Source organism: Esox lucius, chromosome 3 (genome assembly GCF_011004845.1).
Source record: "Esox lucius isolate fEsoLuc1 chromosome 3, fEsoLuc1.pri, whole genome shotgun sequence".
Classification (NCBI taxonomy): domain Eukaryota; kingdom Metazoa; phylum Chordata; class Actinopteri; order Esociformes; family Esocidae; genus Esox; species Esox lucius.
The window spans coordinates 30,921,653-30,983,180 of NC_047571.1; the positions used below are offsets into that span (position 1 = coordinate 30,921,653).

Sequence of the window (61,528 nt, forward strand, 5' to 3'; positions counted from 1 at the left end):
TTCCATTGGATCGTTACATTATTTTTAATAGGATCATTATGATGTCAGAGGGTTCCTGTGGATACTCAGGGCAGTTATAAAATTATATTGCCATGCTCAAACGGATTCATGGCTGGAAAGAGCTAAACTGCCACAGGCCGTGTCCAAGAGAAGACGTGTTGGACAATCGGCAAGATGATGACAAGTACTGTTTCACTGTCCAATCCCTTAGCTTTCGAAAACACCAGTGGTTACACATTAACGTAGCCGTTAACTTTATCCATGTCTTTATTCGCATCTGTATCAATCCCTGGTTCACGCTAACAGATCTTTGTTAGCCGTCATGTTTTTCCTCAAGGATTCCAGGATTGATGTAGCCTCTGAGTAAAGTTTTCCTCTCATAACTTTCCTCTCTTTAAAAGCTAGGCGGAAATCTCCATTTTCTGGGGAGCCACACAGAGATGCTCACCTCCTGTATGCTTACATCTTGCCTGTCATCACCAGAAAAAACTCAGATCGTTGCCCAGCTTGGATGATGCCATTCTAAATATTTATATAAACTGTGTTTATGATCTGCGAAGTGAAAATAGACTCCAAACGCGCTATATTCGTTTTTCAATGTATTACCAGCCATCTGCCAAGGCTATGTTTTTTTTCCATAGTTTTTTTAGTTCAGTGCTTCTGGACGAATCTGAGATTATAATCAGATAACTTAGAGTATGTGCAGAGCATATGGTCTAATGGTAACACTTAGCTTGAGCACACCCACCCCCCACCTTGTCTCCCCCAAACACAACCCCACCCTGTCTCCCCCAAACACAACCCCACCATGCCTCCCCAAGGGTCACACCGAACCCCCACCCTTCTTCCCCCAGGGTCACACCCACCTCCCACCATGTCTCCCCCAGGGTCACCCCACCCCACCCTGGCTCTCCCAGGGTCACACCCACACCCCAACCTGTCTCCCCCAGGGACAACCCTACACCCCAACCTGTCTCCCCCAGGGACAACCCTACACCCCAACCTGTCTCCCCCAGGGACAACCCTACACCCCAACCTGTCTCCCCCAGGGACAACCCTACACCCCAACCTGTCTCCCCCAGGGACAACCCTACACCCCAACCTGTCTCCCCCAGGGACAACCCTACACCTCAACCTGTCTCCCCCAGGGACAACCCTACACCCCAACCTGTCTCCCCCAGGGACAACCCTACACCCCAACCTGTCTCCCCCAGGGACAACCCTACACCCCAACCTGTCTCCCCCAGGAGAAATGCATCACTACTGTCACTTCACGTCGGTTTCCTCCTGACGCTATGGACACATTTACACTCTTTCATACCCGAGTGACTGTATGATCCACAAGAGGAAGACAATTCCCCCGTAACCTCAGGAATTACCCCAAATGGAGTGAATGAAAGACTTACAGGCTGAATTGGCTGCAGTATTTTCTTATTTGGCTGTGGAATTGGTTCTGTTTTAATGGGTATGTTTGTCAGTGATGATACATTAGTTTGGTTTTTAGGTGTATTTCTTGAGAGAAATCAATTAACTCAGGGATTTTTAAAATTTATTTCAGACCCTTGACTTTTTACATCTGAGAAACAATTTACTATCTGAATGCTAAAGAAACACTACTTTCAAAATAAGTGGTGAATTGGTCAACAAACCAGGAATTGAATGTTGCATAGGTCCTAAACAAAAAGCAAAGGACACATGGGCATCTCCTTAAACTATATGTTTCTTGGTAGCATTTGTTGCAGGGTTGCTATAATTATGACGGCATCGATAGCCTCAGAAACATTAGGGTCCACTGGTCCTCTATAACAAACGTTGAGTGTAAAGCTCCATCCATGCACATAATTTGAAAAGCCTATAAATACTTCGGAAGGTTAATAAATGCTTGGACCTCACGTGGTAACATACTTCATGTTGTTGCTTGTTGCCTTTACTTTGTCACTCTCATAAATGTTTTCCATAAACATACTTTGCTATATGTGTTCATGTAAAACATTGGGCGGCAGGGGGCATGTCTATCTGGCTCTGACTCAAACTAGGGCCAAACCAGGCTAGTCTGTACTGGTGCTCGCTTGACTGCACCACCGCCAAAGTAGCTGGAACATGCTAGAAAGGAAAGGAAAACAAATACACAATAACAATATTAAAATTATTCCAATAACATCAGCAGGATAAAACAAAGAAAGAAACTAACAGAACCATTGTGTGTACCCAGCAGCGTGAATCGTGGCGCGTGTGTCCGTGTTTTGGAGGGTGCTCAGCACAGGGTTTCAGTGTTTTGTACGGCGCGCCCGGCCCACTCCACTGGAATCCACTGAGGCTGCTCTGTCTCCAGCCTTCTCAGCTCCGCCCTGAGCTCGTTAAACGCTGAGACGATGTCGCCATTGACTAGGACCCTCTCGAACAGGTGGCCATACTGGCTGTCCATGGCTTCGGCCGAGCCAATCATATCCTCAAAGTCCTCTTCCTGTGGGAAACGGGAAATGATTGTGTTAAAGTCGCACTCGTAGGCAAGTGGAAGGTCCTCTGTCAGATGGTTCCGCTGCTCATTACAACCAAAACCTGACTTCTATCACTGTCAGTTGAGCCTGCCTTTAGCCCCAAAGAGGTTCATGTTAAAAAAAGAAAACGGACCGATATGGAACGGGACCTCATCAGGCAGATGGAAGCATGTAATATGCTTAAATCGTGTTAAACCCTGGGGCTTGACATCCAGCCATCTCAGACCCTGGTCTAACCCAGGTGTGACCCCGCGTTTTAACTGGGGTGGTTGTGGTCACAAACTGAATCAGAATACAGATGGGAAGTAAGTATGAGAGTGAACTGACAACACTCACAAGGGCCTCTTATACTACTCAGACACAAGTAAACGCACACACACACACAAAATTTCTCTCTTTCACACACACACACACACACACACACAAACGCAGGCCAACATTGCTCTTTAACAGCCCACCCACCACCCATTTTACTTGTGACCTTTTGGCTGCAGGCTACCCCTAAACATCCCATGTAAGTCACAGGGTCAGCCGGGGTGTGTGACCTTACACAAGTCATGCTGCCATGTTACAAGACCAGGGACACAAACATGTTTTTATGGGGTTTGTGTGTGTGTACAATGCAAGTTCTAACCATTTGGGGGCTCTGAGGCAGATTTAGTCGTGGGGCAATTAATCTCAAGATGTATTTTTGGTATCCGGTGTTAATGGGTATGTCGCAATCAGGATTCAAACTCCAGACACTCTGGATTCAAGCTCCAGACACTCCGGATTCAAGCTCCAGACACTCCGGATTCAAGCTCCAGACACTCCGGATTCAAGCTCCAGACACTCCGGATTCAAGCTCCAGACACTCCGGATTCAAGCTCCAGACACTCCGGATTCAAGCTCCAGACACTCCGGGTTCAAACTCCAGACACTCCGGGTTCAAACTCCTGACACTCCGGGTTCAAACTCCTGACACTCCGGGTTCAAACTCCTGACACTCTGGTTCTCAACAGAACAACTTTACCTAGTAAAGACCAAGTTAGTGCTGAATTGAGCTGCAGCCAGTTTAGAGGTGATTTCAGCATGCTGGGATGTTTATAGTTATCTTAACTTTTAAACCGAATCAATTGTTTCTTGGGGCCAAATGGGTGGAGGAACTGTTAAGGAGGTTGAGAAGTTGTGATGGAGGCAGAGGAGTTTTTAAGGTGATAGTGATATGATTTGGATCTGACAGCCCTGACACACTGTATTTCCATCCATTTTCCCCCCGATCAGGCAAACAGGCCAGCAGAGTGTATGGCCCTTGTTGTGCTCTATTAGAGACGGAGGTCAGGGAAGTTGTATGTTAAAATCACCAAGCAAATAGCCTACTGGGGTACACTGGGTGTAGGTGTGTTAGTAGCTCAAATACTCAAAGTCAGGTTTGGGAGGCTGATGAATCCCATCCAGTGCTGACACAGAGCCAGTGATCCTGAGAGCCCTTGCTTTCAAAAGAAGAGCCGGTCGGGGCTGGAGTGGACTTCACAGTGCAGTCATTCCTGTAGAATACATACACCACGCCACCGCACCCAGATGTGCCAGGACATTCCAGGTCGGTGTAGCCAGACAGAGGACTTTGGTTGAGGGATATGTACTCATTAGGCTGTAGCCAAGTCTGAGTGAGGCAGAGCATGCCTGGTCCTGTACCTGTGATATCATTCGGTAGTGAGCCTTTTTTTTATGGTTCTTGCTTTTAATACAAGACCCAGTTGACTTTTTTCATAATGTTTTGCTTGCATTAGTGAGTGCACACAATGGACCTCAATAATGAACTAATGAAATAGACATTTACAGGACTAAACCACCATGACTAGGAATTAGCTACTTCCTTAGCTCACATAACCATCACCAAACCATGCCACTAGCTTGCTAATATGAACATCAAATTGAGCAATGTTTTCAATAAAAAAAAAACGTGGCTTGTTGTAAAAATTCTAGCATGAGGATATCCTTTGCATTATAGAGAAATTACTCTAGAACGGTCTTAAAGCCTATCAGAAACAAGAATTCAACAATGCAATGGGATAATGTTTTATAAACCCGGTGGTTTGAAACCTGAATGCTGATTGGTTTCTCTGTGATACTGTGTATGAGACTGAAAAAAAGGAAGAGTGTTACTTTCAAATGTATAATTACCATGAAGATGTTTTGAGTGACATGTCATATTTCTTACAAAAAGTTGTGCGTTCCACTGGTCGACATTCTAGAAGCACCTTTCAAAGCATTCAAAGAAATGAGAGACCTGCACATTCCAACAGTAAACGTATGAGTAATTATTACTGTTATCAATACATGATTTATAAATGCTTTAAAAGTTGTTTATTACTTAATGGTAACATTGAGTAAAAAATTTAGTTAGAAGACAAGCCTCTACATTACCCTAAATGTCTTTGTCGGTTTTGTCTCTTTCGTTGCAAAGAATTTAGCTTTCCTTCTGCTAAAACGTAGCTCCCCGATCGATGGCGGCTTCACAAACAGAACATACGGTTTAAACTCGGCTGTGTGTAAACGATGTATAGTCTGTGGTATTGAAAGGTGGAACAGCAAGTGAGGCAGAGAGATTGAGAGAGAACGAGAGAGAGAGAGAGAAAGAATATTGAGAATTATATTTTAGTTAAACAGCACATTAGGCCCAAATGTCACAGTTCTGAAGAATATAACATTCAGACCAACAAATCAAGACAATGAAATCTATTGGTTCTTTGACTATTCATTTACTGGTCTGGGAGTGTGATTGGCCTGCAGGCCTGTCACTCACATTGGGCTGCACATCCAGTAAGCACACTTTGCCCTCGGCTGTGACCTTGCGGACAGAGTCCAGACTGGTGCCGTAATAGTTCCCTCTGTGGTGTCCATACTCAATGAACCTGACACACAACAACATAGAAACATACATCTTTAAACTGAGTCTGAAAACCTTCTACTCAAAAGGGATGCTAAAATGGGAAAATCTACTTGCATGGCTTACTGAACCATAATTCTGCTGGTGGTAATTGTGTGATGTGGCTGGTGTGACAGAGATTTCGTTCATATTAATAACTGATACCCGTCCCCAGACCAATTTTAAAGATAAAGAAACAAACCATGTAGACCTTTAAGGGTGAATACCGACATAACGGGCGAATGAGACAATGGCCCTCATTTATCATTCTTGCGTAGAAACGGGCGTATATGTTGGCGTAGGATTTTGCTTACACTCCTCTCACCGCCTTATTTATGAAGCTGTGCGTACCTTTAAAATCCAGGTGTACGCAATACCTGCCATTGATAAATGCCGCGGCTGAAAACGATCGTCATTAGAATAACACGCCCCTATATATTCAAGTCTCCGCTTCCCCCACGCCCTCATTTTACGCCATGGACACACGGAAGACGGCAAAAAAGAGAAACTTCTCTCACGTGGAGATTGAGACGATCACCAGGGAGGTAGAAAGAAATAAAATGGTTTTATTTGGCAGTTTAAAAAGAGGAATAAAAGATGATGATATGATGTGGAGTACCATTCATTAACAAATTAATAATTGCATGACAATTAGTAATATTCGTCTTATTATTTTATGATATTTATTATTAATGACGTTTATTGTTATTTAGAAGAAGAATGTGGTTATTATTATTATTTCTATTACTATTATTATTTAAAAGAAGAAGAATGTGATTTTTATTATTTTGTCAGTCTGAATTATATTTTGGTCATTAAAAGCCTTTTATTACTGAACCCAGTCCGTGCGCAACTGCCGGGCCTAACCCTGAAACGTCATGTAAAGCGCACAGGCTAGTATCTGAAGGAATACATATAAATCAAATGCTTTGGTAAAGTCACACAAATTAAACATTGAAGTCCATGTTGCACTAAAATAAACACTGAAGTTTGTAATTATTATGTTGTTGGTTTTTTTTACAGTGGGTCATAATATATCATATCTTTTAGTTTGTCAGTGCGTTAGGATTTTTTTTCTGCGCATTTTCGCTCTAACTCAAAACGTGCGTACACCACCTCCTGAGCTGGCGTAGGATTTGAGAGTGCCGTACGCCAACGTCCATATTGATAAATCTCAAAGTCACTGTGGTTTTGGGTGTACGCTGGAAATTTGGTGTACGCACTTTTGATAAATGAGGGCCAATGTGAATCCATCATGTCTTCATATCCTGTTCTATGGTTTAAGATCAGTGGTGGCAAATAAACAATTGATCCACAATTTCAGGATCGCTTTTTTTCTGTATGAAATACTGCACACTGTAGGTCGCTATCTGAATATGTCTTGTCTGAGGCACTAGTGAGACTAAACCGCAACAAATTAGGTGGTCGTGTTCTGACTTGATAACCTGCTAATAAAATGTTGATGTAATAACAATCAATTGGACAATTTAACAGCGTCCTCAGTAACCATTTTTAGCAACTACGCCCCCCCCCATGAGGAAATACCTACCTGTGGTTGACTATGTTCAATTCAAAAGTCTGCCTTGAAACAAAGTGATACTCCACGCCCTCTTCCTCCCGATTCCTCTTCTCACGGGTGGTGTCTGAAAGACAGCGTCTCGTAAGTTATGTTGTGGGGCATCCCCGCGGGAAATGAAGGACATGACAGTTCCACCACCCACTATCCATACTCTTCACAAACCAACCCTGACTATAGAGTGATATGGTGAGACTTGGTTTAGGATTCAGAGTTATTCCATTCAGGCAGAAATCTCAGGAAAAACCCAGGGCCCTGATGTTGTTAACTCACGTGGAACAGGGACACCAAAGTGGTCCGGGTCAGAGATTAGCAGTCTCCTCTTCAGCTCACTCAGACCAACCCCTTCGGGCCCTGTGACGTCCATTACCACAAGGAATTGTTTGTCAGTTGCAAATGTGTAATATCAACAACACTCAATAAAAGAGTCAGCCCATACCTTACAAAGCACACCCTCATATCTTCATATTGGCGCCTTGAACATCTGCTCGACAGCACCGCTCTCTCATTACCAATGATCTTTATTCACACACAAAAGTCTGAACGAATAACGCTTGAGATGAAAGAACTCCCTTATTCTTGTGATGCAGCTGTGTTTTCCATTATTGAAAGGAGTGTGTGTGTTTGTGTGTGTGTGTGTGTGTGTGTGTGAGACAGCGAGAGAGCGAGACCGACTGCGGCTACACTGTTCCTCTGTGTGGTTTAATATCCGCGTCGACTGTCCAGTCACACTGGAAAAGCAATATCACCCCATCTAGATGAACATTCAACAACACCGCACAATATCAGTGTCAATACACGGCTTCGGACAGGATTACTAGGTCACACGCAGCATCTGGGAACGTCTTCAGGGATCCGGGATGCGTTCAGGGAACATTCGCCAGTGCACAGCACGCTGACCGCTGCGTAGGTCGACGTCGTCATAACAACACAGATTGAGTGTTGCTTCTAAGTGGGATTCCTGAAATTCCCGTCGCCTGGATCACGTTGCGTCACTTCGGCCCGCAAAGGCGTCACGTTGGCAGATTAGTTTCTGGTTTTACGGTTATGCCTTTCACAGCCACCGAAAAGTTCACGAGGTAAATACATTACTCCACCTTCTCACGTGTACGACTGCTAGTAACATGATCTCGTCTGTTTTGAAGAACGAGAGCACCCGGCGTTGACTTTGGTAAAGAGAGAGAGAGATGGGGTGAAAAACGAAGTGTGTGTGAGGGTGAGCGTGCATTTGAGAGGGGGGGGGGTGGGTTGGAGAGAGTCTGTATCCGCTTATAACTATTTAAATAAAACATAAAATGCTAAATGTCTGCCTAATAATAAAACCTAATCCATCAATTCATGTCTCTTTCGTGGACCGGTGCCCAGGCATGGGTTTCCCGCTCTTAGAAAACACATGGCTGATGAATCTCCCTGACGGCTCCTGGCTTAAGGCTGACAGAGTCTACACGACATGACATCAAACAGAGACCATTGGATAGAGTGGAGGTGGTCCAGCTCAATTAGAGGGTGAAGTCTGTATTTAAACCAGTTTTTTTTTTTTGGTGAGCTCGCCTGTCATTATCCGTGATCCTGGTCATTGTCCAGCCCAGGGTTCAAATATTACAGACAAAGTGCTAGATTGAGCTTGCACAGTGGAACCAATAGAACAGTCCCCCAAGTGCAAACCTCAAACATCTGGAACTCCAGAGATGCTCACAGTTAATTATTCTGTAGGCCTAAAAAACGCAAAATACCACATTCTCTCAGCAGCTACTAACAGAGGCTGCCAAAAGTGATGACATTGCAAATAGCCCTTGCAACTCCTGAATCCCATAGGGGGAGATACAGTCCCCAGACTAGCTTTACTGGCCTCAGGATAGCGCTGAAGGTGGCCTCCAAAGTCTATAATCTGTCTGAGAACATTTACATTAGAATGAATGAAGGTAGCTGGAGTGATTTCTGGCAAAGACAATGCATTTGGTGGCCTAGATCTTACTGACTGAGTAATCTCATTCCCGATTAAGTCGTAAATTAAGCAGATATTAAACCGAAGAAGCCATGATTTGGGGGCAGCATTCGGTCTTTAGCGGAAAGGACAAGGCCACGTACCCAAATATGAACGGACTGAACCCACGGCGACCAACGCGGTTTTCCCTGTGCTGTCCTGCGTCTTACTCACCCACCATCAGCACCGGCCGATGGTCCTGCGTCGCATCCCGGCAGTACGGTGCCACCTCCAGATAGGTGGGTGCCTGGCATGCTCCCCCGATCTCCTTTCTCCTCCATCTTGACTCCGGGGGGTTCTCCTCAACGCTCCCGCTCCCGCTGCCCCTCCTGCCCAGTCGGAAACTCCTCCTTAGACCAGCTGTGGTGAAGGAGATGCCGGTCACACACCTCTCGCTCTGTGTGTGCGCGCGCACGTGTATGCACTGGCCCATGTTTTTAATGGTTTGCATTACCAAGGACCCGTATGTTTCTTATCTTACAGAACGGGACACCCATTTACAGTGAAAATAAAAGGTCAGGTTTTTGTAATGTAAAAGAATGAGACAAAGATAAATCATGTCAGAACTTTTTCCACTTTTAATGTGATCTAGAATGTGAACAGTTCAATTGAAAAACAAACGGAAATCTTTGAAAAATAAAAATATTACAATAACCTGGTTGCATAAGTGTGCACCCTCTTATAACTGGGGATGTGGCTGTGTTCAGAATTAACCAATCACATTCAAACCATCATTACACACCTGCCATCATTTAAAGTGACTCTGATTAATCACAAATAAAGTTCAGCTGACATTTTCTTGCATTTCAGAGAAAAGCCATGGTCCGCAGAGAGCTTCCAAAGCATCAGAGGGATCTCATTGTTGAAGGATTTCAGTCAGGAAAGGGTACAAAATAATTTCCAAAGCATTAAATACACCATGGAACACAGTAAAGACAGTCATCATCAAGTGGAGAACTGGACGTCCCTCCAAAATGTATGAAAAGATGAGAGGAAAACTGGTTAGGGAGGCTTCTAAGAGGCCTACAGAAACATTAAAGGAACTGCAGGAATTTCTGGCATGTACTGGATAACAATCTCCCGTATTCTTCATATGAATGGGCTATGGGGTAGGGTGGCAAGACGAAAGCCTTTTCTTACAAAGAAAAACATCCAAGCCCGGCTGAAGTTTGCAAAAACAAACATCAAGTCCCCCAAAAGCACGTGGGAAAATGTGTTATGGTCTGATGAAACCAAGGTTGAACATTTTGGCCATAATTCCAAAAGGTATGTTTGGTGCAAAAACAACACTGCAGATCTCCCAAAGAACACCATACCCACAGTGAAGCATGGTGGTGGCAGCATCATGCTTTGGGGCTGTATTTCTTCAGCTGGAACTGGGGCCTTAGTCAGCGTGGAGGGAATTATGAACAATTCCAAATACCAGGCAATTTTGGCACAAAACCTTCAGGTGTCCATTAGAAAGCTGAAGATGGAAAGGAAGTTCACCTTTCAGCACAACAACGACCCAAAGCACACATCCAAATCCACAAAACCATGGCTTCACCAGAACGTTTTGGAATGGCCCAGCCAGAGCCCAGACCTGAATCCAACTGAACATCTGTGGGGTGATCTGAAAAGGGCTGTGTACAGGAGATATCCTCACAATCTGACAGATTTGGAACGCTTTCGCAAGGAAGAATGGGCAAATATTGCCACGTCAAGATGTGCAATGCTATTAGACTCCTACCCAAAAAGACTGAGTGCTGTAATAAAATCAAAAGGTGCTTCAACAAAGTATTAGTTTAACGGTGTGCACACTTATGCAACCAGGTTGTGAGTTTTTTTATTTCCCCCCTCAAAGATTTCAGTTTGTTTTTCAATTGAATTCTTCACGGTATAGGTCACATTATAGGTGGAGAATGATCTGACATGATTTGTCTTTATCTCATTCTTTTGCATCACAAGAACCTGGCATTTTAACAGGGGTGTGTAGACTTTTTATATCCACTGTACAAACACTGTCAGAGGAGCTGGTTGGACAGTGTGTTTTCTGTTGTACCAAATAAGCCACATCTTGTTGAGAAGGAGGCCGGGGGCAGATGCCCATCATGGAAGTGAGCTAAAACACCGGCCCCTGGTCATGCCTGAACTGCCTGATATTTAAGTATTTCAGCCAGGCTGACAGTACGTGGCCTCCAGATTGCAGGCCAGTCTAAAACCAATACGGCTCCACTGAGGTGCCGCTCAGGGTCAGAGTTCATGGGCAACCTTGGAGGCATGAATAAGGAGGGGCATTCAGTACCCATGGGGGTCTAGATATTTGTGGCCTTTGACAATATTTCACTGTAATATGTAATACATTTGTGGATGTAAAATATTGAAAGTGTGTGTGTGTGTGTGTGTCTAAATGTTACTTTCAATCAATCCTCCTGTGTGATTGCTCACACATCACCCAAAGCCCATGCCTGTCACGGGAATGCAGTCCTCCTGCCCCCAATGCTGTGACTGCCTGCTGTACAGTTTAGTCACGTACTCCCGTGACGTCAATCACAGTTTCACTGAGTCAGCATGTCAGTATTGTTCGTTTTATATACAATTTAGCGATTACTTTTCGTGTTCGTCTTTGTTGATTTGGCTCGTAAACTATTAAATATTAAACTGATATTACAGGCACGCTCATCTGGTCGGCACTTGCAGTTAGAAATGTAGTGGTATCGATTTAACCAATATCAGATTTGATTAATTGTAGTAGAGTGGCAACAGGATATCTGCCCACTCAAGTCCATAATCTCTGAAGAAATTGGCCTGTGTTATGAGTTTGGTACTTCAGTATTTACTGCATTTCGTCTTTGGGTACAATAGAGCATAAAAAAAAAAAAAAAAGGATATCAGGGTGTTAGTTTTGAGGGGAGCGTGGGATCGTAGATTGACCACCTCTGCACTAAGAACAAGGATCCGATAGCTTACCCATTGGTTTATGTCCAGAAAATGCATTCTTGATGTTCATTAGTTTTGATGAAGCGGAACACACAAACACACACACTCTCTCATGCTCTTTCTGTCTCCCACACACACACCCACACACACACAAATACACAAATGCACACACACATAGCAAAATTGACATCAAACATATCCATATGGTCCTGGGAAAACGATGTCTGACTGTTAAAACCTCGTTGGCTTTTCCCATTGCTCCAAAGACCACATACTGATTGAATAATCTGGTGTGTAAAAGGAGCTGGAGCTTATGGCAGTCCTGGCAAATGCCAGATGGGCTGGTGAGTCTTTAGCCAAGTGAGCTTGTCTTAAAATGGGCCAGTGGATTGAATTCTTGTTCCAGTCAATTCCTGGTTCAAACCATGTGGGTTTTAATTCAATTTGCATCTGGATCTTATTGGGAGTAAGGCGTTGATACCTTTTCCAGATACAGGGATGAGGAAACAAAACATTTCACCTATGTGTACTCCAGTAATGGCACCATAGTCTGCGTCCTCTGTAGACGTCGGAGCGGGACACCCAAAGGGGAGAGAGATGGAGAAAATCAGAGATCAATGAACAGAACAGCGCGGCGGCGTCTCAAATCAGACTAGGACACGACAAAGGACATTAAAAACATTCTGAACACCGAGGGAATGTTTTGTTCTTTTGTTGTTGTTAGGACAGTAAAGGACAACGACCCAGACTAGGAGAAACAGTACCTTCCTCCTCTTCCTCTGATCAGCGTGGATACAAAACAGGAGAAACAAGCGAGTCAGAAAGACTAGTTATACTTCTCCTCCCAGGTGAAAGAAGGAACACTGGTGAGTACTTTGTAAGATTAGTGGCTACATGGCAGGTAATAAGCTCTAGGTCAGTGGCCCAAGGCGAACAGATGCCCTGAGCTTCTTATAACATTGTACATGGCGTGTCATTTAACTGTTTTTTACTTCTCAACATGTGGCATTGGCCTGATCTGTGACATTCAATTTGACCTTCAGATATGACCTTTGCACTAGGGGAAATTACCATTTTATTATTTACAGCTGGGGGTTTAGAAATCATCACCTGTGTGTTGTTTTTGGACACTCTGAGACTTGAATAAGGCTTTGGGCCGCTGGAGAGCAAATCTCCTAGGGGAGAAAAGAAAACAGCAGTCATCCTATATACAGTACATACAGTAGTACCTTCACCAGTTAGATCATCAGCAGTCATCCTATATATAGTACATACAGTAGTACCATCACCAGTTAGATCATCAGCAGTCATCCTATATATAGTACATACAGTAGTACCATCACCTTCTAGATCATCAACAGTCATCCTATATACAGTACATACAGTAGTACCATCACCTTCTAGACCATCAACAGTCATCCTATATATATTACATACAGTAGTACCATCACCTTCTAGACCATCAACAGTCATCCTATATATAGTACATACAGTAGTACCATCACCTTCTAGACCATCAACAGTCATCCTATATACAGTACATACAGTAGTACCATCACCTTCTAGACCATCAACAGTCATCCTATATATATTACATACAGTAGTACCATCACCTTCTAGACCATCAACAGTCATCCTATATACAGTACATACAGTAGTACCTTCACCTTCTAGACCATCAACAGTCATCCTATATACAGTACATACAGTAGTACCATCACCTTCTAGACCATCAACAGTCATCCTATATATATTACATACAGCAGTACCATCACCTTCTAGACCATCAACAGTCATCCTATATACAGTACATACAGTAGTACCATCACCTTCTAGACCATCAACAGTCATCCTATATATATTACATACAGTAGTACCATCACCTTCTAGACCATCAACAGTCATCCTATATACAGTACATACAGTAGTACCTTCACCTTCTAGACCATCAACAGTCATCCTATATACAGTACATACAGTAGTACCATCACCTTCTAGACCATCAACAGTCATCCTATATATATTACATACAGTAGTACCATCACCTTCTAGACCATCAACAGTCATCCTATATATATTACATACAGTAGTACCATCACCTTCTAGACCATCAACAGTCATCCTATATACAGTACATACAGTAGTACCATCACCTTCTAGACCATCAACAGTCATCCTATATATATTACATACAGTAGTACCATCACCTTCTAGACCATCAACAGTCATCCTATATACAGTACATACAGTAGTACCATCACCTTCTAGACCATCAACAGTCATCCTATATATATTACATACAGTGGTACCATCACCTTCTAGACCATCAACAGTCATCCTATATACAGTACATACAGTAGTACCTTCACCTTCTAGACCATCAACAGTCATCCTATATACAGTACATACAGTAGTACCATCACCTTCTAGACCATCAACAGTCATCCTATATATATTACATACAGTAGTACCATCACCTTCTAGACCATCAACAGTCATCCTATATACAGTACATACAGTAGTACCATCACCTTCTAGACCATCAACAGTCATCCTATATATATTACATACAGTAGTACCATCACCTTCTAGACCATCAACAGTCATCCTATATACAGTACATACAGTAGTACCATCACCTTCTAGACCATCAACAGTCATCCTATATATATTACATACAGTAGTACCATCACCTTCTAGACCATCAACAGTCATCCTATATACAGTACATACAGTAGTACCTTCACCTTCTAGACCATCAACAGTCATCCTATATACAGTACATACAGTAGTACCATCACCTTCTAGACCATCAACAGTCATCCTATATATATTACATACAGTAGTACCATCACCTTCTAGACCATCAACAGTCATCCTATATACAGTACATACAGTAGTACCATCACCTTCTAGACCATCAACAGTCATCCTATATATATTACATACAGTAGTACCATCACCTTCTAGACCATCAACAGTCATCCTATATACAGTACATACAGTAGTACCATCACCTTCTAGACCATCAACAGTCATCCTATATACAGTACATACAGTAGTACCATCACCTTCTAGACCATCAACAGTCATCCTATATATATTACATACAGTAGTACCATCACCTTCTAGACCATCAACAGTCATCCTATATACAGTACATACAGTAGTACCATCACCTTCTAGACCATCAACAGTCATCCTATATATATTACATACAGTAGTACCATCACCTTCTAGACCATCAACAGTCATCCTATATACAGTACATACAGTAGTACCTTCACCTTCTAGACCATCAACAGTCATCCTATATACAGTACATACAGTAGTACCATCACCTTCTAGACCATCAACAGTCATCCTATATATATTACATACAGTAGTACCATCACCTTCTAGACCATCAACAGTCATCCTATATATATTACATACAGTAGTACCATCACCTTCTAGACCATCAACAGTCATCCTATATACAGTACATACAGTAGTACCATCACCTTCTAGACCATCAACAGTCATCCTATATATATTACATACAGTAGTACCATCACCTTCTAGACCATCAACAGTCATCCTATATACAGTACATACAGTAGTACCATCACCTTCTAGACCATCAACAGTCATCCTATATATATTACATACAGTAGTACCATCACCTTCTAGACCATCAACAGTCATCCTATATACAGTACATACAGTAGTACCTTCACCTTCTAGACCATCAACAGTCATCCTATATACAGTACATACAGTAGTACCATCACCTTCTAGACCATCAACAGTCATCCTATATATATTACATACAGTAGTACCATCACCTTCTAGACCATCAACAGTCATCCTATATACAGTACATACAGTAGTACCATCACCTTCTAGACCATCAACAGTCATCCTATATATATTACATACAGTAGTACCATCACCTTCTAGACCATCAACAGTCATCCTATATACAGTACATACAGTAGTACCATCACCTTCTAGACCATCAACAGTCATCCTATATATATTACATACAGTAGTACCATCACCTTCTAGACCATCAACAGTCATCCTATATACAGTACATACAGTAGTACCATCACCTTCTAGACCATCAGCAGTCATCCTATATATATTACATACAGTAGTACCATCACCTTCTAGACCATCAACAGTCATCCTATATACAGTACATACAGTAGTACCTTCACCTTCTAGACCATCAACAGTCATCCTATATACAGTACATACAGTAGTACCATCACCTTCTAGACCATCAACAGTCATCCTATATATATTACATACAGTAGTACCATCACCTTCTAGACCATCAACAGTCATCCTATATACAGTACATACAGTAGTACCATCACCTTCTAGACCATCAACAGTCATCCTATATATATTACATACAGTAGTACCATCACCTTCTAGACCATCAACAGTCATCCTATATACAGTACATACAGTAGTACCATCACCTTCTAGACCATCAACAGTCATCCTATATATATTACATACAGTAGTACCATCACCTTCTAGACCATCAACAGTCATCCTATATACAGTACATACAGTAGTACCATCACCTTCTAGACCATCAACAGTCATCCTATATATATTACATACAGTAGTACCATCACCTTCTAGACCATCAACAGTCATCCTATATACAGTACATACAGTAGTACCATCACCTTCTAGACCATCAACAGTCATCCTATATATATTACATACAGTAGTACCATCACCTTCTAGACCATCAACAGTCATCCTATATACAGTACATACAGTAGTACCATCACCTTCTAGACCATCAACAGTCATCCTATATACAGTACATACAGTAGTACCATCACCTTCTAGACCATCAACAGTCATCCTATATATATTACATACAGTAGTACCATCACCTTCTAGACCATCAACAGTCATCCTATATACAGTATCTTCACCTGTTTGACATCAACAGTCACCTTACAGACGCCGGCCTACCTCTCCTGAAGTTGCCTGGAGGGGATCAGTCCTGCTCGAGGGTTGCGGTCACCATAGTGACGGGCCTGCCACCAGGTATCATCCCTGTGGCTGACGATCTGCAGGATGTCCCCCCTCTTAAACCGGAGACCCGCTTGTCTGCAGGGGATGGCCGGGTCCTGCTCAGGGTCATAGTCGAAGAGCGTCCTCACGAATAACTGAGGGGGGGGGGGGCAGAATGGCTGTGAAGCGTGTGTGTGTGTGTGTGTGTGTGTGTGCTGTCCCACACTCTGGCACTTCGATGAAATGCAGAAACAGAGACGGAACCGCAAACGCAGGGAGTGCGATGCCGTTACCTCGGACTCATTGGCCGACAGCTCTTCCGTGGAGACGGCCGCCGGTATCACCGTGAAGGTCACCACTCCCTGCGACTGAGCCTGGCGTGACAGGAAGACGCAGGATGTAGACCGACAGACACGCGTTAGGCCAAACCAACACAGCACAGCTGCGAGGCGGAAGACACGGTTTTAGACGATCGCTCACCAGAATAGGTGGGATCTCCTCTGGATTTCTATTCTCCACCGGGACTCCGTTGACCTCCCTTAACTCGTCGCCCTCATGGATGAGGCCTGCGAAATGACTCACGTTGCAGTTCAGTGAGTCCACGGAGTCAGTTCCCTACTGGGCGCGCATCCATGCAATGTCATTGTTTTTACCGGTCGCGTCCGCAGCGCCTCCCTTCATAACCCTCGCTACGATGACAGCCCCAGAGGATCCATCCCTCTTCAAGGTGGCTCCCTGAGAAGGGGGGATAGAGGGGGAGAAAGATGGAGAAAAGAGAGAGGGAAGGAGAGACAGAGAGAGGAAGGGAGAGAGAGATGGAGAGATGGACAGAGGGAAGGAAAGACGGAGAGAGGGAAAGAGAGACGGAGAGAGGGAGGGAGAGAGAGAGATGGAGAGATGGACAGAGGGAGGGAGGGAGAGAGAGAGATGGAGAGATGGACAGAGGGAAGGAGAGACGGAGAGAGAGAGATGGAGAGAGGAAATGAGTGTGTTTTTCTGAAAAAGCTCCAGGTGTCAGAACCAATAACAGAAATTCTGCCTCTACACTCTTGTCGAGTTTTATACCTATACGCAAAGGAAAGCAATTCTCAAACCTCCCCGAACCAAAAAGCCCCAATCTACTGAGAGATTAACTTGAAGAGGAGCCTCCCAATGCCAGCTGGTTTTCGGGGATCTATTCACAAACCCGATTCCCCAACCCGGAGATCAACACTGTCCGACACAACCCAACCACGAGGAAAACAAGATAACTATTCAGCACACTATTTAACGAAACAAAAATATAAATGCTGCCTTGGCCTAAACAGAGAGTACACGATGGATGGCAGAGAAACACCATGACTATGTACAGGCTCACCATGGCCTTGCTATTGAGAAAGAAAGCCCTGGCTCCCCCAGGGGAAGACGGGCTGCGTGTACACTGCCCGGAAAAAGAGGGAGAAACGGATGCTTTACCACATTAGAGGCACGTTTCCCCCCACAGATCAACGCTGACCCACAGCGAATTAGAAAACTAAATCAAACACTGATTAATTTAATTTTCACTTTAACTATTTGCACATTGTCACACCACTATACACCGGTAATAACGTGCCAACGTGTAAACGCCTTTCCCCTTAAGTAATGTCTGTGTGTTTATGTGTGTGTAATGTCTGTGTGTTTATGTGTGTGTAGTGTTTGTGTGTTTATGTGTGTGTAATGTCTGTGTGTTTATGTGTGTGTAATGTCTGTGTGTTTATGTGTGTGTAGTGTTTACTTAATTTTTTATTGCATTTTGGAAACGTTTTGATTAGTGTTATTTATTCATGATTCATTTCAATCAGAGTTATTTACTCATAGTTGCTAGTTTGAAATACAATACATACAGGGAACAAAATCAGCAGGCTTTGCATAGGTGGAGTTTTGACGTGTCTGTTGACATCAGATGGGGGTACAGTATAAGTTATTAGACCAATGACAAATATTTCATACATATCTGATTTGGTCCCCCAAACTCTATGGGTGCTTTTCCACTCCTAATTTAGACCACTCACAGACAGACACTCCAAGAAAGGTTCTTGCTTGAGGAGTTGTTTTAAGCTCATAAAGGTTTATTTTATATTATCATTTTATATTATCATTTTAACGTGTTTAAGAAATGTTAGCATTTGGGCCAAATCGATCTTCTAATAAAGCTAAAAACATTTATTCCATTAACCCGGGCGACTTAATTCCAGCCGCTGCAATTTGCTCAGAGACAGAACCGATTTGGCGGCGTGCAGCGGACACAATCACAGAGCTGGAGAAGTCCTCCCTCATTGTTTTCACCAGATGTTAACGACGGGGGGAGGGGACGCACGGTGGAAACTGCATCTCAGGCCGTTACCTACGATCAGGTCACGCCAGGTCACTTTGCATTACGGTTTGGAAAAATGGAGGCACGTTGCATCAATAAAAATCAGACCCAGTCGTAAAAAAGGTCAGCCCTAAACCTCCATATAAGTTTGTTAATACGTATTTGTCTGTGTAAAGGTATGTTCTTTATTATTGGCAGAAAAAGCACTCCAATCTCAATCGTTCACGCATGTCTGTATACACACACACACACACACACACACACACATAACAATGCCATAACTCTGCAAAATGTCACTGCAGATATATGGCAACAAAGATATGGAAGAATTGACTTTCCAAAGGCTGAGTAAGGAGAGGCTTTGCAGCCCCAAAGGTGATCCAGGTTTTCTAAAACCCTGATCCTTATGTTCTCTTTCCATCCCGAGGCTTTTGTCCTGGCTACACCTTTGCTTGCGTGGCTTTCATGGATCAGGTTGTGCGACTACAATTAATCTCAGCACCGAGAACCAAATCAACTTCTAAGGCAGTAGTGAGACCTGACTACAATAAATCAATGAGAGGAATGTTCTCAAAAGCTATTATCTGTGGCTTCAATCCCTGGCACGTCTCAAATTATCACACCTGCCGATGAGAAAATGATGACCCTCATCAGACCTATCACCGTGGCTGTCGAGTATAGATAATAAAAGGTAATTAACATTCAATATTTTCAAGGTGTTAATATTCAGGCAGTTTCACATAAAGACAACGCCAAAAACCACATGACCGTTTACCTCACGCTAATTTAGCTGACGCCCTTACCAACCTTAAGGCAGGCCAGCGAGCACATACTTTTCGTTTTCTGGTCCACAGTGAGAATCAAACCCACACCCCTGGCGTCGCAAAGTTAACGCCGTCTTGCGTTTGGCCCTGTGATCATTATGGACTCACCAGTGGTTCCTGGCTTTTCATCAGGCTTACAATCCTCACAGAATCTTCACCAACCGTGTCATCGGGCAGGGGCGGGAGCTCGGGGTCGTAACCCTTCCTCGCCACCGTGTCATGAACGGAAAGAAGGCCCTGGACAGAGAAGGTTGAGAAGCTTCTTACATATAGGAACTTTGCAGGCACTCGGCCCATGCGGTTAGTAGGGAGAAGTGGATGCGAACATCCATCCATACAGGTATTTGTCTATCCAACTGTCTGTCTAGCTGGCCGACTTTCGTGACAGGAACAAACAAGCCAATGAAATAGAATAGGGGTCAGTTCATTAAGGTATAAAACATCTGCCTGCGGAACTATCAGTAACACATACAAATACATCTGAGTCACCAGTCAAGAGCCAGTAGTGAACTAGTGGTTAAACGTTTCCCTGTGTAGTGAACTATAAATGACCAGGGGCTGCTGTTTAGTAAACACTAAGTCTGGAACAATCGGATACGCCGTGTGACAGCTGTGGGATTAGACCACATAGGTTCATATTGTGACTATTTCCACAGAGTTTCATATTGAGACTATTTCCACAGAGATTCATATTGTGACTATTTTCACAGATATTGAGACAGAGGTGCTAATGTAGAGCTGTCTGGGATTCAAACAAAGCGTATGGTTATGTGTAATTCACTAAAAAGACGTGGATGTACCAATTCCAGATTTAAAGGAGTATTTTACTGGTTTATGGGCAGAGATAACAGAAACATGGATTACAGTCCTTCTTTAATTAGCCATTAAAAAACTTCATTTAACTTCAGGGACTGCTAGTAAAAAATATATATATAATGAAAATAAATGGGATTTAATATATTGATAATAATATTTATAAATATAGATAATTATTATAATTGTCAAATTTTGGTTTGATGTAACTTAAGGTGATATGGGAAGCTCAGTGTCGCGTGTTGCTTCCTTACATTGTTTTGTTAGCTGTGTCTAACGTACTTGAAGGACACTCAACCGTGGACCACAATTCATCCTGGCCGATATACTTCTTTCAGGGTAATAAAAAAAACACAAAACATCAAGCTGTAAAATAGCAAAATTAATCTTTAGTGGCTTACTTTTTTTCATCTCTGACCAATTCAACCCTGATGCAGTAATGGCAATAATGAATATATGATTGGTTATGTTAGCCTTACTGCTAATGACGTCTATTCATAGAAGTTAATAGCTTTGGGATTGGAGGGAGAAACAAAACAACGTGTAAAGCCTGGATTCATTCATCACCAAAGAAATGAGCTGTGCTTGCACTAATTATAGGCTACATTAAAACAGCACCTGTTGATTAGTCAGAAGGGGTTGTAATGTCTGTGGGTGTGTGTGTGCTACTATTCTTGTGAGGTCAAAATGTGCTCACTTGTACAGTAAACCATGGAAAATCATGACTAGTTAGGACATATTTCCAAGTCCTCATATACAACTTGTTTTTCTTGTGGTTAAGGTTAGGTTTAGGCTGGTAATTTGGGTTTTTGTGGTTAGGGTTAGGGTTTGAAAGGATAGATTGTTTAATAGAAATCAATGGTGATCCAAAAAATTCTCACAAGTATAGTAAAACAAATGTTGTGTGTGTGTGTTTGTGTGTGTGTGTCTGTATATGTATGTGTGGTGTTAGAACTGTGGTCAGTTGTAGGTTTATGCATTACTAGTTAGGTTTGTGGGTTAGGCATTAGGGCTAGGTTAAGTTTAGGCATAAAGGTGATTAAAGTTATGTTCAGGGTTAAGTTTAGTTCACGGTTAGGATTAATTAGGGTCTGAGGATTCGGGAAAGTGGACTTGCGGGTTTCAGGTCCCCACTAGGACAGAACAACAAATTTGTGTTTTGGTGTGTTTCTGAAGGCAGTAGGATCGAGATATTGAACAGGAGATATACCTTCACATGTGGCTTGGAGAGCAGGCAGATCAACTCTGAAAAGTCAGCACTGGCCAGCTCACTGCACAGCTCCTCGGACATCTAATACAGACAGACAGACAGGGGTTAAGTCCTGACACACACACACACACACATTTGAGATACCATCCTTGTTCAGACCAAACCTTTTTACTCCCGTTTCAAATCTCGTTTCCTAAGAGTGCAAAGCCAACCCAAAACCCTTAACCCCAAATGTTTCTCACGGGGACCGGCAAGATGTCCCGATCAGGTTGAACCCTCCTTGTTTCACTCTCGTTGAAGTAGTCAGTAGTACATTAAAACACACATGCACATGCAAAACACCCACACACACACGCATGCAAAACACACACGCATGCTGCCAGACAGTGTGCACCCTCCGACAGACCAATGAGGATCAGTGTTTGGTGGTCGGGTGTCTACAGCGATGATGTTGTTACATTTGGCTTCAAGACAGTTGCAGTGTTTCCTTGTAGATGTAGGCAAGCCAGGGTGCATCCCGCCTCCAGAGGAAACACACACGAAAAACAATGCACAAGTGTGCATCATTAAGGTCAGCACTTTCCCCTGTGAGCAAACAGAAGCGACGGCTATTTTGTTTGGCCCCAAGGCGTGGAAGATTAAGACCCAATCTGAAGTGGCTGTTTCAGTACCTTCGCAAAGGGAAGAATTGAAAAGGACGGGGAAGGGCAGAAGGTGAAGTACACAGTAGAAGCACTGACGGTAATGATTTTAGCAGTTTCATGTTGAAAACTGTCCCCTGTGATTTCACTCTAAGAAGAGAACTGTAAATGAATATCCCTGTAAAATCAAAACTAGGCCTCAAATCAGGTCATATTGACATACCGATGTGTGTGTTGGGCCACTGTGTCTTTCCTCTCCCCCCTCTTTCGCACATCATCCGTCCATCCATTTACACATTCATCAGCCCATCTGCCTACCCGCCCATCCACCCATGACCATTTGGACAACCATCAATTGGAAATGAAAGATGCCCAGAGAAAGACTCACGTTACAGGCCAAACTCTCTGCATTATCCCTGACCGGGACAGGATTCTTTCTCCCAAACCGCCTCAACACCGCATGAATCTGCGGACAAGGGGGCGGAGGAGAGGGGGAGGAGGAGAGGGGAAGGAGGAGAGAGCTAAAGTCTGTGTCTGTGGGGGTTACTGGTAAAAAAAAAAACTAATCACAGATGAAATTCATCTGTCGCTTTCATTTACTCTGATTTGGTAGAATTAGTTTGCCAGGGAAAACTAATAATGTTGGGAAAAGTTCTAGAAGTCCCATAGGGATAACTGAGGACGTAACTCAGAGCATAACTCTTTCTAGCATAAACATTGACATTGAAGGAATCCCGCGTTTTAATGTAGTCAACTGAGTGGGACATCCCTCTAATTGCCTCATCCCTCCTTATGTTCCGGTTGGGACAGCAACTCCAACTGGGTGACTAGGATTCATGTGAGCCAACAAATGAAACTGAAATTGATGACATGAACATGGAGGCGGCCTCAACGGTGCTCTCCATGCTGGCAAAGAAGCTAAAATGGCACTGATGCACCAATGAGACCTCTATCCACCTCTATTGTTCAAGCCTTAATACTATGACCCATTTGCCTGCATCTGGTTCCTAGTAAACGCAACATTTCAAAATGGAACACGATCAACACTGTCAAAAAGCATTACTATAAAATAACTGGAGCATTGCTGTGACATCATAGTACTACAGTTAAATCCATTTTCACCTTCACCAGTAGGTGTAATCTTCTTTCCATGATCATGCTTTTAAGAAATGCAAAGTCCTCATTTGTGTCCATTATGGATTTCATCCCAGAGATCACCAAGGACATCAGTTCAAAAACACCTGGAGTCACAGAGAGATGAGGAAAACACACACTTACACGCGCAGACTGATTCATCCCACCTGCATCTTTCCCTTCATTCACAAGAGCATCAGTGGCAGGGCCATAACCAGGAATCCTGGGCCCCCTGAAAAGATATGTGCTGGGGCCCCCACCCTTATAAACAGCATTGATATTATTGCAATCGGTGCCCCCCCCCACAAAGCCATGGGCCCCGAGAATTGTATCCACCTTTCCCCTGAAAGCATGGACGAGGGGCATGTAAGGATTACCCTAACAGTCTCACACACATACTCTTGTCCCCGACATTCCCCCAAAATGTCTCACCAGATCAGGGTTCGTAAAGGAAGGAAACGTCTGACCAGATCAGGGTTCTTAAAGGAAGGAAACGTCTGACCGGATCAGGGTTCGTAAAGGAAGGAAACGTCTGACCGGATCAGGGTTCGTAAAGGAAGGAAACTTCTGACCAGATCAGGGTTCGTAAAGGAAGGAAACTTCTGACCAGATCAGGGTTCGTAAAGGAAGGAAACTTCTGACCAGATCAGGGGGGGTAAATGAAGCGAGGTAAGCATGGAGGGTTGAAACGTCTGACCATTAAGCCAGATGTCTCTGCCACCTGGATTTCCAGCCAGCATGGTGGAATCTGAGGCTCAGTCAGGTCCTATTGCTCCCTGGTCGTTGGTGTAGAAATAACAGATATATTTTGGTCATCTTCAGCGTGTGGGTTTCATTTACAAATACAGATTTGATCAGACTTTTTGGGAGGGTATTAATGGCGAAACAGGTCGATCACTCAGACAAACACACACAGGATGTTGGTATCTGCATGCAATAGTGCCATCTGGCTGTATTCACTCATCCAATCTCTGTCAAACATACATGTCCTAAATACATGTACAAACTGGCCCTACTACCTACTCATTCCCGGCCTCCATATGGCCCATTCATCCCCTCTTCTCCCACCTGTAACTAAAAATGCATTTTAAAGAAGTAAAGGTACAAAAACGTGCAATCACAAACATTTAAGTCGCTGTGGAAATGGTTGAAATGGTTGTGAAGGTGAAATGGTTGAAATGGTTGAAATGGTTGTGAAGGTGAAATGGTTGAAATGGTTGAAATGGTTGTGAAGGTGAAATGGTTGAAATGGTTGTGAAGGTGAAATGGTTGAAATGGTTGAAATTGTCTGTTGAAATGGTTGTGAAGGAGAAAATATATTAAAAAAATTTATTAGGGTACGTGCAGTAAAAATAAATTCAGAAGAGTTTCCATATTATAATGTAAATATTTAACAATCTTAATGTAGATAAAAGGACAATATTACAGATTTGGTCCAGATAAGGATGTGTTATGTGGTATTACTGCCACCAAGTGGTTACCATGGGGAAGGCTAAATATTTGCAATGATTTAAAATTAGAAATGCCTCATGATGCTGTCTGATTTCTAATTGACAGTTGAGTTCTACATCCATGCAAATAGTGAAGTATAAGTGCCAAATGCATGCAAGTAAAAGTCGCTCTGGTTAAATGAATCAAATTTAAATAGATCTGTCATTTTTTCAATTTCAGTGGTCCACATTCTTTCTAAAGAACCAATAGAGCCCTGTGTTTTTGAAGTGTGTTCACACTCACCCAATTATAATAGCCTATTCTCTCATCACTGAAAAGTAGCTTTTCTGTCCTTCATGTGACATCATTGATTTATGTCCACTGATTGATTGTGCTCTAAAACTGAGCAAACACTCAAGTCAGTGAGGTGCATAAAAGGACTCAATTTAGATACGTTTTTCTAAACAGTTGACTAACAAGCAACTCAGCATGATGTGACTTTAGTTGACAGAAAATAGATGACTATAGGGATATGTAGATCCAAAAGAAAAAAATCCTATCAGCTCAAATCAAAATAATCTGCCACCTGTTTGTACCCAAGAGAGCTTAATACATTCATAATGTAAATTCTAGATATTTAAATTTCATCCTCTAGAACATGATATATATAATGTTGCTGTCATTATGCAATTCAACAAGCTCAGCGTAGTTCAAATAAGTTAAGACTTACCAGGGAGAAAGTGACAACATTAATGTTTCTCCGTCTAAATCATGGGTAGTCGTTGGGTTCATTTGGACACATACAAAATAAAAGACATACAGTTAAAAGAGTCAGTCTGATTTCCACTGTATTGGCCCTTGCAAACTGTCACCAGCTCTGACCCAAATTAACCAGGCAAGCGTAAAGGTTCAATAAAACTTTGTCACAAATGTCCCCCTTCCCTACAAGTTACGCCATTAGTTCTGCATCACAAGGTTTGTTCATTTGCATCCAAAGTGCCCATGTACACTGAACAAAAATAAAGATTCAATGTGCAGTGTTGGTACCCTGTCCCTTGAGCAGAAATTACAGATCCCAGATTGGTTTTCCATACATGCAAACAAACTTACTTCTCTAAAATGTTTTGGACAAAGTTGTTTATATCCCTATTCCTGTTAATGAAACATGTTCCTTTGCCAAGATTAACCAATGATCTGAAAGAAATCTGAATGAACAGTATTTACACAGATACTCCTTGATGGAGACAATAAATGGCTACTTTAAAATGTACAGTTTTATCATATAACACATTGCCACAGATTTCTAAAGTTCTGAGGGTGTGTGCATATATGCATGCTGACTTCAGCAATATCCACCAGACATTGTTGATGGTTACAGATTATATTTGAAATGTTTACTGCCATCCAACTTCTCCTCCTGTAACCAGGTTAACCTGGCGACTCCACATCCCACTTGTTAACCTGAGTGATTGTCTGACACTTGCCACCGGGACTGCTGACGGAAATGCTCACCACTAAAGACTTTTGGCACATATTGTCAGAATCCATCTCAGTGTGTTGTCCTCACCAGGGTATTGACCAGAATGCAAATTTGGCACAGCAATCAACGCAATGTGCAAACACACACATTTGATGGCCGCTGGCACCCTGGACAAATGTGCTATTCACAGATGAATCACACAGTTTTAGCCATAACAGGCAATAACTAAAATATTGTATATTGTTTCATGGTGCATTTATAATTTGGTTCATTCTAAAAAGGCTTTATAAAAATGCATTTGATCTATCTATTTAAATATAAAGAATTTGATTAACACCAGAATCAGAATCACCTTGAGTCACTAAGTAAATGTACATACTCAGAATGGTTCAACATTGGGTATTGGTGTGAGGCTGATGAAGGGTTGATTTATATTTCTGAAATGTTGCATTGGGCCTCGTGAGAGTGCTTAGATAGTCTTGTCACTTTTACTATCACTTTTCATCTACCTAGTTAGTCATCAACTCCTTATCCTGGCCATGTAGATTATGAGTTAGGTGATATTTTAATGAGATATTTTGTTTTTCATAAAGTGAAAAAGTATCTGTTTACAAGTAACTAGATGTTATCTATGTTTTGAATTCTTATTTGCAAATAATTATAAAGGGTTTTGCGAATGTTTTTCGACATGGGAGTATCCCGGAAATAGCTAAGAGCGAGGAGGCGGGTCTGTTCGCATTGCTACGTCTGTTTCCTAGCACTGACACTGCACTGAGGAGATTGTGCAGCTTAGGCGAACAAATAATGGACCAAAGGCCGTTTTCAACATAGCTATCCACTGTTTAAATCGAGTTGCTAGCTGCCCAGCTAGCTAACTAAATACAGAGACATTACCAAGATCAAGTACGCTAGCTAGTTAACTGAAGACGAGAAGAATATTCACTTGTCTATAATAGTTCACCCCCTCGCGCGCATATACACATCAACACGGCATTGATGGTAATGCATGCAAGGAAACAACCGAGACTCAGCGATGGGTAAACGTTTATTGACACTACTCTTTGAGACCCCATTTTAAACCCATTTTGCTAGCTAAGTTATCTAGCTAACTAGCTTGTCGCTAGGTAACTAGCTAAGCTAGCTAATGCACGCTACTTGTAGCATATATGGCAAACAGACGGATTCAACCGTGCACAAATGTGTTCATTATAAGTTGATCAACTTTATTTTTCTATATTTCCAGGTGCAACGACCGAAGGGATTCACAACCCTATCAGGTAAAGCATGTGAATAAGCAGAATAATTATTTAGCTAGCTACATACATAGAAACGGGTTTAGTTATTTAGCCAACTGGCTAACCAACGAGTAAAGACGTTAACGCGTTATCTCGAGAGGCCTTTGCCTGGCTTTGCAACTGAGAAGCTGTGATTGAGGATTTTACTTAATATCCTTAGTGGGCATATGTTGTTCTACAACTACGTAGTTGCACAAACTAAGGTTGAGCGATAAATAGTTTATACTTCGGGTACTGTAACTTGCTAACGTTAACTAGCTGCCGACTGTATTTCCTGTGACGTAACGTTTATTTTTACGAGATAGCGAGCTACTTAACTAGCTAGCTTAAATTCAGGCCTTGTAGTCAGCTAGATAGATAATACAACAGTTTATAGTTAGCTAGCTACCATTGTAACGCAGTAGGTTGTTAGTTAATGATGCCCCTATTTAGATTAAGGTTAGCGCGGAACACGGATGCTCTGGTGGCTAACTAGTAACGTTAATGAGATAGCCAACTAACTACATTGGCTAGCTAGCTGAGCCTGTAGCTAGAATGGTACAAGTTAAAAAGCGTAAACCTAAGAATAGTGATCAACGGATGTGTATATTACCTAGCTAGCCATCTTGCTTTCTAAAAATGTAAAGACATGACCAGTGTGAAACAAGTGGGCTTACCGTTAGCTCCTTAACATAAAAACGTCACAAATGTGTCTGTCAAACTGTTAACTAGTAAGCTTGAGAGTAAGGATGGGTAAGTACAACAAACTGGGAATTTGACAATTGTTAGAAAGGTGTTTGTCCAAAAAGGTGGCCTTATATTGCCCTATTTGTATTGCCCTATTTGCAGACCCACAAATCCCTGCCAAAGAGTCAATCTACCAGCCTTCACCGTCACGATAAAATGCGAGATGGCTTGTCAGATCCTACGCCACCCTACAAAATGCTTCGACGATCCGATGAAAGTCCAGTCAACAAGCAGTGTGACGGATCCAGCAAAACCAAACCATTTAACACCCTCCGAGGTAAAGATGGTGGTAAAAAGGCAAAGACAACCTAGCTGCATGGTCAAAGGCTGCACTGCTCCTGCTGGTCAATAGCACTGTATACTGACAAGCTTGCATATTTGTTTAGCTGGGGGGTGGATTAATTCTGCCCCTGTGTAATTGACAAGTTGGCACTTCTTCACCAGATGTTTTGCAACACACCTGTTATGTTTAGGGATTATTACACCCAAGGTTAGATCCTAGCCTGGTCCTGGACTGTGCTGTTTGTGCAATTTCATGTGGTCCCATTCATGTCGAACAGACTTTAGTTGTTGCCTTTGTGCCCTAACTGGGGCTGGGTTAGAGATGAAGTATCATGTATCCAACATAAATAATGTAATGGCTCTGTTTTGCTGCTGCAAATATGCCCACCGTTGATTGGGCTCCTGAGAAACGCTCGACTACTTCCTCACGTCACCGTGCAACAAAAAAACCAATAGAATCTCATGATGAAGAAAAATTGCTTACTGCATTTTACGGTTTGGGTAATTTGGCATAAATTTTTTTTTGGTGTGTATTCAGTGCGATTTAGACTTGGTGCGTTCATCTTAAGATGTGGCTAAGCTATAAAAACCACACCACCCAGTAGGACTCTGCTGTCTCCGTTTTAACGGGAAAGTTAGTTCCACCGCCGGGATGCCAGAGAGCTTACCCTTGACTGAGAGAGAGACAGAGAGAGAGAGAGAGAGAGAGAGAGGCCCTCTGTAACAGTGAGACAGCTGAGATGCCAAACATTTAGAACTATTTGCTCTGGAAGGCTTTGAGCATAGATGGGGTAGTCTACCATGCCATTACATGGGCACCATGGCCTTGAAGTGGAAACTTCAACTGGTGGATTCAAACGGAGCGGCTAGACACGGAAACGCTTTGGAAGGTTGAACGTCGCAGCGTTTTGGGATCGGGTCCCAACCGGTAGCTCCCTAGCATAGATGTTGAACGACACACCAAAACGCGTGTGGCCACTGGAGGATCAAAATGGAGGGAGAGCCGGCTTTAGTTAGTGAAGTCTAGACTAAGGCCCAATTCCTGACTGAGAATATGTGCACACAACACTCGGTCAAGTCTGCACGGGAGTCAGTGCGGGCGTAACTCTTGAGTTCCTCTGAAGTGTCCATTCTCCACACCCCACACCGTGGTAATTCATGAGATGGATGGGTGCTGTGAATTCCGCGTTACTGTGAACGTTGTGTTGAAAGGTTCACAGTAACCGGTCACGTCTATAATTGCAAGTGCTGTGGCGTTCTGCTTGAGTGTTGTTGTGGATGTTCTCAAAGGTGGTTTATTCTACAGGGACCAGCTGCTCTCCACAAGACAGTTTGCACAACCACAGCTCCAACTCTCACACGAAGGCTCCAGACACCGTAAGAACTTCTCCTCGAACAAATTACCTCTGAATGTAGACATCCGTCAGACTGTGGTATAATAAGTTATGGAAGCCAGTGGAACAGGATGCAGTCAGACCTTTCATGATCATGTAGATATTTGAAAGTCAAATGATGTGGTGTTTTTTTGTGACCGTCTCAATCACATTTCCCCCCAATGTCTCATGGTGGACGATCCAGTTTTGGTTGGCCGTGTTCAGTCCATCTGTTAGCAAGACTTTGAGGATAATTATATTTTCTATCAAAGGGAAAGTAATTGTAAAGCTTACCATTGCTTTTTAGATCTGTCTTTCTGTACAAAGACCAAAGACGAACCCACCCTCCCCTCATCTGCAGAGAGACACTGCAGTAGGTACTGTGCCATTCGGGTGTCAGACCCTGCAACCGGAGAGTTAGCTCAGCATGCACCTGGGTCAAGAAAAATGCCTGTAAATTACTGTATGAATGCCTCGGAGGCCCAGTTGATGACTATCGCTGGCTAGCCTTGTTCAGTCTCCCCCTGTGGGGACCATAGAGACGAGAAAACTGTTTCTCGTAGGCATACATCCATGGCAACAGTAGACTGAGGGAACCGGGCCTTAATAGTGTGTGGGGTCATCTTGCGCTAGGCACAGATATAAATGCTTACATGCTCACAGGGTTCTCCAACCCTGTTCCCGGAAAGTTACTGTTCTGGTTGTTTTCACTCCAATCCCATGTATATGCAGCTGAATTCAATTATTTCCCTGTCTAATTATTAGTGTGATGAATTAGGATTGGTTCGTTTAAGTGTCCCAAAAAGAGCCGTTACTGTGCCAGGTTGGCCTATACTGGATTTTAAAATGCGAATCTGATCGTTAGCCTGTTCCCCTGGTTGACCACGTTACCAAATGAAGACTTTTCTGTTCATGAGCGCTACCGCGCTTTCTGCTAAACTGACCACAGTTTGTTGGTTAACCTGCCCTGTTGCCCACAGCCTCACGAACCGGCGGACGACTGGTCCGAGCACATCAGCTCCTCTGGGAAACGGTACTACTACAACTGCAGAACTGAGGTCTCGCAGTGGGAGAAGCCCAAAGACTGGCTGGAGAGGTATGGCCAATGGCGTGTTGGGGGGGGGGGTCATTGTATAATGATACAAGTCCTTGTATCAGCAGTAATTTCAGCAGACCACTTTCATATATCTAAGCTGTATTTCGTTGACTGAAGACCTAGCCAACAGAAGGTCCTAAAAAGCTGAGGATATGTGGCGTACCCGTTCCGACAGGAGTCGGCATGTGATTACGTCCCCAAACTGCATTCAACCGACGTCTACACGGGGCTTTCCTAACCGCTCTGGTTTCCCCTGTGTTCCCACGTGTCCAGAGAGCAGAGGCAAAAGGACCTGTCTAAGAAGGAGTCCAACACCTTTCCTAAGGACCGGGACTACCGCCGGGAGGCTGTGGACTCTGCCACCACCAGTGAGTATGAGGAGCCCTGTGGCTGATCTCCAGGAGAGGGGGAAAGCCTGTTTAGCGCCTCCTGGAGTGGGCCTTGAAGAGTTGGTACGCCCAGAGATCGACATGTGACATGTCTCTTCTAATGTGGACTGTCCTGTCCTGCTTGTTGATCTGTCCTGTCCTGCTTGTTGATCTGTCCTGTCCTGCTTGTTGATCTGTCCTGTCCTGCTTGTTGATCTGTCCTGTCCTGCTTGTTGATCTGTCCTGTCCTGCTTGTTGATCTGTCCTGTCCTGCTTGTTGATCTGTCCTGTCCTGCTTGTTGATCTGTCCTGTCCTGCTTGTTGATCTGTCCTGTCCTGCTTGTTGATCTGTCCTGTCCTGCTTGTTGATCTGTCCTGTCCTGCTTGTTGATCTGTCCTGTCCTGCTTGTTGATCTGTCCTGTCCTGCTTGTTGATCTGTCCTGTCCTGCTTGTTGATCTGTCCTGCTTGTTGATCTGATCTGTCCTGCTTGTTGATCTGTCCTGTCCTGCTTGTTGATCTGTCCTGTCCTGCTTGTTGATCTGTCCTGTCCTGCTTGTTGATCTGTCCTGTCCTGCTTGTTGATCTGTCCTGTCCTGCTTGTTGATCTGTCCTGTCCTGCTTGTTGATCTGTCCTGTCCTGCTTGTTGGTGTTTTTGGATTGCTGTGCTCTTGATGTTGTTTGAATACTTGGAATATTCCATGCACGGTGGTGTTGACATGCCGTGGTGAGTGATGTCGTGTTCGCCTCGTTAATATTTATGGGTGGTCTTAGATTTCAACCGCTCCGATATAGTGTGTTTCCACCAAGCTGCCCATATGTCCCGTAGCCTGCTGATAAAACTAATAACAGCCTAAGGCATGGGACCCTTTAGTTAGATTTAATGGGCCCTTATGTTTCATGTTGACCAGATTAGACTCGGATTGACACTCCTCCAACGCTTTGGTCATGTGATCCTTTATTTGCCCCTATCGGGTCCCACTCAGTTGACTACTTCAAAGTGGTGAACGTTCTCAAGGGCCCTGTCCATGGTAAAAGGGCTTTCCGTTCCTTATTTAAGCCCCAGCAGCACATGTGGTGTTGCCTCTGGACAATCTCATGTGATTTAATCCGGGGTGCCTGGTTATTAGTTGACAAGTGCGCAACATGCTCTTACACGCTCTGAAATACGGGCTTCGGTTCGCTGAGGCCTCTTCATCGCTATAGGAGGTACCTACATGTGAAGCCGGAAAGATTTCCTCAGTTGGTAATTTCTCACCTGTCTCTATCTCAAAACCCATTGGATAAAAAAAGCCATTTGTCCCCTTGGTCTGAACTTCTTCAGCAGGGTTTTCAGAAGTCGAGGTGATGAGTGTTGGCATTCCTCAGCTGTTCTTCCTCCTCCTCCACAGAGAACGCTTCAGGAGACAAACCATCCTCCACCTCTGCTCCTTCGCAGTCTTCCTCCTCTTCCTCCAATCAGGGCCTGAACCAAGCATCCGGCTCTAACCCCGCCCCCTCGTCCTCTTCCTCCACGGTCCCGGTGTCCCCCTCTGTCCAATCCCAGGCCTCTGGTCTGCTCCAAGACCCCGCCCTCCTGCGCCAGCTCCTCCCAGCGCTGCAGGCCACATTGCAGATGAACAATGGCAGCATGGACATGACCAAGATCAATGACGGTGAGTCTCCTCACTTCTCCGGCACACCCGGGTTAAAATGGCTCACAGGGTGAGGGCGGATTGTTTTGGCACAGAGGCTTTGTGTTCCACGTAACCCTGGGTGACACGTGGGCCGCAGATAGGCTAGCAGGTAACCCTAACGCCAATAGTTGCAATCCCCCAACCTACAAGGTAAAAAATATTTTGGACGTCCCGTTTGGTTTGTCTCTTACTCTTACTGTAATTTGCTCAATGTGTAAGGCTTACTGTATAAAGCTTACTGTAATTAACTCACTGTAATTCACTCATCGTATGAGGCTTATTGCACATCGCTGCCTTTAAAAACTTCTGACACTCAACGACCCGCCTCCTTTCTTGGCCTGTTTATGTCCATCTGTGTAACATGCGCTCACTATTACGGGGGAACCTCTCTCTGTGTGCTTGTATCTGTGCGCGCGTGCGTGCGGGTGTTTGCGTGTTCACACGTCTGTATCTCTCTCATTGTCCTGTGTGTGTGCTTGTGTTCCCCCTCCTCCAGTCCTGGCGGCTGCTGTCACCCAGGCTTCCTTGCAGTCTATGCTTCATAAACTCCTCACTGCTGGACCGCCCGCTTTCAACATCACTGCTCTGCTTTCCCAAGCTGCCCAGTACTCCTCCAGCCAAGGTACGGCCTGAGTCACGTGTCCTCCCGCTGTCTCTGTTCTGGTGTCGATGCCCGTCTCTGATCTGTTAACCAGGCTTGCTGTACCTGGAGTTTCTCAATCCATTTTTGCAGATATCCTGAGTTCAGAGGGGTTCAGATTCCTGGGAACCCTCTGACTCTGATTTTGGCAAAAAAAAAGACATTTCTGGGATTTTTCCCGACCCTCAATTTACGACTACTCTAGACCTACATAACTTTTTTTTATTTGGTTATAGAAATTAATCTTAATCTGCAATTGAAGATTTTTCGAAATAGCCTCGCAAACATGGCTGTTGATATATTTATCCACGGTAATTTACTGTTTCTCTTTTATGGATAGGAAACGCTGTTTGAAGGACTGTACTTATGGGTGTATTTAATGCCCGTTGTTTTTGGTGAGATGGCGGCTGTTCTCATTTATTCACCCGTTGGCGTTTGGTGTTCCCCCATAACAGCGGCTCAGCAGGCGAGCCAGTCGCCCGTGTCGCTGACGTCCGACGCCTCCTCGCCCCGCTCCTACTTGTCCCCCCGGAACGGCACCCCCCAGACCAACCTCCTCGCTCAGAAACCCTTGCTCAGCATGACCCCTGCCCCGTCGCAGCCAAAGGTCAGCGCCTCTGTCTGAACTCCAGACCTGTTCAATAATACAGGTTCACTGTCCAGGTTTTGGCCAGTCTGTTTCTGTCTGTTTCTCAATCTCTTTTCCCATCCATCTTTCTCCATCTTCTGTCATCTTGCCATTCTCTCTCTCTTTCTCTCCATCCACCTACCCACCCATCCTTCCATCTTGGTGTACCGGTCTCGGCTTGTATAGGTTACTCCGGTGAAACCAGGACCAGTTCCTCAACAGGCTTCGGCAGAGAAGCGTCCAGAAGACCCCCGGACTCTCCAGCAGCGAAGGTAGTTGGACATTTAGGGAATTATTCTTCTTAAAAAGAATCCCTGTCTGAAATGGAAGTCCATCTTGTTTTGGATAATTGTCCTGTGAATAGTGTCTCTGGTTGAGGGTTTTTAGTGGACAATCTTCCTGACTCACAGTGTGTCATCTAGTTTCTTCACCTGTATTGTTAGTGCTCTGCCATTAACTTGTTTTTCTTGCTAAAATGACCAAAAGAAAACTGAGGTCAGTTCATAAATTTCATAAAAAGGCACTCTTTTATCCTCTTACTGAACTAAAAATAAAACCACTCAGCACTAGTGTAAGAGAGTGCTAGGCTACTAGCCACTTTTCCGACCCTTTACCAAACAACATTAGTGTCTAGGCAGGGTTTCTTCTGGATCCAAAATAAGCTTAGGTGGTGGACATGTCATCCTGGAGGGGCCAGGGAAGTGGCGATGAGCAACATAGAATTTACACATTTTAAAAGCCCCTCCCTATCTTGGTCATTTTTAAGACAGCAACATGACATGTCACACTGTGGGATGTTTTACAGATATCCATGTCCTATGACATCATTGACATTTACATATATTCATGTCCTATGACATCATTGACATTTACATATATTCATGTCCTATGACATCATTGACATTCGAGTCATTTAGCTGGTGGTCCTTATCTAGAGCAACATCTGGAGTAGTTGACTGGAGTAGTTGACTGGAGTAGTTGACTGGAGTAGTTGACTGGAGTAGTTGACTGGAGTAAAGTCATTTTAAAGTGTAATATATGGAAATGTGAAAGTATTGAGCATTTGTTATTCATTACAAAACAACCAGAGTAGCCTACCCATACTGTAAGTTCAAAAGGCTACTCGCGAAGAGAAATTAACCAGGTCTGAATGCTCACTGCCAACACTGACCAGGCATGTTTTCTGTCTACAAATCTCCCCAGATTATTATTCAAGCCATTACTGTTGAGTTTGAGAGCTTAATTGGCAGCATGAAATGTGATCATTTGACACATGGCTAGTATTATGATTTGCGCACATTTTAACAAGAAACAAAGGCTTGTAAAGTTAACGGAACATTTGCCATGTGTCAAAAAACTTCCTGTGCTTTTGGCCTGAAATATTTCTACTAGTAATTATTATTATTACAAATAAGGCTGAGGGTGAGTTAGAGAGCTATTGACAGCACAAGGAAACCCTCAGCGAAAGGGCATTTTCCACCTCTCAAAACGCATGCTACTGTGTATCAAAGCAATGTTTCATCATGCCAGAGTTCTACTGATTCACTTTAAATGAGCTGTCCCTTGGTCCTTATACCAAAGATACCTTGTTCCATTGAGGTACATGAAAAAATATTCCTTCAGGCTGCTTGGAAGGATGGCCCTCCCATAAACTTGTATAGAATATACCCAAAGAACGGAGTTGGTCGTCCTGCTTCTTTTTCTTTTTGCTAATTGTTTCTCTGCTGTCCCATGCCCAGCAGCCAAGGGAGTTCACCAGGACACAATGGCAGCGCCAGTGGCAGTTCCTCGAACCCCAACGCCCCCTCAGCCCAGACCAGCACTCCCGGCTCCTTCACTCCCTCGCTGGCTTCTCACTTTGATGAGAACCTCATCAGGCACGTCCAGAACTGGCCCGCCGAGCATATGGAGAAGCAGGTAGGACCTCGGACTGTTGCGTCGGTCACCCGCTTGGGTAACCGGCCCGGCTTATGTCTGGCCCGGCGCAATTCTCCTAGATGCGGCACCGCGTTGCGCGGGTCTGTGCACCACTGCTTCAGATTCAAGGTTAACATGAGAATGGATGGATGGCAATGAGTGGCCTCCGTGTGATTGAACGCCCGCCGCATGCGTGCCGTTAGCTGGCGGCAGGTAATGTAGCGTTTCATCTGGACAGAAGAGCCCTGCAGCCCTGGTGTGTACTTTGGTGTGCCCTCTAAGTCCAGGTCTACCTTTCTCTTTCAGGCGTCGCGGTTACGGGAGGATGCCCACAACATGGGGAGCCTCTACATGTCTGAGATCTGCACGGAACTCAAAAACCTCCGGTCTTTGGTCCGAGTTTGTGAGATTCAGGCGACGCTGAGGGAACAAAGGTGAGAGAATGGCACACATTGAAACGCGTCGCAGTTGGCCAGAATTGCGTGTTCATCCCACACGGTGAATTGTACTTACAAAGGTAGCATTTAAACCCTCCCTCTTTCTCCCAGAATCCTGTTCCTGCGACAGCAGAGCAAAGAACTGGACAAGTTGAAGAACCAGAACTCTTACATGGTCTGACAATCTGTGTGTGGGGGGGGGGGGGGGGGGCAAAGGACGGTGAACTGCTTTAGGCTGCGGTAGAAACCCCGCAACGCGGTCCTCAACGCCCCATGAGCCCCCGGTCGGAAAACACTTCCGTACCATCGAGAAACGGCGAGCGAGGACACAGAGGCCTTCTGATGTCGTTCCGGGTTACGTCATTCGGCGTACAGTTGCCAAAGCCCCTGAGAGTGTAGATTTCGTCTAGGCGTCCACAATGTAAATTGTTCTTTGAAGCCGCGGGCTAACAGAATACTGAGCCCTCGTTGTGCTTTTCATGGACACCCGGACCGGGGGGTTCCTGGAGACCATGTAGGTCGTACCCTTTTCCTCATCTGAGGGACTCAGTGGACACCTTTTGGGACCCTGAACTGGGTGCCGGTGTTAGTTGCTTTGGATGTTTTGGCTGAAATGTGCGTCATTTCCTCCACTGTGGCTAGAATGATGTTTTCTACAGTCGACTGAGTACAGTAGACTCAGATTGGCTTGAGATGTATGCATCGCAAACTGATTCCAGGAGGATTGGAAACACTTTGTGACAGACTCAAAGGAGCGAGTTGTGGGGAAGACTTCAACTGGCCCACAGGTACACAGCCGCTCCTAGAATTAGCTCACTTCACAACTCATTCTGGACTCGTATAGTTACCATTCACTAAGGAATCCTGTTTTTATTTTTATTTTTTTGTACTGTGAGCTGACAAAGATGCATAGCTGCTTGATGTGAGTTGTCCTCCCCTCTCTTCTTCCCTGCTGGATGTGAGTTGTCCTCCCCTCTCTTCTTCCCTGCTGGATGTGAGTTGTCCTCCCCTCTCTTCTCCCCTGCTGGATGTGAGTTGTCCTCCGCTCTCTTCTCCCCTGCTGGATGTGAGTTGTCCTCCGCTCTCTTCTCCCCTGCTGGATGTGAGTTGTCCTCCGCTCTCTTCTCCCCTGCTGGATGTGAGTTGTCCTCCCCTCTCTTCTTCCCTGCTGGATGTGAGTTGTCCTCCCCTCTCTTCTCCCCTGCTGGATGTGAGTTGTCCTCCCCTCTCTTCTCCCCTGCTGGATGTGAGTTGTCCTGCCCTCTCTTCTCCCCTGCTGGATGTGAGTTGTCCTCCCCTCTCTTCTCCCCTGCTGGATGTGAGTTGTCCTCCCCTCTCTTCTTCCCTGCTGGATGTGAGTTGTCCTCCCCTCTCTTCTCCCCTGCTGGATGTGAGTTGTCCTCCCCTCTCTTCTCCCCTGCTGGATGTGAGTTGTCCTCCCCTCTCTTCTTCCCTGCTGGATGTGAGTTGTCCTCCCCTCTCTTCTCCCCTGCTGGATGTGAGTTGTCCTCCCCTCTCTTCTCCCCTGCTGGATGTGAGTTGTCCTCCCCTCTCTTCTCCCCTGCTGGATGTGAGTTGTCCTGCCCTCTCTTCTCCCCTGCTGGATGTGAGTTGTCCTCCCCTCTCTTCTTCCCTGCTGGATGGAGACATCTGTAGACATCCTTACGTCCACCCCAAAGCGTACTGTGCTGTGTGACCACCTGGTAACACCCCAGTCTCTGGTAACACCCTGTCCCCACCTGTGTGATTCTACAACGAAGGGCATCATTCTTCTCCAAGACCTCAGAACACCCCCCAGAACTGCCCCTGAATCAGAACGCTCATTTCATTTCTACCTGCTTATTTTGGCCCTCCGCGCTCAACTTTGATGTTCTGTTTCGTAAGCTTGTCGTTACTGTTTTGTCTACATCTTGAGTCGGCAAAATATTTCATTCCTTACCATTTGCATTTTCTTGCAAGGTTGTGAAAGGGTCTTTAGTTTCTCATGGTTATGTAGACCTAAATTATTGTTGCACATTATTAATTGCGTCCTTGCGAAGATGTGGAGATCACTTCATTTTCCTGGAACTCACTTTTTTTCTTGGCTATGCCAGTACAGCACTAGTTAAATGAACTCAGTAGTTAACATTTTACTACATTTGTTTTACCGAAGTTAAACTTTTTAGGCCTCAGTAAATAAAGTAACTATTTTACAATAAAACCTTCACAAGACGATGCTGTCTCACTCTTCCACAAACGTAGCTCCTCCCTCCAGATCCTCTGATTGGTCAGTGGCATACTGTAATTAGGATGGGCACCGGCCAAAGCTTTGGTTTGCAGAACTGAAGTTATGAACGCACTTATCAGATAGTGGAGTAGAAGTTTTTGTGAGGTTGGGGGCGACCATAGCTTTGCATATTATTTCTTAAAAGTATATAAGAATAAAAGAAATTATTCTACCACGAGTCTCTTTCATTTGTGCCTGTAAGCTATTGCTCTAAGCGTCAGGGCAAGTTAATTATTTCAGAGATTAAGATGGAAGTTCTATCGTACCTCCAACTGTACGACCTGCTCCCTACAACCCAACACACAGACATACTGTATTTTATTAGATTCGTTTTCACCCATTGATTCTTAAATACACAGAACATACAGCGTGGTACAACTCTCATTATTATGGAACTATTATTATGTGGTCAATCGTCAGGTCTTCCACCTGAAGCACTTAATTAATTTGACTGGTTTCATTTCCCAGGAGGATGAGAATGCTTTGTCGTTGTCATGGCCCCTGTAGACCGGTACAGTGCCAAACACTCATGTATTTTGTAATATGTCTAATTGCTGCATGAAACCCGTAATGTCTGACGAACAAGTAGAGCGCTCAACTGCTCCCTTCATTGGGCACAAGGTGGCAATATTCAGCTGGTAATGTAAACAGCCGACCGTGTTTCTTCTGAGGCTTGTCTTTCACATGGACCTCCTTGTCATTGGTACCGTGCCCCAAAGTCGTTCTGATTATGGTGGAAACAATCTGATATTATATATTGTCTCTAAGTCTACAAAATGCCAGCTACGCGTGCTGTGCCCCTGCAGTGTCTGTCCGCCCTCCAGTTCACAGGGCACATGGCCGCCCAACGTCTGTCCCAAGACTCTCCGGCTGCAGCCACTCCTCCCCAGCCACCTCCTGTTTAGCTGCCCGGGGCCTCCGCTCCGTCCTGAGTCAGCCTCGCGCCCCTGCCCGCCTGCTTCACGCCTCCTGTTCTGTAACCCCTTAATCTACAATCTTTCCAACTGACGGAACCGCAGACGAGCATCGATCTGTATCACACGTTCGTGCTGTTCTGTATCATACGTTCGTGCTGTTCTGTGTTCCCTCGCTTGGACGGGGGAGCCTGATGGTTCGCGGTTCTGGCCGGTATTAGATCGAAGCCCCCAAGCAGGAAAGTAAAAGGTGGCTGCATCCCTGAGCGAGGCCGTTAATCGCACACGGGTTTGTAGCTGACTTGAGATTATTAAAGCGTTGACCTGTTCTAAGCCGCAGTGAGACAAATGGGAGTCAGCAGACAGAACATGCTTATTTACTGTGGGCGTCTGTTACGACATGCGAGGTTTGTCACCGGCCCTGGATCTGGGCCATGTTCTCAACTTCTTTATTAACTGTGCCATTGCAGGTAAAACGTGATTTAAGGCCCCCTTTTCCACAAAATCTGCGGTGACACAACAGCAAGGAAAGCGCTCCATTGAAGTTGTGTGTAAATAACGATTAAATCACTAAGTTTGATCCGTATCAATTTGAACCTTAATTTATATTGTTAAACATTATTACAGCAATAAAACAGATTTTATTAGCAATAAGGACATGATCGTATTGCGTACTGCCGATGGCATCCTGTGAGGTTAGGGTTCAGAGTTGTCCCAGCAGATGGTAACCCACGACACGGCCTCATCTCGGTGTCTAGTTGACATGTGGCTAGTGTCCTTGGGGAACATGGGTACTGATTGGCTGTCATGCTCTATCTATATATATATATATATCTGTCCTACTTTATTTACGGGCACGTAATCCAAATGTGTGGGTTACAGAGATGACCTCCTTCCCCTCTAATCCGGTGCCTTGCCTTTACACTCGCACCACCTAAACGTAGATGCTACCGTCGATCTGCCATCATCTGTATTACAGGCAGAACTATTCATTTTATTGCCTAACTCCAATTTTGGAAATTTTCCAGGATTTCTTGTCATTTTCAAAATTGGTGAAGTTCTGTGTTCTGGTATCAATACTAATAATTCTGGGTATTTCAAGATCGCGTTGTCACTGTTTCTCACAAAGGCCATTGACTGAAATAAAGAGGATTTGGAGCTTAGAAATAACTTGAATTGCTGATAAGAAAAAAACATGCATGGCATTCACTTTCTAGAATCATATTTAGAATAATAACTCATTATAACTGATGTTTTTTCCACATGAGAAGTTTAGATATAATGTTTTAATGCTTCAATTACACCTACTCCTCCCTCAAAATTGTTATAGATTCGAGAATCTGTTTCATTTCAGAAGTGTTATTTGGGAGTGTTCACATGACAACAAACAGGCAACGGTATTGACAGTTAAGTAACGTTAATGCTACCTAGCCAGAAGGATAACATTACCTCAGTTACCCAAAAGTAAACCGGTAAGTAACCTTTAACATCACAATCACCTGCACTAATGAATACGACCTAAATAAATCAATATAGTGTCTTATTTGTGCGCGGAGCAAGTCATTTTTGTTTTTTAATCTTTCACCACAAACGCTGCCATGTCGAGTGATGTCAAACGTTACTTCTCGGAGCTTTCAAAAAGAGTTCCGGTGTATTCTCCCACTCAGAGGTCACAACTTTCACAGGTATGAACAGTTTCACAGGTAGTGGCTCCGTGGATTCATATGCACAGTACCCAAGACGAGCTACCCGCTATACCAAGTTTCAAACGCTTGTTTGTTACCCCACGTGAAACAAGGTAAAAAACACGTTATATCCCTTCAACTAAGGAGGAACAGGGGGGTTCTCAGAGTTCCTGTGCCTCGTCTACGCCTGGACCAATGCCATGCTTAGCAGCAGAAGTCATATTTCCTTGACGCACAATCACCAGTAGAACACCCCCCCCCCCCCCCAAAAAAACGCCCAATATCCCTATCTGTAATACTCGCCCAAGCCCATTTTTGCCAGCACACAAAAATAGCCCAATTGAGTGGGAAACCGCCCCATCTGTCAACAGTGCTGGGTGGAGACGAGGTACGGTTTGCAGATTCGGTTTTCCACTCGGTGGCAAAGAATCCTGATGAAATCCATTTTAAATTTCGTGTTGTAACACAATCCAATTTGGTAAACTCCATCGATGTGAAGACCTTTGGGAGCCACTGTGTCTGGGTTTTTGGGAGATTAGTATTGTTTTCCAAACAGACATGCCTGTATTTGGTCGTGCCATTATGTGCCGCTTGATTCTATTATGTTTGTTTTACCCAGTCTGTGTGTTAAACTTTGAAACCATAATATTTAAATTCTGTATGTATTCAATGGAGGAGAGCATTGTATTTTAATCAGGAGTGTCTCTGGGACATGTGGGTGTGTTTAGTTTTAAGATGCCCACAAGCCATGATATTACCTAAAAGATAAGCTAAGCAGTCAGTAGAAAATAATAGCTGCAAAATAATAGTCAGTAGAGTCTCTGGAAAAGGTGGTTTTTGTTTTGCTCTGGGACACCCACAGGCTGACCTACACTGGTAAGGGTAAGCACAGTACGCTGTGGGAAAGTTTACTTTTTCCTCCGATCTTTTGTATACAAAATCATCATAGCAACGATGCAGTCAAAACTCTGTCCCCACAACTTTAGGTCAGTTGGTGAGTTCTCCCAGAAACGAAAGAAAACATAATTGACAATAAAATATAAATAAACGATTCAGGAAACCAATATAATCTACTCAAGATGATTTATTTGCTTGTAGGTGATACAGCAGTTGTTACACATAGTGTTCAGCAACGTGTGACATCAGTGTACGACCTCAGTGGATGACAAAAGTGTATTACAACCAAATACAGTTTAGCAATTTTTTTGGTAATGAAACATAAACCAACTCCAAGTTACCTCCCCCCGACTTCTCCACTGTTCTTGGCTTAGGGCCTCTGCCCAGTCTAATTCAGCTCCTCCATACCTGTCTAACCTCCTCCCTGTGTGTCTGATCACATGCCACCACTGAACTGTCAGTACTACACAGATGCTTCTGTTGAGTCTGCGTACAGGTCACCCTATCTTAACCAATGTAATGCCAGGAAGCATAGACTGGAACGAGTCCCTAGTTCTACTAATACTGGCCCGGTGATTCTCAGGTTAGTTAATCCAACTCCACCTAACCTGACTGATGAGTTATCAAGGTGCATCCTTTCACAGAATGTGCTTATGAACAGAACTGTTATGTATCTGGTTTGTTCATGCCTAGATGAGTATGTTCTAAGACTTGGAATGAATCAATTTCACTAGTATAATATGAATCACAAATGTAAGATTACATTTGGTACGAAAAATAACAAAATCAGTAATGAGACTTACAAAATCTGAAAACAGTGGCACATGTTAAATTTGCACTCATTGAATTTATGGCCTTGGACCTGTATGTATTAACTGAAATGGCCGATATGGGTTAAATTCATCTTTCGGAAATATGATGCTTCATAAGTGCTACTCATACCTGTTTCAAACTACAGAAATAATTTCAGAATGATCTGAGATGGTGGGTGTCAGAATCCTTCCTCCAAGCCAGTTCCAGTTTTTTCATTGCAACCCTCTAATCAGGGTCTTATTTAAACCTGGGACACAAAGCGGGCGTAATTAATGATGAGGTAGAACAGAAGACCAGCAGGCTCCAGACCTCGTAGGGTAAGTGTTCAAGGCTCTGTGAGAGATTTACAAGAAGTGCGCCCATGAGAGAGGTGAATAAATCATTTCATACACCCCCAGAATAAATCATCTTATACACCCCTTGAACAGCACAGACTCTGATATTTACCTCTTCCAAGCAGGAGAGCTGTTAATAGTTGTGTGTACAGTACCCTCCAAATTGATTGGCACCATGGGTAGCAATTAACAACAAAGGATTTGAAGTATCCACATTGTATATCAGCTTGATATTACACTCAGAAAATCGAGATGAACCTAATGTTTAACAGAGTGGAAATGTTTCAAAGAAATCAAGAAAATAAATATTTCATTTGGAAATATTTTCACTTGTACATAGATTGTGAGCATTGGTTTACAATGTAAAGTGGGTGTCTTTGTACTGCTGCCTCTGAAGTTCCTTTCTGGGAAAAAAAAGTAATTAAATTCAGGAGCTCTCATATTTGACAACTTATCTCATACACCATTCATATCACAATCTACACTTGATAGGTAACTAACCGTGCCACATTGAAATGCTCCCTCGTTTTCTGAATATTTCATTTATTTCTATTCATTTCCCAACCCAATCTAATTCCTGTGGCTTTGGGAGTAGAGAAGTTGATCCATAAACATTTGTATTTGTTCATTTGTTAGATAAGGTTTGACTTTCCTCTTTACGGAAAATTACAACTCAGCACAATTACTTGTGTAGCTCTTAAGCATTCGGAAAGTTTCAATCCTACACTTTTGTTATCTTAATCTAAGTGAAGCCTAATTATAAAACCAGCATTGTTTATGAATCCCTACAAGAGATTTAGAAGTCCCTCTATGGAAAAGTTATGAGAATGATCCCTACTTCATTTTCATTGTCCCCTGACTAGACTGTAAGTGACAGTTTAATCTTTTCATAATGGATTTATTCAAAGATTGTACTGTATTTGCTTACTGTAGTTAAATACGACCCACATCAAATCACCACTGGGGAGTGCTCTCTGCTAACATGAGTCGTGATTTCCTAACCTAGAATACTCCCAAGAGAGTAAGACAGTTTCATAGGAACTAAGATTGTACCTAGACAAAAAGAAATGCTAACCTTCACTGTAACAGGCAATGGTGTGAGGTTATCATTTTCCTCAGTATTCATGATTAATCGAAATCCACGATTTATATTTCTGTATAATTTATTATTGTTCAGAAACAACATCTATTCTTATTAATTTAAAATAAAAGTGACTCCAAAAGGATATGTTATGACAAAATGACAAGACATTATTTTACCGCTCCTTTTCCTTGTTGGCAAAACACCACCAAAATTATTTTGTAGTTTGGCAAGGTAGATTTTCAGTAGTAATTACATGCTGTAATTATGTTTCCACATACTGTACTTTTGTCCAGATTCTTATATATGTTTTATTATATTGAGAGACTAGATACATTTGAAAATACATTAAAATCTAAAACTTTTACATTCTAGATTTTCATCTCTTTTGACAAAATGTACTTCATGTGATCTTAAGAATTGAATTGATTCTTATAAAATGCAACAGCACTTAAAGTCACATTTGATAGCCTCACATTACATGTGCATGTATAACAATGCAAAAATGCATTTTCACCATAATTTCATGAATGAAATTCAAGTGATTTTTCACAAATTTTTTTTACTGGGGAAGAGAAGTGCAGTGAGATGCCAAGTCATTCAACCTACAGGTGCTGGTCATAAAATTAGAATATCATCAAGAAATTGATTTATTTCAGTAATTCCACTCAAAAAGTGAAACTTGTATATTGTATACATTCATTCCACACAGACTGATATATTTCAAGTGTTTAATTTTGATGATTATAACTGACAACTAATGAAAACTCAAAATTCAGTATCTCAGAAAATTTGAATATTGTGAAAAGGTTCAATATTGAAGACACCTGGTGCCACACTATAATCAGCTAATTAACCCAAAATACCTGCAAAGGCCTTTAAATGGTCTCTCAGTCTAGTTCTGTAGGCAACACAATCATGGGGAAGACTGCTGACTTCACAGCTGTCCAAAAGACCACCATTGACACCTTGCACAAGGAGGGCAAGACACAAAAGGTCATAGCTAAAGAGGCTGGCTGTTCACAGAGATCTGTGTCCAAGCACATTAATAGAGAGGCGAAGGGAAGGAAAAATGTGGTAGAAAAAAGTGTACAAGCAATAGGGATAACTACACCCTGGAGAGGATTGTGAAACAAAACCCATTCAAAAATGTGGGGGAGATTCACAAAGAGTGGACTGCAGCTGGAGTCAGTGCTTCAAGAACCACCACGCACAGACGTATACAAGACATGGGTTTCAGCTGTTGCATTCCTTGTGTCAAGCCACTCTTGAACAAGACACAGCGTCAGAAGCGTCTCGCCTGGGCTAAAGACAAAAAGGACTGGACTTCTGCTGAGTTATGTTCACTGATGAATGTATATTTAGCATTTCCTTTGGAAATCAAGGTCCCAGAGTCTGGAGGAAGAGAGGAGAGGCACAGAATCCACGTTGCTTGAACTCCAGTGTAACGTTTCCACAGTCAGTGATGGTTTGGGGTGCCATGTCATCTGCTGGTGTTGGTCCACTGTGTTTTCTGAGGTCCAAGGTCAACGCAGCCGTCTACCAGGAAGTTTTAGAGCACTTCATGCTTCCTGCTGCTGACCAACTTTATGGAGTCTCCTGAGGACGATTGAGCCATGATGACTTAATATCCCTTCTTGGATGGACAAGCACGGCGGAGGAGACCTCTTTCCTCATACCGTGGTAAACAATGTTGTCAGTCACATTGTACAGGAATTGCATATTAAGGGCATAACAAAGGAGTTTACTGATTTTGTAATTACACAAGATGAAAGTGTTCTGTTCCCTTTACAAAACAATATACTCTCCAGTAACTACAACATTACTACATAGGTGTAAAGGCAACTTAATGTGAAGTCTTAACTGGGTTACCTACAAGCAATAGCTACGTCTTTTTTCACCCCAAATACCCTTGAATTGTCATGGTTGTTTAAACGAGACGTCCCAATAGATTAAATATCTTAACTGGAACTTGCAAACACATTGTGTCATAACATTAGGAGCGATGAAACCATGTCTGTTTTCATTAACTGTGGGTGTAAAATTGTGGGGGATTTATATTCCTTGCCTTGGGGCGTAAGCATGTGTGGAAGTAATTTAGGAAACCCAGTGACGACAACATTCCACGGAGGTTGAAGAATTTGAAAAGGCCATGACAGTGTGCTCTTCAGTCAGAACGTAAATGTTAATGGCCAGCAACTAATGAGGGAAATGTTTGTGAGCTAAGGAGTGAAGGATCATCAACAACGGATTATGGGTTTTTAGGAAAACAGTGCCTGCGGTGGAAGACATGATCCACGACGTGTTGGCAGAGTTGCGTCAACTTCCAGAGAATACATGAAACCCTGTGTTGATTATCCCTTTTGTATCACAACTATAAAACATCACAGAATAAAAACAATCTATCTACGATATGCCCGTTAGGCCTTAAAAAAAAACCATCAACATTTCCATAAAATGTGCGTCGGAGGACTGAGCATGAGGAAATCTGTTATAGGACTTTGGGGTTTGCCGGTAAACCATGAAATACATGCATTATCTTAGTGGCACTGGACCAGAGATTTTGGAAAGGTCCTCCAAGTCTCGTTATCCTGGATCTTGGCTACCATTTTCAGAATATTTGTCCTGGAGTGAATCTGCCCAATGACCTTCAGCGCCATGACTTCACATGTCGTTCCTGTTCTCTTCCTCAGGATGTTACGGAGTCTTCATCCTCCAACGCCACCCTGTTCCACATGACTAGACAGTTGCTCATTCTGAGATAGTTACTAAAATGAACACAATCTTTCCTGTCCAAATGCATACACTGCAAAAAATATACTGTATGTCTTATCCAGTATATTTATCTTGTTCCATTGGCAGATAATATAACTTATTTCAAGTAAATATCACCTCAAATATAGTTACATTTTCTTATTTTTTTTTCAAGCCATTCTTTGCAGTGTAGACAGGGAATTGATATTTAGACAAGAGGGAAGAATGCCACTTACAGGCCCTCCAACACCATTTCCAGCAGCATCTGGCCTCCTATCCAGGACCGATGATTACCATTCCTGTAGAAGGCATTTTCAGTCCAGACTCCTACTTGCACGGCCAGGTCGTATAGGTTCTGATGAACGATTTCCTTCTTTCAAACAAAGCACTTATCCCTGTACCTATCCGCTGAGGGCTCTTATTAAGTAAATGAATGGCAAAAATACAACCTTGTTAAGGATGTCTGTGAAAGTCTACTCCGATACAGCGAAGACCGCATTTTTCTTCTAGAAGGGAACCACCGAGTGCCTGGTTGACTGGCATCTTGTGGGCTGATTGCTGTCCTCTAATGTGAGGAGGATTACCGAGGAGCTCTGTGTTATTTCGTGTGGAGAGTCATTTTAACTCACAAAGCCACCAGACAAGCCACAATTCATCCCGATTAAAGAATCCCACTGGGGGTTCTCTCAAAATGCTTGTTCTATGTCGGAGGTCAGAGATCAAGTTAAAGACAGCACAACTTGCAAGACAGTGTCAGTTGATTTTCTGGCGAAACCAAACCTTAAAATACTGCATTGTATTTAGGTCTTGGTCTGGGTCCAAAACTAGTTACACTGAAGCTTGGGAGTTATTTTGGCTGCTGTGGTCGAGGTTGAATGGAGGGGGAAGTATGAACCTGACTTGACGAGTTAATTTGTCACATTAAAGGATGACAAGTAACATTTATATTTGTTTCGCAAAATACAATATTTTACTAATGATATTTCCTTGTGATAATTCCTAACGATATTTACTAAAAGCCAAGCATTCTGCACGCCATGATGACATGAGCTAGACACATTTTAAAGTAATTACAAAAATGCACTTCTGACCCCTAATCCAGGTAAAAAAAACGAAATCCAATTGAACCAAATGTCTCGAAATGAAAGGAGGCAATCAAGCTTAGTACAACTACACCAACTGCAGCTGTGATTTCAAATTAGTCCCACCATGTTCAAGGAACTTAAATTAAGTTTGCACGGTTAAAATTGTCTCCATTTTAGACCAAATTAAGTATCGACCTCAGTTTCCGATCATGATAGAGGAAAAACGCAAAAGTAAGGGAGTAAGACGACTCTGCGGTCCCAGACGTTTACTTCTCAAACGGTATCTGCTGCTCATCTGCTCCCCACCACTTCATCACTGTCCGGACAGATTCCGGCAGAAACAACACTCTACAACCAGGAAAACCGCTAAAAAGGAATTGCTACCCCATGAAAATGTTTCCCATCATCTATTTTGATGGGGTCAAACATCAATATGTAAACCATCACCAGAAAAAAAAGCAATAGAGTAAATTGCATTGTAACTCTGGAAGGTCCCCCACGCTTGGCTTTAATTTAATATAAATCTCACGAGGGTAACAATCGATTGGGGGATTTCAAGGTAAACCCTGGATGGATAGTGGGGTATATCAGCATGGTATGTGTGTAAAAAGAAAAATAATTGTTAAAAGTTGTCGGCACAGTGTAGCTGGGTCTTTTGGTCCCCACACAAAGATGCAGAAATTACGACGTGATTTATTGACAGACGCACACTTCCTGCCCTTTGCAGCGGGTAAGATATGAGTCTGAAACCAAGGGGACTGGGTCCAAGATGGCGCCCATTCATTTTCAATGTAATCTGCTCACTGTCGCATTCCACAGATTCATGGGTGCTGCCATATTTACTAGTTCCTGTTTCACAAAAAACATTTCCTCCGAAATCTACGAAATGTAGTGCATGTGGGCCGACGTGCACTATCACTGGAGTCCAGCCGAGCCCAGCTCCAACTGACAGGAGCCCGCGTGAGCCAAGACAAGTACAGTAAACATTTATTTACCCGCTAACATTTTCTTTAACTTTCCATTGTCCCTTACATATCACCATTGATGTTAACGTGGGCTAACACCAATTACAGCAAGTCAAAAAGATAACTGTCAGGATTATATAAATGTTTTAAATAAATACAAAGCGATGCAAAGCTATTAATATAACTTTGACAGTAATTTATTGTTTTAGAAATGTTTTAAAAGCTAGACTACCTTCTATACAGCACATAGGAAATAATCCTAGTAAAGCAGCAGGTCTTCATTTAGAGACGCAAGCTAACAGATGTTGTTAGTGGGCTGCTGTATTGCATGTCATCGTCCAATTCCACACATTTCTCAATCAACCGGGGTCTTAGAAAAATCGTATATCCAACACAAACCCATGAAGCAACTTAATTGAACTGTTGACTCCTTGGCTGCTGCGAATCCGAACAGTTGGTGCAGCGGACAGCAACACAGGCAGGCATCTTTAGTGTCTTGCTTTGCCGTGAGTCCCATATAAAAGGTGCGAAAACCGGATGAAACACCTTGGACAATCTGCCGGCAGCATTTGATTGACTGTAAACCGAACAATCACCTGCAAACTCCAGAAAGAAAACGCATGAACCTGTACAATCTGTAAATTGACCCGCCCAAGCCCATTTTTGCCCTCACACTGTCATTAGAAATAGCCCAATTGTTCAGGAAACCTCCCGATCCGCCGACACTGTCTATCAGAATCTACCGTCAAGAGATTACTATCTACACGAGAGCCGTGGGTGATTTCCGGTATTTCCTTCTGTGTGTGCATGTGACTGACATGTGACTCGTTAATAGTGTTTTGGGAATTTCTAAAAATGACTTCTCTACAGGACTTTGTATTGGAAATGTCTTTTTGGGCTCGATGAGCCATTAGTTGCAGTACCAGATTGGACCACCGAGGCCATGAATACGTGCCACCCGACCGTAACCCTGGCCCCTTGTCTGAAACCGTTTGGAGTTGCTGCAGGGGAGAGAAACAAAGGAAATTTAAAGAAAGACAGCAAGTCTAGAACTAGGCCTTTCTCAGTATGGCCCCATTAGAAGGAATTCTGTCCTTTTTTTCTTCACCTAAGATTGGGACTTGACACTGAGATAGGTGTCTGAGTCAACATGCTGGATATAAATACCAGAACCACCTGGGATAGCCTTTCATAAAGTAGCACGTTTGGCTAGGCCTCTTTTAACCACATATCCTACAGAGACAATCTGTGGCTGTCTTTTAGCTATTCAGTGCACCAGTGTCAGCCCCGCAATAACACGGCAGCCCCAACCCACTGTCCACACCTGTGGGGAAATAAAGAGTGGAATTAATTAAGACCAGGGGATGTACTATGGCACACACGTAGTTTGGCTGGCACAGAGTTACACTCACAGGCCCAGTCATTCAGCTGCATGTTCCAATATTCCAGTCATGTTAGCGCTGTTGTTTTAAGTCTCTGCTGGGTTCTAGTGGATTACAGAGGAACGTGGTGAATTTCTCGGCGTTCGCGCACCAGTGGTAATTTGATTGGCAATTCTCGGATTGCTATATACATCTGACAGCCTGTGTCAGAATACTAAAGGAAATCTGTGGTGGCTATAGAACAAGCTTTTCAATTTGCAATTTAGCCGACACTGTTGTCCGACGCAATTTCCAGTTAGTGCATTCAGCAATTAGGAGCAAAGGAAGGTTTTGGTGGGGGTGGGGGGGTTATAGACTCCTGGCCTGGTCTTTAATTCCCTTGGGCTCTGGTGACCGTTGCCTATAGAATGTGTTGATGCAAGGTCAGTTCAGCTCATGTCACATGGTGGGTGAAGTCAGGAAAAGCTATTGGAAAAGCTGACTCTGGCCTTAGCTTAGGGGCAACTAATGCCTGTAGGAGAAGGGTTTTCTCTCACTAAGGATGGTTTTTGTCAGCCCTGTGTAACGGGGTTTGGGTTGGTGATCACATGACCACTGTGGTTGCATCTGACGGACTCCCAATTCTTAGTGGTGCGCGAAAAGACAATGTTGTCAGTGACAACATCGTGAGAGTGTTTTCTGCCCAGTTTACCGGGTTAATTATAGAGAAGAAAAATCCATGGATATTAAACAAGGTTGAAGGAGCGCTGTTGGTTTCTATTGCTCTCTTTAAGATCCAGCTGAGCCAAGCCGAAAAAGCAGGGCTCCTTTGATGATTTGTGTAATTACACAACATCACCTATAAACCCTTTATTCAGAATGATTATTACCATACATTTGTCACTGTTGCTTACAGAACACATTCATCTTAATTTGTTCATTCCTGCTTTTTCATGGAACTTTAGAGAGAAAAGCTGACTGGAAGAATAGTCTTTCTGCTTGCCTTGCTGGATAATGGCAAAAGCTAAGGCGAGGCAAAAAAAAAAAAGATGTATTCATTAAAGTGGAGGAATCCAACCATCCACTTTACTCATTGTTTTCAAGTTCTAATTACAACTGAGTACCCTGGCACGTTCGATAAACAATTGTTTCTCGATGGCACCTTGAATCTGACCACAACAAGCGTTGCAGCGCTGCGCTGGGTCACTTATCTATTGATGAAGTCCTTCGACTATGCAGTTTCACCTTCGTCCACCCCCTCCCGCACACGCACACGCGCACACACACACACCTTCTGTTACTTTGTTCTCTGTGGTGACAATCGGCAGGGAAGGCCGAGTGCATTCTAACTAATGAGATGTGACCTAGCATGTGGCACTGATGGATCGTGTTGGCCGCGGCAGTGGTCTCCGGATTACCACGGTGTGGTCAGAGGGGGGCCGCACAGCCGATTGCTCTTCTCAAACATGTACTTGGCAGCAGTCCAGTCTCCGCTATCTGCCTCTAACAGTGGGGTGAAAGGGGCGTTAATATGTTGCACGCTGTCGAGGACTGCAAATGTAGCCCGCAGAAGGGTGTGGGAGACGATAAAGCCCGCACCCGCCGAATTGCCACAACGGCAGTTTGTATTCAAATCAATGTCCTGTGAAATTCACATTAACTGAGTCCGGATGAGGGAGGCGTGGGACGTAATGGAGGCAGTTCTAGAAAAGGTACAATCATAATGTTCATTTGCCTATTCGTTAGACCAACATGAATTAAATTAAACAGGTTTGGATGGATGGACAACACAGCCGGCATTAAAACGGAGAGCAATCGGTAATTTCAAGACACTTATTACGCCCAATAAGTGTAGCTGTGTCTAGTTTACCCCTCCAAACAGTTCAAGCCTTTTTTAGTCTTAACTGGCTCTCTGTTCATAACTGTAATCTGAGGTGAGACTTTTCCACTGGTAATAATGTGGTGTGTACTACAGACAGGTTATAAGTGGCATCCTCTGTGAAGCAGGGTGTTTGTTTCCCAAAAGTGGGTGAGTGAGAGATGGGGGGGGGGGGGGTTCAGAGGAACTGCAGGGAGCTTGAAAGGTGTACCAGCCATCAAGCTAAGCACTCCTGACTCAGAGTGGAATCTTTTGGTCACTGCCAAAGATTAGTGACGCGAATAACCTCTCTTTGTCTTTTTCACAGTGTTTTTTTAATCTCAGTGTGCCCATAACATTAATCCCTAATGTAGCACAAAAGTCTTAATTGGACTGGCTTATGATGCTAGCACTGGCCACTCAGCAACCTTTTATTGATACAAAAGAGGGTACCAAGCAGTGTTTGTGGGTGTCTGTAATTCTTATTAGAGCGTTGGCAGAACTTTACTACTTCAAGGAAGGTTTTTAAGGCAATTAACCAAGCACTGCGACACAAAACACTTTGTGAGTTCTGCCCTGAACTGCCTCAGTGAACACCATTATATCTGGTTCAGCACTTTGAAACAAACAAACTGGTCGCCCCAAATTTGAGGCCAATATGTTTAAACTAATGTCAGGTAAACTTAAAGCACCAGATGAAGCACTTGCCACATACAGCGATCAGGTCTGCAAGGTCCTGATCCGAATGCAGTGGTTTTCCACCCCAGTAATACCAAACAACTCCACCCCAGTAATACCAAACAACTCCACCCCAGTAATACTAAACAACTCCACCCTGGTAATACCAAATAACTCCGCCCCGGTAATTCCAAACAACTCCGCTCCGGTAAAACCAAACAACTCCGCTCCGGTAAAACCAAACAACTCCGCTCCGGTAATATCAAACAACTCCACTCCGGTAATACCAAACAACTCCGCCTGGTAATACCTACCAACTCCAACCCGGTAATACCAAACCACTCCACCCCGGTAATACCAAACAACTCCGCTCCGGTAAAACCAAACAACTCCGCTCCAGTAATATCAAACAACTCCGCTCCGGTAATACCAAACAACTCCGCCTGGTAATACCTACCAACTCCAACCCGGTAATACCAAACAACTCCGCCCCGGTAATACCAAACAACTCCACTCCGGTAATACCAAACAACTCTGCTCCGGTAATACCAAACAACTCCGCTCCGGTAATACCAAACAACTCCGCTCCGGTAATACCAAACAAGTCCACTACCAGGGATTTGCACGCATTCTGCTCTGCTTTGGTTACAGTTCTATGTTTTACATACATGCTATACAAATAAGTCTCATGACAGATTCATATGGATTGCACGTTTGTCTTCGTTCATTATTCTTTCTTAAGATGATCCTGTTCTTACTCCCTGGGTTGCCGTCCCTTTAGATTCTCAATAAACATGCCCTGTTTGTGTCTAAAACCACACGCCAACCATGTAAATCCCTCAGAATGATACTTGTTTTGTCTCTTCACCGCATTCTAGGTCTAGGAGGTGATATGAATATAGATGGGATAAGAACCCTTATGTGAATAGTGAATAAGGGTAAGGAGGAAAAGACTTCAAGTCATTTTCAGTCAGTGAATGGAGCGATGTTTAGGTCCTCCACCCACACACACGTTTCCTGAAAACAAAGACTGGGAAACACGTGCTTCGTCAACACAGGTTCTGGAAATACACAAAGGGACTGAGATAGCCTAATCTGAAACTCCTCATCAAGGCTGTACCTCTAACAATGCTGCAATTGTTACTATTTCCTTCTAATGAAAATGATCAGTACTTTGATCAGGTCCATTGAATGGCTTATGCACGTTAGATGGACACCATGCAACCCTCTATTGTAAATCTGCTGTATTGACCAAAACATGCATGTGTACCATCTGCTAGCAGTATCTGTTTGCTGAAGCCACTGTAATTCATTGATATGGATTTTTCAATAGATTCTCCATTTAAAGGAAATTTAATTTATCAATCAATTGACGGGATACTTACTAGAAGACCCCTCGAAGGATTGTGTGTAATGGCCTGGTTTTACAATGGTGAATTTGCAGCTCAGTGCGATCATTTATCATAGCTTTTAGATTGATATAATATGTGAATCAAATATTGTAGCCTCAAGAGATTTTGTGCTTACATAACTTGCTGGAATATTTCAGATACTGTACCTCTAATCCGTAAAATATATTGTTTTTGAAGAATTATCGCCTTTACATTTTTTATATTTTCTTTGCACTTAATGTAATCAGATCTTCAACCAAAACATAATATTAGATACAGGGCATTTAAGTAGACAAATCCCCTAAAATAAGGATTTGGATGTGTTGAGGGGATAATTCGGAGTTATACAAACTGGTAGATACCATTGTTGTGTCCTTGTGTGCAGTTTGTAGAAAGTTGAGGTTTTTCCTGTCATTAGCATAGCATATCATTAGCTTAGCTTAAATACTAACCAGGTAATATCATAAGCAGGATCCATCATTTTGTATAACTCTGGGTAAGTAGGAAAATACACCATATCTCAAAAAGGATTGTGGCAAAATCTCTCCTAGTCATCCGAACCAACACATTCTGTTTTTGTCCACACTGCTCTTTGACGTAGTAGGCTGTTTGGGTCAAACAGCCCATCTCAGCCCCCTAAATATACTGTTAGAGTGCGATGAGCAAAGTGAATCCCTCACACTATCTAGGAAATGCTGGCCCATTGGCATTGCCCACAGGACTTCCAAGGACAATCCTTTAATACAGTAGATAAAAAAATTTATGCAATTTCCCAGGTTGGGGCACAAGTCAAAGACATGAAGCAATGCATTTGGAAGCTTGATAATTAACTCATATGGTTGAGTTTTCAGGAAAGATTATACAGAAAGAAAATGCCTAGCTTTGAAGTAACCTACTTCAATGTATCTCAAATAGATATATTAATATATGTACTCTATATTATACAAACAAAACAATATATATACTATGTATACTATATATAGTATATATACTATATTTGCCAATCAGCCATAACATTATGACAACTGACAGGTGAAATGAATAACACTGATAATCTTGTTACCATGGCACCTGTCAGTGGGTGTGATATATTAGGTCGCAAGTGAACAATCTGTCCTCAAAATTGATGTGTTAGAAACAGGAAAAATAGGCAAGCGTAAGGATCTGAGTGACTTTGACAAGGGCCAAATTTTGATGGCTAGACGACTGGGTCAGAGCATCTCCAAAACTGCAGCCCTTGTGTGGTGTTCCCGGTCTGCAGTGGTCAGTACCTATCAAAAGTGTTCCAAGGAAGGAAAAGTGTTGAACCAGCGACAGGATCATGGACAGCCAAGGCTCATTGATGCTCGTGGGGAGCGAAGGCTATGTGGTCTGATCCAGCAGACGAGCTACTGTAACTCAAATTGCTGATAAAGTTAATGCTGGAACTGATGGAAAGGTGTCAGAACACACAATGCATCGCAGTATGTTGCATATGGGGCTGTTTAGCCGCAGACCAGTCAGGGTGCCCATGCTGACTCCTGTCCACTGCTGAAAGTGCCTACAAATGGGCACATGAGCATCTGAACTGGACCACGGAGCAATGGAAGAAGATGGCCTGGTCTGATGAATCCCATTTGCTTTTATATCACGTGGATGGCCTGCTGTGTGTGTTGCTTACCTGGAGAACACATGGCACCATGGCATACTACAGCGCTCCTTCAGGTCTAGGGGAGACTTACACAATATTAGGCACGTAGTCACAATGTTATGGCTGATCAATATATATACAGCTCCAGAAAAAATTAAGAGACCACTGCAACTTTTTATTTCCTTTCCAAAAATTTTAAAAAGGAAGGTTTTGAGTGAGGAACAGAAGGGTTAAAGTTAAGAGACCACGGCAAATTGAACTCTTCTGTTCCTCACTCAAAACTTTCCTTTTAAACTTTTTTGAAAAGGAAAGAAAAAGGTGCATTGATCTCTCTTAATTTCTTCCGGAGCTGTATATATATATATATATATATATATATATATATATATATATATATATATATATAGTATGTGTCCTTTATTATCTAGGATAGAAGGGCATGGAATTTGCATTTGAATCTGCTACACCTGTTCTTTCTGCCAGCGCTGCTTCCTATCCCCTCTTTACCTCAGAGAACCCCCCCGTTTGTCCTTTCATCCAGTAGTGGTGAATGAGGCAAGGAAGTCATTGCTTAATCTGGGCCTTTACAAATCATCTTAGCTCGTTGATCAGGAACCCTTATTTCTCAGCCCGTATCACCCACTATTTAAACCTCATTACATACATCCCCTATCACCTGCATGTTAAACCTGTCATTACATAAATCCCCTATTACCTACATTATACCTCATTACATAATTCACCTACTAGTTAAACCTGTCATTACATACATCCCCTATCACCTACATATTTAACTTGTAATCACATACAGCTCCTATCACCTACATGTTATACCTCATTACATACTTCCCCTATTACCTACATCTTATACATCATTACATTCATCCCCTATTACCTACATGTTAAACCTCATTACATACATCCCCTATTACCTACATGTTAAACCTGTCATTACATGCATCCCGTATTACCTGCATGTTAAACCTCATTACATACATCCCCTATTACCTAAATGTTATACCTATCATTACATGCATCCCCTATTACCTACATGTTATACATCATTGCATACATCACCTATCACCTACCAGTTAACCTCATTACATAGATATCTCACTCTGGGCACAAAAATTCGCACATATTTTGGTTGGCATTAATTTCGGTGTTGTCAGATTTTGTGACTCCCAGGAAGTGTGAACTTATGGAGGAATGAAATGTTATTGAAAAAGAAGGATTTGAACTGCACATATAAATTATATGCAAATAAGGAAAGTTTGTGACTTACAAAAAAATGTGTAAGAAACTGTTTGTGTGCATTCTACAGCAAGCATGCTAAGCATATAGCGACATTCAGCCATCACTGTACTTTAGGAATGCGTTCAGATTTATTTGCTACACTGTACGCTCTTCCTAGATATCCATGTTCTCACAGGTTTTCACTCAGTGCTTGACTGAAATACGTGCCTGTATTGACTTTGGGTGATGCGGCTGTTTGTGTATTGGGGCAGGAGCTCAACAATACCTTGATGGGTAAATCATCTGGTGAACTCAGGCACAGTTCTCACTTCATATTTGTAGACATAGATTACTTTAAATACAGTACACACCTAGATTACTTTAAATACAGTACACACCTAGATTACTTTAAATACAGCACATACCTAGATTACTTTAAATAGAGTACAGACCTAGATTACTTTAAATACAGTACATATTTCATTCATTCATTCATCTTCTTCCGCTTCATCCGGGGCCGGGTCGCGGGGGCAGCAGTCTAAGCAGAGATGCCCAGACATACCTAGATTACTTTAAACATACCTAGATTACTTTAAATACAGTACAGACCTAGATTACTTTAAATACAGTACATATTTCATTCATTCATTCATCTTCTTCCGCTTCATCCGGGGCCGGGTCGCGGGGGCAGCAGTCTAAGCAGAGATGCCCAGACATACCTAGATTACTTTAAACATACCTAGATTACTTTAAATACAGTACAGACCTAGATTACTTTAAATGCAGTACATACCTAGATTATTTTAATTAGAGTACAGACATAGATTACTTTGAATACAGTACAGACCTATATGACTTTAAATACAGTACATTCCTAGTTTACTTTGAATACAGTACAGACCTATATGACTTTAAATACAGTACAGACCTATATGACTTTAAATACAGTATAGTCCTGATGAGTGTAGACATCCTGAACATTTTTTTGACTACTCTGATGTTAATACAGTACAAGTCGTCCCAATTCCATCAATCAGTTTGAAGGGTTACTGAAAAACATTCTGACCTGACACAGTGGGGCAAAAAAGTATTTAGTTCTCCCACTTAACAAGATGAGAGAGGCCTGTAATTTTCATCATAGGTACACTTCAACTATGAGAGACAAAATTAGGGAAAAAAACACCAGAAAATCACATTGTAGGATTTCTAATGAATTTATTGGTAAATTATGGTGGAAAATAAGTATTTTTGTCAATAACAAAGCTCATGACCATAGGTGAGAGTAGGAACGTAGATTGACCGGTAAATCAAGAGCTTCGCCTTGCCAGAAACAGTGTGTGAAAACCTTGTGAAGACTTACATAAAACGTTTGACCTCTGTCATTGCCAACAAAGGGTATATAACAAAGTATTGAGATGAACTTTTGTTATTGACCAAATACTTTTTTTCCACCATAATTTTCCAAGAAATTCATTAAAAACCCTACAATGTGATTTTCTGTCTCATTTTGTCTCTCATAGCTGAAGTGTACCTATGATGAAAATTACAGGCCTCTCTCATCTTTTTAAGTGGGAGAACTTGCACAATTGGTGGCTGACTAAATACTTTTTTGCTCCACTGTATGACCTGTAACAGTGTTTCCTGTTTCACTCAAGCAAACCTCATTCAACTTGTTGACTCAACAAGCCCTCAATGAACGGAATCCCCTAATGGACTATTTTACAGATGAACTGCAGGTACGCTCCTGTAGCACCCTGGGCCTCGTCGTGGGAAAGGTTGAATCGCTGTTATGTGAACACACATGGGTAATAAATAAATGACTGCAAGGTTCTGTGTGAAAGGGCAGCTAACGTAATTCAGGAATCTATTTGGGTTTTCCCCAAAACCTCTCATTAGGGCCACCCTAATGGTTTTAACCATAAGTTGTCATGCCTAATTAGCCAACTCATCACCAAGACTGTTGCTAATTGAATGTTGTGAAACAGTACAACTACTACAGGTGAAACATTGTTTCCAACCTTCTTGTCTTGGTAAAGCCTCAGAGGCAGCCGTTTCAAGGTCTACATGTCCAATTATTTTCGTAGCCCTGTCTGATCCTCGACTGTCAGTAGCTCTTAAAAAAAGCCTACAGAAAAGCACACGCACATAACCCTGTGAGAAAATGTGCTTGAAATGTTCACTTACGAAAAAAGACGGCAGTTTTGAAACTGAAGTAAATGCAAAGCAACTGCAGTCGGTTGTGATATTTTTAACTCAGCTATTGCAGAATGTACATTTACAATTGCGCTGTAAATGCAGTTATACTGCAATATAACACCCGTGAAAAATAATAATTTGTGTAGGCAATCCAAAGTCACTGTTGTTTATCAGCCTGATTTTACCCTGAATTTATGAGAGGTATGAGAGCTAATATTTTAATGCTTTGATTCCTGAGACCATTCATCCATGTAGAATCCTTCCAGATTCTTCCGAGGCTTTGGCCTCCTCTGCTGACCTCACTGCATCCAGCAAGACAACTGTAGTTCCCACTCTAAGACGTCCACAGGTTCGTTTGGTTTCACAGCTAAACTGCATAAAATTAGCCTTTGAAATGGTTTTCGTATTAAATTTAAAATCGGTGGAGCCAGGCCGCATGCCTAAAAAAGTTTTTATTGGATCTTCTACTAGTTGTACTTCAGCCAGGAAGGCATAGGGGACGCCACGTGCTGCTCAAGAGATGTGGGTTGTCGACCCCTGCCCTGATGAGTTCAGAGGGATACAAACCTAATTACCATGTTCTTTTATCCGAGCAGCTGGTGAAAAGGTTAAACCTAAGCATCTTTATGAATTAAATACAAACGTATTGGGCTTCTATTTCACTCTGTGTAGAATTACAAAAATAATTCTCAAAATAAGAAATCTGAAAGGAGGCAATTACTTTTTTACAATTACTTAAGGACGTGCTTTAAACCTTGATAAAAGTATATAGTATAAATGATGTCTCCGTTTAAAAATTTACTGGGACAGCAGCCATGTGGTGTGCTCACGTGGAGGCCAAAACTGAGTGAACACACTGGATGTTACTGATAAAACTCCACACCCAGGCAGGGGAAGTCATATTACACTGTTGAACGGTTGTCTTCAGGGCAACACTAGAAATGATATCCTGGTCTCAGCAGATTCCCCTGAATTAATTAAGCTTGAAGAAATATTTTCCCTCGGAGTAAAGCTGAAATATTTTGTCCAGGAGTCGAAATGCTTTGCGTGGCGCCCTGGGGCTTCTAATAAGGCAGGTGAAATTGCCTCAGCACTGCCCTGGCCTTACTGCGCTCCAGTGACTTCTTTTAGTAGGGTGGTTGCAAGCTCATCTGTGGTTGT

The 61,528-nt window shown here is 43.0% G+C and overlaps 2 protein-coding genes across 4 annotated transcripts; one reads left to right on the plus strand and one right to left on the minus strand.

Moving 5' to 3' along the window:
* Nucleotides 1-1,532: 1,532 nt before the first annotated feature.
* On the minus strand, nucleotides 1,533-26,721 carry LOC105024995 (MAGUK p55 subfamily member 7). Its single transcript, XM_020044159.2, has 19 exons — nucleotides 26,035-26,721; nucleotides 23,862-23,980; nucleotides 23,128-23,205; nucleotides 22,099-22,179; nucleotides 20,184-20,312; nucleotides 17,570-17,651; nucleotides 17,397-17,482; nucleotides 17,210-17,290; nucleotides 16,875-17,071; nucleotides 12,996-13,060; nucleotides 12,650-12,664; nucleotides 12,406-12,444; nucleotides 9,141-9,326; nucleotides 7,256-7,336; nucleotides 6,956-7,049; nucleotides 5,284-5,392; nucleotides 4,905-5,045; nucleotides 2,209-2,464; nucleotides 1,533-2,103 (listed from the first exon to the last, which is right to left on the minus strand). Exons 2-18 carry the CDS (start codon nucleotides 23,964-23,966, stop codon nucleotides 2,255-2,257), a joined length of 1,779 nt encoding a protein of 592 aa, XP_019899718.2. The 5' UTR covers nucleotides 23,967-23,980; nucleotides 26,035-26,721; the 3' UTR covers nucleotides 1,533-2,103; nucleotides 2,209-2,254.
* A 765-nt stretch (nucleotides 26,722-27,486) lies between these two features.
* LOC105024996 (WW domain-containing adapter protein with coiled-coil) lies at nucleotides 27,487-38,126 on the plus strand. 3 transcript variants are annotated; one of them, XM_010895351.4, is made up of 13 exons: nucleotides 27,487-27,821; nucleotides 28,028-28,061; nucleotides 28,908-29,082; nucleotides 30,394-30,464; nucleotides 31,441-31,556; nucleotides 31,830-31,924; nucleotides 33,316-33,579; nucleotides 34,097-34,222; nucleotides 34,696-34,847; nucleotides 35,055-35,140; nucleotides 36,608-36,785; nucleotides 37,092-37,219; nucleotides 37,334-38,126. In XM_010895351.4, exons 1-13 carry the CDS (start codon nucleotides 27,781-27,783, stop codon nucleotides 37,401-37,403), a joined length of 1,536 nt encoding a protein of 511 aa, XP_010893653.1. In that variant the 5' UTR covers nucleotides 27,487-27,780; the 3' UTR covers nucleotides 37,404-38,126. The 3 variants fall into 3 exon arrangements, with proteins under 3 accessions (XP_010893653.1, XP_019899714.1, XP_010893654.1); XM_020044155.2 differs by having other exon boundaries at nucleotides 36,611-36,785; XM_010895352.4 differs by lacking the exon at nucleotides 34,097-34,222.
* The last annotated feature ends 23,402 nt before the right edge of the window (nucleotides 38,127-61,528 follow it).

Bases quoted from the DNA above. Each gene is read 5' to 3' on its own strand.
- LOC105024995 (XM_020044159.2), bottom strand. From the start codon at position 23,966: ATGTCCTTGGTGATCTCTGGGATGAAATCCATAATGGACACAAATGAG. The intron at 7,050-7,255 runs GTGAGTTAACAA...GCTGTCTTTCAG, and splicing joins CTTTGGTGTCCCTGTTCCAC to ACACCACCCGTGAGAAGAGG. The intron at 5,393-6,955 runs GTAGGTATTTCC...GTTGTGTGTCAG, and splicing joins TTGAACATAGTCAACCACAG to GTTCATTGAGTATGGACACC.
- LOC105024996 (XM_010895351.4), top strand. From the start codon at position 27,781: ATGGTAATGCATGCAAGGAAACAACCGAGACTCAGCGATGG. The intron at 29,083-30,393 runs GTAAAGATGGTG...TTTATTCTACAG, and splicing joins ACCATTTAACACCCTCCGAG to GGACCAGCTGCTCTCCACAA. The intron at 34,848-35,054 runs GTCAGCGCCTCT...CGGCTTGTATAG, and splicing joins CTGCCCCGTCGCAGCCAAAG to GTTACTCCGGTGAAACCAGG.